Source organism: Balaenoptera ricei, chromosome 4, assembly GCF_028023285.1.
Source record: "Balaenoptera ricei isolate mBalRic1 chromosome 4, mBalRic1.hap2, whole genome shotgun sequence".
In the NCBI taxonomy this organism is placed as follows: domain Eukaryota; kingdom Metazoa; phylum Chordata; class Mammalia; order Artiodactyla; family Balaenopteridae; genus Balaenoptera; species Balaenoptera ricei.
Window position 1 is genome coordinate 73,290,414 of NC_082642.1, and position 72,089 is coordinate 73,362,502.

Consider the following 72,089-nt stretch of genomic DNA (forward strand, 5'->3'; position numbering starts at 1 on the left):
TGATCCTTTTAATGTGTTGTTGGATTCTGTTTGCTAGTATTTTGTTGAGGATTTTTGCATCTATATTCATCAGTGATATTGGTCTGTAATTTTCTTTTTTTGTAGTGTCTTTGTCTGGTTTTGGTATCAGGGTGATGGTGGTCTCATAGAATGAGTTTGGGAGTGTTCCTTCCTCTGCAATTTTTTGGAAGAGTTTGAGAAGGATAGGTGTTAGCTTTTCTCTAAATGTTTGATAGAATTCACCTGTGAAGCCATCTGGTCCTGGACTTTTGTTTGTTGGAAGATTTTTAATCACAGTTTCAATTTCATTACGTGTGATTGGTCTGTTCATATTTTCTGTTTCTTCCTGGTTCAGTCTTGGAAGGTTATACCTTTCTAAGAATTTGTCCATTTCTCCCAGGTTGTCCATTTTATTGGCATAGAGTTGCTTGTAGTAGTCTCTTAGGATGCTTTGTATTTCTGCGGTGTCTGTTGTAACTTCTCCTTTTTCATTTCTGATTTTATTGATTTGAGTCCTCTCCCCCTTTTTCTTGATGAGTCTGGCTAATGGCTTATCAATTTTGTTTATCTTCTCAAAGAACCAGCTTTTAGTTTTATTGATCTTTGCTATTGTTTTCTTTGTTTCTATTTCATTTATTTCTGCTCTGATCTTTATGATTTCTTTCCTTCTGCTAACTTTGTATTTTGTTTGTTCTTCTTTCTCCAGTTTCTTTAGGTGTAAGGTTAGATTGTTTACTTGAGATTTTTCTTGTTTCTTTAGGTAGGCTTCTATAGCTATAAACTTCCCTCTTAGAACTGCTTTTGCTGCATCCCATAGGTTTTGGGTCGTCATGTTTTCATTGTCATTTGTCTCTAGGTATTTTTTGATTTCCTCTTTGATTTCTTCAGTGATCTCTTGGTTATTTAGTAACGTATTGTTTAGCCTCCATGTGTTTGTCTTTTTTACATTTTTTTCCCTGTAATTCATTTCTAATCTCATAGTGTTGTGGTCAGAAAAGATGCTTGATATGATTTCAATTTTCTTAAATTTACTGAGGCTTGAGTTGTGACCCAAGATGTGATCTATCCTGGAGAATGTTCCGTGTGCACTTGAGAAGAACGTGTAATCTGCCGTTTTTGGATGGAATGTCCTATAAATATCAATTAAATCTATCTGGTCTATTGTGTCATTTAAAGCTTCTGTTTCCTTATTTATTTTCATTTTGGATGATCTGTCCATTGGTGTAAGTGAGGTGTTAAAGTCCCCCACTATTATTGTGTTACTGTCAATTTCCTCTTATATAGCTGTTAGCAGTTGCCTTATGTATTGAGGTGCTCCTATGTTGGGTGCATATATATTTATAATTGTTATATCTTCTTCTTGGATTGATCCCTTGATCATTATGTAGTGTCCTTCCTTGTCTCTTGTAACATTCTTTATTTTAAAGTCTATTTTATCTGATATGAGTATAGCTACTCCAGCTTTCTTTTGATTTCCATTTGCATGGAATATCTTTTTCCATTCCCTCACTTTCAGTCTGTATGTGTCCCTAGGTCTAAAGTGGGTCTCTTGTAGACAGCATATATATGGGTCTTGTTTTTGTATCCATTCAGCAAGCCTGTGTCTTTTGGTTGGAGCATTTAATCCATTCACGTTTAAGGTAATTATCGATATGTATGTTCCTATGACCATTTTCTTAATTGATTTGGGTTTGTTTTTGTAGTTCCTTTTCTTCTCTTGTGTTTCCCACTTAGAGAAGTTCCTTTAGCATTTGTTGTAGAGCTGGTTTGGTGGTGCTGAATTCTCTTAGCTTTTGCTTGTCTCTAAAGCTTTTGATTTCTCCATCAAATCTAAATGAGATCCTTGCCGGGTAGAATAATCTTGGTTGTAGGTTCTTCCCTTTCATCACTTTAAGTATATCATGCCACTCCCTTCTGGCTTGTAGATTTTCTGCTGAGAAATCAGCTGTTAACCTTATAGGAGTTCCCTTATATGTTATTTTCCGTTTTTCCCTTGCTGCTTTCAATAATTTTTCTTTGTGTTTAATTTTTGCCACTTTGATTACTATGTGTCTCGGCGTGTTTCTCCTTGGGTTTATCCTGTATGGGACTCTCTGCGCTTCCTGGACTTGGGTGGCTGTTTCCTTTCCCATGTTATGGAAGTTTTCGACTATAATCTCTTCAAATATTTTCTCGGGTCCTTTCTCTCTCTCTCTTCTCCTTCTGGGACCCCTATAATGCAAATGTTGTTGTGGTTAATGTTGTCCCAGAGGTCTCTTGGGCTGTCTTTATTTCTTTTCATTCTTTTTTCTTTAGTCTGTTCCGCAGCAGTGAATTCCACCATTCTGTCTTCCAGGTCACTTATCCGTTCTTCTGCCTCAGTTATTCTGCTATTGATTCCTTCTAGCGTAGTTTTCATTTCAGTTATTGTATTGGTCATCTGTTTGTTTGTTCTTTAATTCTTCTAGGTCTTTGTTAATCATTTCTTGCATCTTCTCAATCTTTGCCTCCATTCTTATTCCGAGGTCCTGGATCATCTTCACTATCATTATTCTGAATTCTTTTTCTGGAAGGTTGCCTATCTGCACTTCATTTAGTTGTTTTTCTGGGGGTTTTTCTTGTTCCTTCATCTGGTACATAGCCCTCTGCCTTTTCATCTTGTCTATCTTTCTGTAACTGTGGTTTTTGGTCCACAGGCTGCAGGATTTTAGTTTTTCTTGCTTCTGCTGTCTGCCCTCTGGTGGTTGAGGCTATCTAAGAGGCTTGATGGGAGGCTCTGATGGTGGGTAGAGCTGACTGTTGCTGTGGCGGTCAGAGCTCCGTAAAACTTTAATCCACTTGACTGTTGATGGGTGGGGCTGGGTTCCCTCCCTGTTGGTTGTTTGGCCTGAGGCAACCCAACACTGGAGCCTACCTGGGCTCTTTGGTGGGGTTAATGGCAGACTCTGGGAGGGCTCATGCCAAGGAGAACTTCCCAGAACCTCCGCTGCCAGTGTCCTTGTCCCCACGGTGAAACAGAGCCACCCCCTGCCTCTGCAGGAGACCCCCCAGCACCAGCAGGTAGGTCTGGTTCAGTCTCCCCCAGGGTCACTGGTCCTTCCCCTGGGTCCCGATGCGCACACTACTTTGTGTGTGCCCTCCAAGAGTGGGGTCTCTGTTTACCCCAGTCCTGTCAAAGTCCTGCAATCAATTCCCACTAGGCTTCAAAGTCTGATTCTCTAGGAATTCCTCCTCCCATGCCAGACCCCCAGGTTGGGAAGCCTGACGTGGGGCTCAGAACCTTCACTCCAGTGGGTGGACTTCTGTGGTATAAGTGTTCGCCAGTCTGTGAGTCACCCACCCAGCAGTTATGGGATTTGATTTTACTCTGATTGCGCCCCTCCTACCGTCTCACTGTGGCTTCTCCTCTGTCCTTGGACGTGGGGTATCCTCCTTGGTGAAGTCCAGTGTCTTCCTGTCGATGACTGTCCAGCAGCCAGTTGTGATTCTGGTGCTCTCGCAAGAGGGAGTGAGAGCACGTCCTTCTACTCTGCCATCTTGGTTAATCCCCCGGCCATTATTTTTATCAATAAAAAAAAAAACCCTCCATAAAATGGTTCTCAGTTAAAAGCTACAGAGGTTAAAATAAGATAAAATATGTGAAGGGGTTGCAGAGGGCTGACAAGCTTTCCAAGAGTGGCCATACATGTGTTATTATCACTGAAATTTACAGGCAACATTTATTGCTAGACACTTTACATACATTACGTTATTTAGCCATAACCAGCACTCCAAGTTGATTTTGTTAGCTTCATCTAACAGAGTAAGCTAAGCCTTCCCGAAAAGATACCTCACACCATTGCTAAGTGGCAGAGTCAGAACCCAGTCTGTTTGGCTCTTATTGGTACCAAGGTTACTCTTTGGGTAGATAAACAGAGATGCCTAAAAACACAGGGAAAGTTCAACTGACACTTACTCTTGGAAAAAACAATTACACAAAATCTAGTCAGAGATTTTAAGAGCATAGATAGTCATTAAATTAGAATTATCTGTTTGCTTGATAATTTATGTGTTTACCTGTAAGAGCAAAATTGCATATTAATCTTAGAATCATCCTTGCCTCCTCTAGTTTCACACACTCTACAATCCACTCTCAGCAAATTCTGTCAGCTCTACCTTCAAAATATTTCCAGCCCCTCCACTGCTACCGTACTGGTCCATGAGTCTATCCTCTCTTGTCTCAACTGTTTCTACAACCTCAAAACAGGACTCCCTGCTTCAGTCCTTGCCCTCTGCAGTCTGTTCTCAACACAGCAGGCAGAGTGGTTCCAGTAAAGTCTACGTTAATCATGTCTCGCCAGTGCTCGAAGTCCTGTAATGACTCCCCATTTCACTCAGAGCAAAAGCCAAGTTCTGACCACTGCCTACAAGCCCCGTTGTGATCTGCTGCCTCTTAACTTTCTAACTCACCTCCAACCATATCCCCCTAACTCACTTTGTCTCCTCTCTGTTCCTCAAAAACAATAGTACACGATCACCTCGGCCTGTTTACACTTGCCATTCCCCTGCCTTGGCTGTGAAATCTCTTACCTCTCACCACTGGCTAAATCCTTTACCACCTCAAGTTTTCACCAACATGTCAGTTTATCAGTGAGGTTTCCCTGGCTGCTGTAAATAAGCTATCAACCTCCTCATCCCACAGCATCACCCGCCTTACCCTGCAGAACATTCTCCCAGGCTTTTATCACTGACATGATATAGGTACAGTCTTATTTATCTTACCTCTTTATCCCCATTTGAATGTATTAGGTTGAGTCATATGAAATTACCATTTGCATAGGTCAAAAATGATCAACTATCTACAATTTCATCTGGTTTAATTTAGTATCTTTATGAGGATCTGTTTTATCTCTTTTAAATTTCCTTATGCAGATAATAATGCCTTGCATATAAATAACAAGTGTTTTGATTTATTGTTTAAATCAAGCGTTTTGATTTATTGTTTAACAACAATAAATACTTGTCAAAAAATGATTTATTTGAGGCAAAATTTAAAGAACTAGAGGATACAGGAGTACTCAAGTGTCTTATCTAGCTGGTAGTAATCACTTTCCATCTCAGCTCAGTTTGGTCCTCGGATACCATCTCATGTGCCCACCCAATCAGGGAGTTGGTCTGCCCTGAACTCCCCTCGTGGTTTCTTTGGAGCTCAAAGCCAGAGGCAGCCATACCACTTGCCTCTGTCACTTCAAAGACTTCAAAGCTCTGAGCTCTGTTGACAGTTTCAGAAAGAGAAGGTATCTATTACTTTTTGCTGCTGATTCCCCTTGGGTATTCTATACTTGCAAAAGGGAAACCTGGCATAGGCAAGGGCATCTCCAGGCTCCAGGCAGGCATCCAGATCAACCAGTCATGCCTGCTCTTCTGAGTTAGGAATAGGAACAAGAGAAAAGGCCTAGAGTCTTCCATTTCTGCTCTCTTTGCTCAAGGCTTAGAGATTCCTGATTTCCAGTCTTAATACTTATGAAACACATTTTACTTCCTCTCTTATTTCCTTTTATTTATTCTCAGCAATTTACTCCTCTCTTTGCTTTCCTACTAGTCAATATGACCTTTACATATTTGCATGGGTGATTACTTCTTTACAGTAGTAAAAGCTCAATAATCTCAGCCCACTTTTCCCCCCTTTTTGAATTTGAGTTCAGAATAATTAAATAGGCTTCACCCCTTTGTTCAGGCAAATGTATTTTTAACAGAACAGAACACTCTTACATTCAGAACGTGATCATAACTGGATGCAGTGAGGAGAACGTGCATGTCTTGGAAATGACTACAATGCATGTTCACTGGCTTTTCCTCCTCACTCTTCTCACTAATCCAATCTCCAGACCAATTTCCCCTTTTGGGACTCTAGAAATTCACTGGGCACATTCGTCTGAAAGTTTATGATACCTCATTTTCTTTTACTGAAATAATTGTTGAGCTGCATGAGGTGAGGAGTTCCTCATTCGCCAGTTCTCGTTTACAGAGAGAAAGCCATCTTCATTTCAGCTGCAGAGCAAATGTTCAGTGTGCCCCTATTCAAAAATATTAACTCAGCTTTTTTAGGATAGGATTTTCTGCTTCAGTTATAGTCCTAGCCTTCACTGCTACACCTTTCCTTCAGACTGAGCCCTGGGAAGATAGAGTGCAAAAGACGTAAGGATGAGCAGGGTAAGAAACAGATCTCCAGAGCACTTACTATGTCTATCTTAGTCCATTCAGGCTGCTATAACAGAATACCACAAACTGAGTGGCTCATAAAGAACAGAAATTTATTTCTCATGTTCTGGAGGCTCGGAAGTCCAAGATCAAGGCGCCACCATATTCGGTGTCTAGTGAGGATCTGCTTCCTGATAAATAGATGGTCCATCTACTCATTGTGTCCCCACATAGCAGAAGAGTTGAGGGCATTCTCTAAGGTCTCTTTTGCAAGGGCACTAATTCCATTCATAAGGCCTCCACCCTATGACTTAATCACCTCCCAAAGGTCCCATCTCCTAATATCATCACCTTTAGAGTTAGGATTTCAAGTTATGAATGATAGGGGGACACTAACAGTCAAACCACAACAATGTCTCAGGTCCCTGTTCCATAGATCCCCTTGTTTCCATCTCACACTCTTGAGAAATTGGTTATATCTGGAGAGTCTGAGGAAGAAAAGACCTGGGGAATAAGATGGTTCAAGACAGTGGCTTTGTGAGAAGCTATACAGAGAGGAACTCTAATCCATTGTGGAACTGTAAGTCCTCTGCTCTCATTTATATTCCAGGAGCAGTGTGGGCAAGAATTACTTCTAGAAGCGCTAGAGCTTCCTTTTTCTCCACTCAAACTTGGAACAACTTTACCATCCTTCTCTCCCCCATTGTCATTAAGGGCATATCCAAAATCAGCAGACAGTAGGGATAATAGCTCACAACTATACCAACAGTTTGTCATTTTAAAACTTAGGGCAGTTTTAAAGGTCAAATGTGTGTTCCTTCTAACTACCATCTCAGTATTTTCCTTGTCTCTTTGACCTTAATTTTAACTAGAAGCTCTTCTCTAAGGTAACAAGATTTCAACTTCCAGAGGCTACAGGTCTTTCAGAACCATCCTCATACAAATGCAGGTAATAGCACTGCTTTCTGAACCAGGCTCACTTTTCTCTCTGCCATGTAATATTTACAGCCTGATTCCAGAAATGTATCCAAAGTTCAGAGACATATTGTAGCATATTTGACTTTCTGGAGCAAGAACTAATATGCAACTCACACAAGAACAAGCAGGCTATTAAAGATGGTCAGAAGTTCACCAATTAATATTTGTTGCCGGGGCTTCCCTGGTGGCGCAGAGGTTGAGAATCTGCCTGCCAATGTAGGGGACACGGGTTCGAGCCCTGGTGTGGGAGGATCCCACATGCCGCGGAGCAACTGGGCCCGTGAGCCACAACTATTGAGCCTGCGCGTCTGGAGCCTGTGCTCCGCAACAAGAGAGGCCGCGATAGTGAGAGGCCCGCGCACCGCGATGAAGAGTGGCCCCCGCTTGCCGCAACTAGAGAAAGCCCTCGCACAGAAACGAAGACCCAACACAGCTAAAAATAAATAAATAAATTTATTTTAAAAAAAAATTTGTTGCCAATTTACCAAGTTCATTGTTATGCTTAAGCACTTGATTTTTATTAAGACTTCCCATACTCCTAATACTGGTCAAAAACAGGGAATTAAGCTCTAACATTTAGTGTGGTATCTGATACCTAGTACATTCCTAACAAATATTTATAAATGAAGGTATCAATAAATGAAAAACTGTTTAAAAGATAAAGAAAAAGAGAATACCTTTTTAGAGAGGATGTTGAGGAGGAATGACCTAAGACTTATATACTAGATAAAACAGAACTTTTAACTCCTACTTTACTGAAACCTAAATTTCCTGTATTTCATACTAAAATATTAGATTCTTAAAATAGAAATTTTTTTTCTTGAGAGATAATCACTTACCATCATCAGACATATCATTTACACCAAATGGTCACCCTGCTAGAGTATTTGGGGAACATTTTGAAATGATGAATAAGGCTCTTGTCAAACATGTTATTCCTTAAGTAAATACAAATTCATTTATAATTGACAAGGTGATAAAGAAAATTAGAATCATTTTGCTTGAGTTTTGACACAGGCAGACATCAAGGGCAGCTCAGGGACTTTATCTTCCGGGGCTCCCAAGAACAAAAGCCAAACCTCAGCGTGTTGTCTACACCTGCCCTTCCTTCTGAGTCCTTGCACACATCCACTGTCTGCAGCCCTTTCCCCTGGGTGTTTTGCTTAGAGTTTTCTTTATCCTTCTCAATCCTTCTTCCCTCTCCCCCTAAATCCATTCGCCCCACCCCTGTCCCAGAGCACCACTCCTTTCACTATATTCCCCACTGCAGTTAATGATGCCACCATCCATACAGTCCCTAATGAGAAACCTGGACATTGTTTGCAAATCCTCTTACCATCACCTTTTCTCCCTTTAATCCAATCAGCCGTCAAATCCTGACCTCACATCTTCCAAACACTGCCTGGATCTCTTAATTCTCTGTTGTCCCCACTTCCTTCAGCTCTGGCTTGGATTATTGCCATCACCATCTAATTTCCTGCTTATTGTTTTGTCATGCTTAATTTAACCTCAACACTACCTTCAGAATAATATTTCAAATATATAAATATGATCATGTTGCTTGCTCTCTTGCTTAAAAAATGTACAATGAATTACAAAATTAAAAGATTTTTAAAATGCATAATAGGACTCCATCATCTTCAAGATAAAGCCCAGGACCTCTTCACGGCCTTTGCAAAGCAAGTGTGGAATTCCAGGATCTGACTTGACTTTCAATTTCCTATATGTACCACAGTCAACCAAACCAGCCACGAATGTTAATGTGATCTCGGGATACATAAGTGGAAGGAAGTTATAGTTTTGCCATCCTCAGCACTAATCAGATGACACTAGAAGTACTATATACAGAAAAACAGAATTTTACATTGTTTAAGAGTGCAGCCTCTGAATGTAGGCTGCCAGAAGTCATATCCTGTCTCCTCTACTTTCCAGTTCTGTGACTTTGGGCAAATTATTTAATGTCCTTATGCCTTAGTTTCCTCATCCGTAAGATAGGAATGATAACAGTACCTGTCTTACAGAGATTTTGTGGCAACTAAATTAATTAAAATATATAGAGCACTATTAAATAATAAATTTTACTAGTATTATGTCCGTGGTACTTTAGGAGAGACATTAACCAACGGATCATGGCCTGAGGAAATGACTAGAATAAGAAAAGAAACTGAGATCATGTTATGTGAAGAACAGTTGGATAACATGTAGTTCGTAGTGAAGAAGTGTTGGCAGAATAATACAGCTGTGCTAAAACATCTGGAAAACAATCCAGAATGTAGAATCAGGAGCAATAGTGAAACTCTATGAAGATAGATTCCAGTTCAAATTATGGAAACACTTTCCGTTAGATAGAAACGTCCAAAAAGAGGAGGAGTTGTCTCCAGAGAAAGTAGATTCCCCACCACCAGAGTTGTTTAATCAATAGTTGGATAACTCCTTGTTTAGAATATTCTAAAGGGATTGAAGCACCAGATAGAAGGGAGAGGAATAATTTCTAAAGGTTTTATGAGTCCCAGATCACAAAGGGCTTAACCTGTCAATTGACAGTAAGTAGGTATTTCTAGTAATTGATTATTTCTGGTAAATTCTATAAAGCATAGATATTTGTAACACTAACATCCGCTTAGGTTGATTTGTCCGCCAGTTTCCCTCAATAAACAGTGCCATGTAAACTCAAGGTCTGGCATATACCCCAGCATCTGAAACAATCTTCCTGGCCCCATGATTCATGATGGACAATTCTAGCCAAATATCTTCAAGTGGCAGCTATCCTTAGCTACTGCAGCTGCATTTCCTTTTATTTATTACAAAGTTCCTTGAAAGAAACAATGACAATTTTCCTTTACTACAACTTGCTCGCAGTGCTTATTTTCATTCATTGACATGTTTTAAAAGCGATATGGCAAAGGTGAGTTTGAGAAGAGCTTTACTTTGACCTTATGTATCAGTTTAAATAAGGTGAGAAACTTCAGAAACAAAGAAATGGGTCATCTTTTGATGTTGACACAACTTGAAGCTTTGAGATAAATTCATTAAGAAGAGCTACTGGGTTAAGTTCCTTCTATGTGCCAATAGTTCCATTTTAAAAATAAAGAAACAGGCTAGGCTATGCTTAATTGCCAACTCAAAGCCATGTGATCAATAAGGAGGAAAGCAGAGAGTCACACAGTGACCAATAAAGATGGAATGCACTTGCTTCCAAGTCTGTCTCAGTTGTGCCACGACCCTCTCCTTACTTGTTTCAGGCTCATTCTCTGTATCATCAAGCCAAGCAAGTCTCAAATCCTCTCAAATCTTCAGAGTAGGGAAGGCCAGCTTGTTGTTCTCCATGGTCCTAAAGCACATTTCTCCCTTGGGAATACAGTGAGGCCAGTCCTTAAATCTGAATATAGACCTTGACGTTAGAGTTTGTACTTGCACCTCACTCTTTGACCTGGATTTGTCCACTGGCTCTGGACTAGCGAGTTAGGATGTCTCCCCCATATAGCTAGCACTCAAACTCAACTCCTGGCACCTGCCACTGGACTCTTCCTTACCAACACCATCACAAGAGGGGTGTTATAATTTAATCATTAGTTTTCAGCCAGCGTGACAAGACACATTATGCTGTGATTGATTATGAATGGCACAGTGTTAAAGTTGGTGCATAACTGGGAGTCTATGCTGCAGCCTGACCTTCAGAACTTGGTAATGCCCATGGAGTGGCATGCAAGAAAATGTATGTCATGAAGGGGAAAGGACCAAGAATCACTGCTTTGAAAGAGAGGCTCATCTTATGTTGATACTTGAGAAGCGAAAGAAAAGTGCAATGATGAATCCCACTGTACCAGTTATCAACTCCTCCCAGATTTGGTTTTCATAGCTCTTCACACTACAGCTATATAACATGGACCCTCTACTTCAAGAACTTCCAATTTCTCACCCAACCACCACATACTAGGCTCACATCAGTGAGCCTATTCAATTGCCCTTTTCAGAAAGTCTTCCTAACATTCTTCCTCTTCTTTGGTTGTCAATTTCCCCTCCTCCAATTGTTGGAGGTAGATATTACAACCTTCATTTTTACAGATAAGGAAGTTGAGATTCAGAAGGGTTAATTAACTCATTCCACGTCACAGTGCAAGGAAGGAATGAAAGTGAGAGGTAAAAGCTGTTCCATCTGCCTCCTTGATCCATGCTGCCTCTTTCCAATTTAGGGATAGACAGGAGGGTTGAAGAATAAATAGGATTCCAAATTCTGTCAGTCACTCATCTTCTTAGGTGGTTTATCTTAGTCCCGTGCATTCTTAGTACCTAATGTAGAGCCCAAGATCTTATATGTTACAAAATGTAAGAGATGTGAGCTCTTTAATCAAACTCTTCCAAGGTATTTATATTATTTATGGGGTTTTCTCAGTAACTAAATCATCACCACATAAGGCATTTTCCAGATAATTGTGAAAACTTAGGTTTAAAAGAGGACTAAATATCTAGTTTAATATTTCTAAGAGTCTTTCACCATAGAATCCAAGCAGTTTGAATAGGTTTTTCTTCAACCTGTATCCATCAAAAAAGAATCACTATTCCTATTGCTGAAGTTTTTCTTTTTTCCTTTTATCTTTAAGTACAGGGCCTTCCACTAGGCCAAAGCAGGATTTAGAATTTAAAATATCTTTTCCTTTGCTTGCTTTGTGCCTTTTGCATTGTAAAAACTTACTTTTACAATTAGAGCCATTTGCCTTTTACCTGCAGCCTTAAAAACCTATCCAAGAAAACCAAAATACACAGTCTCAATATTGGCATATGACCTAGAATATCTCTGATAGCTCTTCCAGCTTTAAAATGCCAGTATTCAATGACTTCTCTGAATTCTGTCTCAAATCCCTTCAGTGAAAATAATGGCCTTAATTTGGCATATTAGATATTTTAGAATACATAAATAAATATTTATTTATAAATGTATAAATAAATAGCTGCCAATAATGTCAAATTCATTATTTTAATTAACCCTCACAAAAAATTTTGAAGGTTGCGTTAATATTCCCACTTTATAGATAAGGAGATTGAGACTCAGAGAAGTTAATTAGCTTGCATCCAATGTAATACTGATAGAAAAAGAGCAGAAATGGAGCTTGAACTCAGTTTCTCCTGCTTCCAGAGTTCATGATTTCTTTTTTTTTTAAAGTTTGCTTTATATTCTTTTATTTTTTAAATTTTTACTGGAGTATAATTGATTTACAATCTTGTGTTAGTTTTGGGCATACAGCAAAGTGAATCAGTTATATATATATCCACTCTTTTTTTTCCTTCTGAATTTTTAATTTATTTTTAATGGATAAAACAGTTATGATCCAGGACTTCCCTGGTGGTCCAGTGGTTAAGACTTTGCCTTCCAATGCAGGGGGTGCAGGTTCGATCCCTGGTTGGGGAGCTAAGATCCCACATGCCTCGTGACCAAAAAATCAAAACAGAAAACAGAAGCGATATTGTAACAAGTTCAATAAAGACTTTAAAAATGGTCCACATCAAAAAAAACCTTCAAAAATAAAAGAAAAATTTTTAAAGTTATGATCCAAAATTTTAAAAGTACAAAGCAGTACGTAGTGAAGAGTCCCCCACCGCAACACCCATCCCAGCTGCTCAATTCTCCTTCTCAGAATCAATGATCAATTCCTAGTATATTCTTCCATACATATTTTTATGCAACTACAAACAAATGCTTTACATTTTCCTTCTTTTAATTCAAATACTAACATACTGTTCAAACTCTCATGCACCTAAAATAGAGCTTGGAAGCAAATCTTAAAATTAAACACACATAAAAAAACAATGAAATAACTCTATCTCAGATTGCTATCATATCAGTACAGAGAAAGAAGGAATTTCACTAACTTATGAACCCAGTATATTCTGACCCTATACCCTTAGGGAGACATGTTTTAAGGATAAAAAGAACTGTAAAGAAATCAATTTTACTTATTTACTTGTTGTTTGGTAGTGGTACAGTGTAGTTATTCGGAAACTATTTTGAGAATATTGTGGAATAGAGAAAAACAGACAAATTGATGTAATTGGGAATCATGGGTTCTCATGTGAGAGAGGGAGATACAGATATGAGAAAAGTGAGAAAGAAAACACTGTGCTGCCGGATTAAAATGATATTATGGACTGAACGTTTGTGTCTCCCCCCTCATTTATATGTTAAACCTCTAACATTCAATGTGATGGTATTTGGAGGTATCCACTCTTTTTTTTAGATTCTTTTCCCATATAGGCCATTCTAGAGTATTGAGTCGAGTTCCCTGTGCTATACAGTAGGTCCTTATTAGTTATCTGTTTTATATATAGTAGTGTGTACATGTCAATCCCAATATCCAAGTTTATCCCTCCCCCCTTACTCCCTGGTAACCATAATTTTGTTTTCTACATCTGTGACTCTATTTCTGTTTTGAAAATAAGTTCATCTGTACCCTTTTTTTAGATTCCACATATAAGCGATATCATATGATATTTGTCTTTCAGAGTTCATGATTTCTTACCACTATTCCACTTGGCAATAAAAGATATAAATATATCAAAGGAATCTTTGTCCCCCTGGCAAAAACAAAGGGCTGGGCTACTACATTTGAGGCTGAGAACACTGAGTTCTGGATGCTGGTTTCCTCCAGGAGTAGAATCTTACACATATCATCAGTAGCCAGTTCAGAGCACCTACTGGGAAAGACAGTGGACAAATTTGATTATAGTTCACCCAAGACCTCCACAGTTAGACGGAGTAGGACCTATGAACCATACTTTCTTGCCCCTCAAATATCTCCCTCACCAATCTGCCACAGCACCTAAAATTTCCACTATCACAGCTCCCCTTTGAGATAGAGTGGTGGTTTTAACAACCAGGTTAGAGAAAGAAGGGGTTGGGGTGGCGGGGGGTGGGGGGCGAGCACAGCATAGAGAGTGGGAGAAATCATGTAGAAGAGCCTGTTGGAATCCTGACAACAAAACAAGCTTTCTACCCAAGACATCTGGCTCTATAGCTGTGCCTAGATCTATAGAAATCCTTTCCAAGGATCGTTAGGAGGCTCTCATTTTGCCTTTCCACTGGGTGCTTACTCTCTCTCTACTTTACTAGATTTCCCATGAGCATTACTGAATACTGCATTTAAGACATGAGCAGAATGTAAAATAGAAAAAAATTACATCTAACCAGATACAAATTAGAAGTCAAGTAAGTCATGGGAACAGACCTTGATTACAATTTTCCAAAGCAGAACAAAATAAAATTTTTCAGATGAAAAGAATCTGAGAGTCATCTCCGTCAATTCTCTCATGTTACATATGAGGAACTGGAGGCCAGGAGGCAAAGGGCCCCAGTTACAGATGAGTCAGTGATTCCATGGCTTACTCTTTTCTCCACTGTTCTTGCCACAGAAAATTAAAGATCACATTTATGAGTGTCTATTGAATATATTTAACTGTGTGGACTTTTATACAGATTCTATTATTTTCTATATTTAATATATATTTAACTTATTCCCAAGAGGTAATAATAATAGCATATGCTTAATTCCTCCCATATTGTACTTTTCATATATTAACTCACATATATTAATGTCATATATATTCATATACTAACATAGATACATATATTAACTTGCATATGTTCATGTTATATATACAGTGTACTGATATAATATGTATGACATTATTACATTATAGTATCACAAAGCATATATCACCATGTATATTAACTCAATCTTCACAAAAACTCTATGAAGGATATACTATAATTACAATTCTCACTTCACAGAATAGAAAACAGAGGTGAAACAGTATTAGAAATTTGCCTAAGGCCACATAAATAATAAGGAGCAAAACCTGAGTTGGGGCCCACCTGTCCATGTTCTTACTATTATGTTTTGCTTTCTTGCCCTTTTCTCACACCTGCCATATTTTTCTACAAACTCTCATTTTCCCTCTCTTTGATGTGGGGGAGAATGTGGTACTCAAAGAAGAAATTAAGTCAATGTTGCCACCATCATTTAGCACTCATTATGTATTTGATATGGATTTTTGCACTTGGTTTGCCTAGCAAAAACTGTACAGGTTGAGACAGCATGGGAGGCTTTTTCTTTGTGTGTTTTTTAAATTTTTTAATTTTTTAAATTAATTTTTATTGGAGTATAGTTGATTTACAGTGTTGTGTTAGTTTCTGCTGTATAGCAAAGTGAATCAATTATACATATACCTATATCCACTCTTTTTTAGATTCTATTCCCATATAGGCCATTACAGAGTATTGAGTAGAGTTCCCTGTGCTATACAGTAGGTTCCTATTAGTTATCTATTTTATATATAGTAGTGTGTATATGTCAATCCCAATCTCCCAATTTATCCCTCTCCCCCACTTTCCCCTTTGGTAACCATAAGTCTGTTTTCTACTTCTGTGACTCTATTTCTGTTTTGTAAATAGGTTCATTTGTACCATTTTTTTTAGATGAGAGCATGGGTTTTGGAGTTGCACAGGCTTGGGTTGAAATTCTGACTTCACCATTTAAGAGCTATGTGACCTCAGACAATTTACTTCCTTTTCTGAATATCAGTTTCCTCTCCTGGTAAATAGAGCTCTCATAAGGGTTACTGTCAGAATTAAATAAAGCAATGCATATAAATGCATTATTTATATAGGTCTAAAGAAATACTTCATACCTTTATGTTTATTATTAGCATTTTTAGTTCTTCTCTAGTAAAAACTCTTATTATAGTTTATCTCCCTTGATTTTCGACTGAAATGGAAGCAAGAATTGAACCACGTTCACCAAGGAGAGATAGATGGTTTCATCATAAATCTGTCATTTGTACCAATCTAGAAGGCACATGTGAGTTATGAGCAAGTCTTCTCACACCAGCTGTGTATGTGTGATGCCCAATAGAGTGAATGTTTAACAATTAAACTGGTTTTAAATATGCAGCATGAAGGGAATCAAACTGAACACCAGATGTGATTATCCACTTGAAAAGCTCATTAAGAAGCGAATTATGGAATAGTGGACTAATTAAGACCACGTAGAAATGTGTTTTCCATTTCTGCATAGAACTTTTAAAACAATGAATCAAACAGAAGGGCCATTGGTATGGCCAATTTGGAAAAAAAAATTTTTTTTCTCCTACTTCCTCCAAATGGAAAACACTAACATTTGCTGAGTGTCTACTCAATGCCATACATTATTTTAAATCATCAGTATAGCAGTTCTTTATGATATCTGTTATGACTTCGATTTTCTTTTATTTTTTTTAATAAATTTATTTATTTATTTTTGGCTGCATTGTGTCTTTGTTGCTGCACGCAGGCTTTCTCTAGTTGCTGCGAGCGGAGGGGCTACTCTTTGTTGCGGTGCATGGGCTTCTTATGGCGGTGGCTTCTCTTGTTGCAGAGCACAGGCTCTAGGTGCACTACCTTCAGTAGTTGTGGCTCGCGGGCTCCAGAGCGCAGGCTCAGTAGTTGTGGCACATGGGCTTTGTTGCTCCGCGGCAAGTGGGATCTTCCTGGACCAGAGCTTGAGCCCATGTCCCCTGCATTGGCAGGCGGATTCTCAACCACTGAGCCACCAGGGAAATCCCACTACTTAGATTTTCTTGATGAGAAACATGAGGCTCAGGGAAGTTTAACAGTGTATTTTGGTTATGTAATTAGTATATTGTGGAGCTGGAGTAATTATGAAGGGATTTCAACCTCAAACTAATTTGAATTTCTTTCAGTTAAGCCCTGAGATCATCATTTCTGATAGCTGTTATGACTGTAGCTGTGATGCAAAATTTACTTCATCTCATGCACATGCATAACAACCTTATATTAAAGCCCCCCATCCACACTTGTCTGACCAGTCTGTCTCTGGTCCAGATAGACCGTAAGCTCCGTAAGAGAAGGGTCATGCAGTTGTGTTCATCAATATATCCCCAACACCCAGGCTCAGTGCCTGCCACATAGTTACATCTTCAATAAGTACTTGTTGAATGAAGAAATGAATGCTGATTTAACTAAAAGAATAGAGTTCAGCTCCACAGTCATCCTTTCACAGGTGGCAACACTGCAGGAGGGTGTGGGTGTGCGTGGGAGGAAGGAGTGTTTTGTCTGCAGTTATGCAATTACTCAGTGACAGAATGGAATATTAGAAGCCCAGAGCCTCCAAACAGCTGAGTTCAATGAGCCAAGTTACTAGCAGGCTAAAGGACAGGTACATTATTTAACTTGAGTTGTGTCCTCCTGAAGCAGAAATCAAGCACATCACAATTACATGAACAACAGTTGGCCCACACATGTCACAGAAGTCATAGGTGCCTCCCACACCTGTCGCCAGCCACAGGAGTCCATACGTGGTCAACCCAGCTATTAAAAAGCAGTCTGAGGACAGGAATAAAGACGCAGACGCGGAGAATGGACTTGAGGACACGGGGAGGGGAAGGGTAAGCTGGGACAAAGTGAGAGAGTGGCATGGACATATATACACTACCAAATGTAAAATAGATACCTAGTGGGAAGCAGCTGCATCGCATGGCACAGGGAGATCAGCTCAGTGCTTTGTGACCACCTAGAGGGGTGGGATAGGGAGGGTGGGAGGGAGACGCAAGAGGGAGGGGATATGGGGATATATGTACACCTATAGCTGATTCACTTTGCTATACAGCAGAAACTAACACACCATTGTAAAGCAATTATACTCCAATAATGATGTAAAAAAAAAAGTAAAATAAAAAAAATAGAAAGCAGCCTGCACTAAAAATTCAGAGAATCATTCTTATTTGATTCTTCTCAAAGAGGCTATAATGTTCAGGGATACACTTCTTTACTTCTACAGGTGAAGAGCAAAGGGAACTATTCATTCTGTCTTCCAGGCATCAAATGGGGGAGAAAGGTATTACATTCCTGTTACGGCATTATCAAGCGACTATTCAGTAGCACGTGCTATTCCTCCAAATGATATCATTTAAGCGGTGGACAGAGAAACAGGAACCCAACAAAGAAATGGAATGAGCAGCTCAGGAGTGAGAAAGAGAACCAAGAGAGCATTGTTCTGTAAGTCAAGGTGGTAAAAGCAATTTTAGAAGAAGGAAACAACCAAAAATATCAAATTCTGCAAGCTGAGAGGCTAAATAAGGTGTGGAAAGACAAGAAGCTATTGGACATACCCACTGGGAAGTTGTAGCACCCTGAGAAAGAGCAGTTGTGGTATAGCGCAAATGTCGTTCATTATTTTGACTCTTCCATGAACTATCTTAGAAGCAGAAATGGGTGGCTTGGTGCCTGCACACAGAACACACATATAAATGCTGTCAAACGGACACCCGAATGACTTAATTAAAACAAAGTATAGTGGTTCATTGTGGAAGAAAACATCCCAAAGATATTTAAAACTGCTCTTAAGAAGTACCAATGTTTTCTAAATTCAATACCTAGGTCTAAAATTATCACCTTACTTTTGGCTTCTCCCTCCAAAGGCCCTGGAGCCGAAACAACTCAATTCCTAGGGAGAACATATAATTTGCCGTCTGCAAATGATAAAGTCTCAAGCATTAGAAGCATTCCTAAATTTCTGTGCTTTGAGTGGCCTTTTAAGTTGTTGCTGTGATGTCATTAGTGTTACAATTTTACACAAGATTAGACATGTAATTAGGTGTTAAATAGTTCCACTGGCTCCTGCTTGCTGTTTAATAAAGCAGAGTGAATTAAGAGTATCCCATATGCGCAGCTCAAGGCCACTGACACCAGAAAACCGCATCTACTTTGCTCTTTCCCTGCCTCGTATGCCACTTGTCCTTGCAGCTGTCACCTCGAAGCCTCAGCACCGATAGGAAATAAGAAGCCACTACACACAGTAGCACTCATAGAACTGTTACTCTCCAGCTGAAGCTTCTGGAAGCAGGGGGAGTCTCCATAAAGAACTCAAATGAAACCAGAACCTGAGAGTTTGTAGCAGTGTTTCCCACCTTGGCTGCACATCAGAGTCACCTGGGAAGCTTTTTTTTTTTTTAAAGAAGGGAGTCATTATTTTTTAAAGTATTTGTTTATTTATTTTTTTATGGCTGTGTTGGGTCTTCGTTTCTGTGTGAGGGCTTTCTCTAGGTGCGGCAAGTGGGGGCCACTCTTCATCGCGATGCGCAGGCCTCTCACTATTGCAGCCTCTCTTGTTGCGGAGCACAGGCTCCAGACGCGCAGGCTCAGTAGTTGTGGCTCACGGGCCCAGTTGCTCCGCGGCATGTGGGATCTTCCCAGACCAGGGCTCGAACCCGTGTCCTCTGCATTGGCAGGCGGATTCTCAACCACTGCGCCACCAGGGAAGCCCTGGGAAGCTTTTTTAAAAATTCCAATGCCAAGGACACACCCCCAGAGATTCTCACGGGTCTGGCTTGAGATCTAGGCCCCAGGATTTTTTTTAATTCTGCCTGATGATTATACTGTTCGGCCAGTGTGCAGAGTCACCGCATTTATGCTCCTCTTGCTCGGGATGGGTATCAAGGTGAATGAGGAAGTATTTCAGATGTCATTATCTCAATATCTCAGAAAACTGTTTTCTCTCTGCCACTGACCCATAAGAAAAAAAATCAATAGTCTCAATGTACAACTACAAAGCACCTTAACTGGATTTTTTTTTTTACAAAAATATAAAATCCAATTCATTTGCTCTTAAAATTATTAACAAGGGGAAAAGAAGTAAACTAATGTTTAGCATGTGCCTTGATTTACCTTAGGTACTTTTGCATCTATTAACCCATTAATCTTCCAAGCAACCCAGAAAGGCAAGTATTATTATTCCCATTTTCACAGCTGGGGAAACTAAGACACAAAGATGTTAAACTGACTTGTCCAAAGTCACACAGTTGGTAGGTGGTGAGGCCAAGAGGCAAACAAAGAGTCCCCGTCTGACTCTCCTGCTCATATTCTCATTAGATCATGCTGCCCTTTCTAAAGAAAACCTTACTGAGTGATAATTCAGCAAGCAACAGAAACTTTCTGTCCAAGTCAATAAAAGAGACAGAGGGAGCAGGAAAATCAGGAGAAGGAAAGAGAGGAGGTGGGGAGCGGGAAGAAAGAACGGCATCCCGAACTAAGGAAAGGATCTGGAAGGAGAGGGTGGCTGCAGCCAGCAGCAGTGAGCCACAACACAGGAGGCCGACGTCAGTACCCATGGTCTTGTTACCAAGCAAGGGCTCGCTGCCCAAAGCCCATAAAAGCCAACACAATGGCAGCAGCTTTTGAGAAAAGAAAGAGCTTCACTGTGAGGTTGACCAACAAGAAGACAGGAAGCAAGGCTCTCAAATCTGTCTCCCAGATCCAGGGATCAAGGTGAAATTTAAAGGGTTAGAGGAATTTCAAACTTGGAAGCTGACTGACAAGTCTCGAATCAGTCCATATAAACTACTGGTGCTGCTGGAAGACAGATTTTTCTTATTGAAGGACTTCTCGCTTCATAAAGGTCTCTGGTGGCAAATGTCTATTCTTTGAGTTCCACAGACTGAAGATTCTTGGTCCAGGGTCATCCTGGAGACATGAGTTCCTGTCTTGCACACGCAGTGCTGTCTCTGTAAAATAACTCCAGGTCTGATTAATCAACAACATGTTTTAGGGAAACAAAACTAGTTTAAGCTGGTCAATGTTTTATGTATGCACTGTTTCAGTCATGCTTTCCAATAATAGACACTTATATGGTCAAGGCAGGCAGCAAACACAACCAGTGTGTCACTGTGTATCCCGCATTGCGCTAAAAGATGCATAAGACACAGCCCTGCCCTGGAATGCATTGCTCTAACAGAGGTAAGAACCAAGAATTGGAAGCAGAGCTGAGGAAGCTGTTTGTGTGGGTCAGAAAAGGCTTCACAGAAGAGATGACATCTGAGATGGCCTTGGAAACAGAGGTACGCACTCACCTGGCAGGAAAGGCAGGCAGAGAGAACGTGTGAACTGAGTCAGGGAGGTAGAAGCCCACCGAGGTGTGTGCCTGAGAAATGGAAAGGGGCCCTTTATCAACTCCTGAGGCAAAGACATTGTTACATTCTCCCTGACTCCTGCTTTCACTCAAGGCCAAGATTATGTCTTTTAGGACATCTAGTTTTCAAACTATACTCATCTGCAATCATATAGTCATGGCTCAGCCAGGTTCACCCCAGTTCCTAGGTCATTTAATGATGGAATTAGATCCAGGTCTCCTCCCCTTGCCCTCGGCCCTGGGCATCCACTAACATGGATCTCTTTTTCATGCTAAGATTCCAAATTACAAAATTTTATAAAGTGCTTTCTTTGTCTCTATATCACTTTTCTAATCACAATTCAAATGAGATGCTCCTTGTCTTATAAAGTGAGCAGAGTTGAGGTGATTACTTGAGGAGCTCAGGAGGGCTGCATTTGAGCTGAGGGAACCGCCAAACCAGCTCCCGTTAACATATTCTCGGTGTTTCTCTGAAGCCTGGAACTTTTTTCAACCTCCACAGAACCATTATAGTTTTATCCTTAAAGCAGCTACTCCTTTCAATTTTAATTAACAACAAACTTAGCAGGTTTTAAATAATGGTTTGTCTCTGTGAAAGAAAACTGGGGTGGAAAAACTCCAAATACACTTCTTAGGATAAGCTGAGGAGTCATTAAGTCCTTTCCAACAAATTTTAGACAGTTAATTAGAATAAGTATACCCTTCATCTCTTCCTTTCTGTATCATCTTCAAACAACAGAGCAAGGGTGCAATGCTGAAATAATGACACACAGTCTGAAGAGTATCCTAAGTATATTAAAATCACTGCAATCCCTTTCACTTTGAATGATTTCAAAGCATTTATAATATGGACTGTGTGTCTATTAAATGCTGGCTAATAACCAGTAACAGAACGGGAGCTCAGTAATTTATTGCTTTCCCTGAACTGAACGTGTGACACTTTTCTTTGTCTGCTCCAACCCAATCCTTGAGGAGTGACTAAAGTGATCAGAAGATGCCACCAGAGTCAATGTTGAAATAGCTTCCTGAAAGTTTAAGCCAATCCTCATTCTTATGAGGTAGTTCATCCAGCTTACATTAAAATCATTCTTATTTCCTGAAAACTGATTAGTTTTAACAACAAATTTAATTCCTATTCTATTTTATGTGTTTTAAAGATATTCAAAAGGAAACCTAAATAACTTTAAATATCCCACATCCAAGTCATTTAAAGAGCTAGCAGATTCAACTTCTAAATCTTTCTGAAAATGTCTAGGGCATCCATTCAGGTGTATCTTTTCATTCCGGTCATTCATCCTGGGAGACCAAGGTGGAAGTCTGACTTCTTACATCTATACTGGTTGTCAAACCCCAGCCATCTCCCATGGCCTCTGTTCCTTCTATCTCTGATGCTGACCCAAGGGTTACAGAAGGAGATCTACTTCCAGACCTATTTCCAGAAAGTCAGTAGACAGTGATTTAAAATACGCTTCCATTGATTTTTCAATTTACTGAGTCACAAAATTTTGGAGCTGAGAGGGATTTCAGATGTCATCAATTTCAAACTTTCCATGTTACAGATTAAAAACAACTAAGCCCTAGAAAAGATAAGTGACTTTCTCAAAGCCACACAGCTAGTTAGTTTAAAAAAAAAAAAATGGGGCCAATAACCAACTACTGACTCTGAGTACATGCTCTGAGCCCTAGCTGCTTAGTGTTTCCTGCAGACCAGCAATATCAGCATCACTGAGAGCTTGTTAGAAATGCAGAATCTTGGGCCCCCTCCCCGGACTCACTGAATCAGAATCTGCATGATCACAAGATCCCCAGGTAATTCGTATGCACATTGAGAATCACTGGGCTAGACCGTAATGTGTCTTTCCCCAGAAAGCATGAGGATTGGAGACAAGTAGACGTGGGTCCACCTTTTCTAAATCTCCTAGAAGCATCATTTTTAATCTAAAAATAATAGCATTATCTACCTTGCAGGGTTTTCATAATATGAGCATAACATAGATATAGGCATATACATTTCATGATATATACATAGATAATATATGCAAACTGTCTGGCATGTAGTATCTAATACAGTATATAGTAGTTAATATTATTTCCAATCTCATGCTTACCATTAATACTGTGCTCAACCAAAAGGAAAGCCACGAGTGACTATGCATCCATGAAGGAATCACCTTTCTTCCTTCCTTTGTTCTATTTGTTAAATATCATTTTAACTTTTATATGTAATTAAGATTTCTATGATATTTCATATTTATAACTTCAAGATGACAGAACTAATCCCCAAGCCAAGTCATGACCGAAAGAATACAACAGTCCTCTAGTATCTTGACTCTGGATCCTATAAACCTGGCCATTAGGAGCCAGAGAATACTGCTGCCGCTGCTGCCATGATTTTCTCCGAGACTCAACTGCCAAGGGATGAACCTACAGATTTGGCAACAATTGAACACATTTAAAAGATGATCTCTCGTCAGTAAGATGTCACATCTGTCAGCATCAAGGAAAACAGTTTGAAGAGGAACAGAGAAATAGAACAAAAATAGAACCAAACCTGAACCAAAATTTTGGAAAAATACAGAATAATAAACTGTACCAAATTATATTTTTGGAGGAGACATCTTAGAGGGAATATGGTAATAACATCAATTAGAAAACTGTGTTTCCCTAAGGCAGTGGCTCTTAATCCTAGCAGTGCATTAGAAACAACTAGGAGGCTTTAAAAAAAATTGAATGCACATTTCTGAGGGAGGGACCCAGGCTTCAGTGCTTTTTAAAAGATTCCCAGTTGATTTTAATGTGCAGCCAGGGTTGAGAACAACTGCCCTACAGCAACAGAAACCTGGTCTTATTTAACATGAGTTACTGGTTGCTACTGATACACAGTTCCCCAAACTTTAAGTACTGGATTTAACTTCAGTGTGTACCTCTTCTAGGTCTTTTCACCATTCTTCCAGGACTTCCACCATAAGGAAAGGAGCCCCTGGACCAACATCCTCTAAGATGTTTATATGGACCAGTGGCCGGACCTCTTCATCTTACAGACATGATGAGAAAAGGTAAATCACTGGGACTCTGGAGGCTTTTCAGAATCATTTAACCTGAATACCCAGAGAGTATGCCAAAGAGAAAGCATTAGGCAACTGAGCTTTATATTTTGCAAGTGTTAATGTGGGATGGGCTCTACATTGAGGGAATAGGGTTTTAGACACTTTGGCTGTCCTCCTCCTTGCATTCTCCTTGCTCACTCCTACCACGTAGCTTTACAAAGGCTGTTCCCTGTCAGAAATGCCCTTTACACATGCACATATACACACACTGGTCACTTAGCTAACTCCACCTCTGCCTTCAGATATCCATCCAATCAGAACCTCCCACTATCCTCTTGACCAGCACAGAATTTGTGTTTTACTCTCCCCTGAATTTTCACCTCCTACCACCATACCTGGCACACAGTAAGTGCTCAATAAATGCTGAACTGAAACGATGAAAATTGCATTTCAAGGCAGTGGACATATGGAAGGGAAGGAAAGCAAAAACTAAGAAAGAATGAAAAAAGGATAGAGAAGTCCATGGAGCCCTCAAACTCCTTGGAAGAATAGCCTGGGGTCAGGGAGAAATGGGGGAATAAGAAAAAAAATTAAAGGGCAAAAGCAGTGATAATGAAAGACAAAATGACAATTATGCAGCTCAACCCAGCCCTCCAACTTGGGAGTAAATACATTCATAAAATTCTCTGGCCATTTTTAACATTTGGTTTCTCTTTCTTTTTTTCTTCTGCATCTCTCTCTTTCTTATTGACCTGATACTATTATTTGGATTTGATGAAGCTAAATTTTAAACACAACTGCCTATACCAACATATTGCAGCTTAGGCAAGGCTCACCTGCCTGCAGAATCTGACAGAAATCAGGATTGATAAATGGTGTTGGGCACAAGAAGAAGGACCTGAGGGAGGTTTACTTGAGTGTAAATTTTACAGCTGGTACTTCTATTTTTCCTTTTAAAAATCTGTATTTCCCTACAGATAAAATCCTTTAAAAATTCTGAAGGCAAAATTGTTCTTCACAATAATTACATGTTACAGCAAAAATTTGGAAGCAACTTTAACATTCACAATAGAAAATCTGTTAAATAAATCATGGACTGTAATATATCACTTAGCAGTTAAAAATGTTTTGGCATAATATTAACTGACAAATCAAGTTGGAAAAGTGCATACATACTATAATTGCAGCCACAAAAAAAATATATACATAGGAAAAGGCGTGGAAGGAAAAGTATGCTTTTTACTCCTGCATTTTCCAAATGCTTTGTAATATGTTATATTATCTTAACTATGGAAAAAATAATGATATGTTGTTTAAGTAAAATTACAGCTCAGAAGGCAACTAGTGTTTGAACAAAGTCTTGGTACTCATCATGACACAAGCAGATCAACTGAAAATTTACTGTCTTTGTTCATCTCTAGGTTTTCACATGCTTTTTCTCAATGCTTAATCAAGTTACTTTTCATTTGCTTTCAAGCAACTAAGTTGAATCATCTTTCAGCAAGAGCTTTACTATAAGACTGAAATTTTGTGTCATTTTTAAATTCCATATTTTGTATGAAATTTCCTCATTTCTTTAAAAAAAAAAAAAAAGGTCACTACCATTGATGGTGCAGAAAGGCAGAGATTTTGTTGCCCTACAGGAATAGTGTGACTGTCAATGGCCAGTCCTCCTTAGATTTTGAAGGTTTCATCAGAGCAGGTGAAGCATGATGTATTTGTTTCAACTTCTATTTATTCTCAATGAGTAATTTAATTAAATACATTTTTCTATATATATAAATTTTTTACATACAAAAGGATTAACATTTAAGAAGCAATTACTCTGCACTGCATGTTTTCATAAACTGTTCTCTTCTAATTTGTAAGATAAGGATTATTATGCCCATTTTACAGTTGGGAAAGCTGAGGCTTAGAGAGTTTAAGTAACTTCCAAGGGTGCAACAACTAGCCACTGATTGAATCAAGATTTAAACCCAAGGTTGTACTCTCTCCCCCGCACCCCATGGCTTACATAGGCCCTTGTCAAACGTGAGATATTTGGAGCAGCAGTGAACAACCAAGCCCACAGGGGGAAACTATGATAAAATAGAGTTGAAAATTGTATATCACAGGAGATAATAAATATGTGAATACGATATATTGGCAATATTTGTGGCATTAAAAGGAACAAATAATTAGCTTCATATCCTACACCAGTAAGACTCTATAAAACTCTTAAATTACTACTTTCATGTTTTTATTTTCAAAGCATGATTTCAGTAACTATGGGGTTTAAAATAATTAAAATATTGACTCTAAATAAATCATTTTCAGCAAGTTTTATTTATGGGATGGGGATGCCAAGGCTTATGAAATCAATCTGCATGACTTTGGCCTACAAAGTCAAAGACAAATGGAAAAACAGGCAAAGAATACAGCAATAGAATCTGACACTAAGCCAGTATCCTTAGTTTGATGTTGGTTCATTTGCCTGTACCTCTTTCTTAACCACATCTCTGTCTTCACCGCCTAATTCACAGACTCTTGTAGAACAAGGCTCAGATTTTAAAACTGACTTTAAATATCAGCTATTGCTCTGCTTAACACTCTTGGTGGCAGTAATCATGGCGATAAGGAAAGTAATGATGGTTGATAATAAATCTAGATAATTAAGGTCCTCAAGTTAATTATTTGCAAATAAATTAACTAGGTTGTCTGGAAGCACTGCCCAGAACTGCTGGTAATTGTTCCACCCTCAGTTTCTTATTCTACAAACCTGGCCTCTGTGTGTTCAGCTTCTCCAACTGTGTTCCCCGGGCAATCCCAGAGGCCAGGCAGCCAAAAACCCTTGGCTCCACTCCACATTGCCTTACTCTGAGACCAGAGACAAACTTGTCAGGATGTCAGCTTCCCTAGGATTCCTCAAGAGATGCAACATCAAGAAATAAGCTTATAGACAGGCAGAGCGACTAAGTAGAAGTAAAAGTCCACTGAAAATTCTGAAACCTAATTTTTATGGCTCGAGGGAAGTTGAAGTCAACTTTACATTTTTTTCATTATTTTAATTCAAAGCCAGTCCTTTTTCTGATCATCTGCTATATGCAAAACACTGGTTTCTATCCTTATCCTCCATTCCACGTGCCCAGCAATGTGAAGGAATACTTTTTCTTCTCTGAACAAATTTCTTTGTTAGGTGAGCCAACGTTAATCTCTAAATCACAGGAGGCAAAATAAAACAAGAGCAGCAATAACTAATTTAAAAATTAAAGAGAGAGGTTATTAGCCAAGGACATTACCTCTGAGTGTTTATCAAATATTCTTTGGATTGTTTATATTAAATATTGAATTGGTATAAAGGAACATTTATCACATGTTAACATACAGAGAATGATGATATAATAAACATCTGAGTACCCTTCATTAAGCTTAAAAACTAAAACGATCAGAATTTTTGAAGCCCTTGAGGGCGCTTCCCTAAGAGCGTCCCCCTCCTTATCCCTGCCCCCACCCAGAGATAACCACCCTCCTGTTTATCATTCCCTTGCTTTTCTTCATGAGTTTGTCACATCTGAATGCTTAAACAATACATTGTTTACTTCTAAATGTTTGGAGACTTTAAATAAATTGAATCATACCATATGAATTGTTCTGCAACTCGCTGTTTTCACCAAACATGGTCCCATGATTTATCAATGCTGATGTGACTAGCTGTAGCTTATTTCGTTTGCTGTGTAGTACGCCATTATATGAATATACCACCATTTATTCATCCAGTCTGCTTCTCATAGACATTGGCGTTATTTCCAGTTCTTTTTGTACTGACAATGCTGCTATAATACTTTTTGTTCATGTCTCCTTGTACATACGTACAAACATTTCTTAGGTTTTACACCTAACTTGGGAATTGTTGATTCAAAAGTATGCACAGCTCCCACTTCACCAGGCAATGCCATTGCTTTCCAAAGCAGCTGTAGGTATGATTCCATTGCTCTAGAGTTTTAGGGGTTTTAATTTTCATCAGTCCAGAGGGTATTGTGCTTTCAATTCCCATTTTTCAGATTAGTAATAAGATTGAGTCTACGTCCCTAGTCCTTTTCTGTAAAGTGCCTGTTCTAACATGTGGCCCATTTTTAATTGGATTTTTGTCTTTTTCTTATTGACTTGTAGGAATTCTTTATAAAAGTCTGTTTTCTTTCATTTAAAAAATTTAATAGAAGATAGAAAGGTAACCATTGAGAATGGCTGAAAACAAAATGAGAGAACTGGAAGATAAAGTGAAAGAAATATCTCAAAATCCAGAGGAAAATTACAAAGAGATGGAAATCTTAAGAGGAAGGATCAGAAAGTTACATGTGAATGATAAGAGTTCCAGGAGAGGGGAAAGAGATGGAGGAGAGAAATAACAATGAGACTTCCTTTTCTGACAGTACAGTAGACCAAATACACCAACCCTCCTGCAGCAACAATTTAAAATGCTATATAAACTATTAAAAACTTTTATAAAAGTCTCTATTAACCCTTTTTCTGTCTATTGTGTGCAAACAGCTTCTCCCAGTTTACTTGTATTTTCACTTTCTTTATGATGTCTTTTCATAAACATGGTCTTAATTTTAATGTGTTCTCGGCAATTTTTCAACATTTTGAAATCCTTTCCTATCCCAAGTTCAAAAGGGTATGCTCTGGTACAGTTAATATTTTGTAGGTTTGCCTTTCACAATTAAGTCCTTAATCATCTGAAGTTTACTTTTGTGTGTGGTGTGAACTAGGCATCTATTTTTTTCTGTATAGATAACCAACTGTAGAGCACCTTTTGTTGGATAGTTTGTCCTTTCCTCAATGATCTAAAAGTACACATGTATCATATATTAGGTTTCCACATACACATGGATGTTTCTGGATCTCTACTCTGTCCCACTGGTCAATTTTGTCTACCTCAGACAAACACCAACCCTGAGCTTACAAACTTTAGCATTATAATGCATCATGATGTCTGGTATAAAAGTTGCCCACCTTGTTCTTTTGTAATCAGGATTGTATTTGCTATCCTTAGATGTTTGCACTCCCATAACTACTTTAGAATCAGCTTGTCCAGTCATGCCTACCCCACTTCCCAAAAAAGCTCTTGTGATTTTTACTGGAATTTTATGAAAGCTATTAATTAATTTGTGGTAAATTTGCATCTTTATGTCACCAAGTCTTTTCCTGAATATGATCCTCCAAATTATTTGTATACTCTAGGTAGAACTTACCTATAAATAATCAGAGCCTGGTATTTCCATTATGAGGATATTTTAAATTGATGATTCAATTTTTAATAATTTAGAACTATTTAGATTTTCTAGTTATTTCAAAGCAGTTTCAATAAGCCATACATTTGTAAGAATTTGCTATATATTTAAGTAAATCATATATCAAAGTTTTTAAATGTCTTGCTATAAAGTTGTTTCTAATATCTTCTATTATCTTTCTAATCTAACTGTATCTGTACTTATGGTTTTTAAATTCCTGATATTTATTTGAGTCTTCTCTAGTTTTTCTTAATCAGTCTCATCAGAGGTTTGTCTATTTCATTAGTCTTTTCAAAAAACTAATCTTTGATCTCATTGATTCTTTAATACAGTACATCTTTTATTCCATTTATTTCTACTCATGTTTACTATTTCCTTCCTTACACTTTCTTTTAATATATTCTATTAATCTTTTCGTAACTCCTTACGTTGGATGCCTAGCACATTAATTTTCAGGCTTTCTTCCTAACTAATATAAACATTTAAGATTATTTAGTTCTATCTAATAGAACTAATAGAAGGTGAGGATGTACATACATCTCAAAAAACATAGACGACTTTGGTGGGCGGAAGGCAGAACAGTGGCTGTTTTAATCCATGCCACTCTCAGCTCTGCCATATGAGATAATGAGTTGAGTGCTCCTGGGGCAAAGATACATAGCAACTCTGCCTGTTTCAACTCAGCTGGCATTCAGCAATCCATTGCCCCACAGATTCACTTTGTAGGATCTAAGAGAAGGCACTTTTCCTTGAAGTCTGGAAACTAGAGCTCTCAGTGCCAGAAAAGCTTGAAATTTTTCTAGAAGGAATACTAAATGTATTAGTGGTAGAGTACAATGGGCACTGATAGGAAGAGAGAAGCCAGGAGTTTGTTCTAGCCATGGTTCTCTGATTTACTTGGTTTCACTTGGCCATTGAGCCTCCCTACCGGCTGCCTCAGTGTAGGGAGGCTCAATATTGAAGCCATTTCTAGCTCACATAAAGGAACATACTTTGTGAGCCTAATAAATGCAAGAGACTGGACCTACAAAGATGAATGCGGTCTGGCTCTAACTCCTGAGCCACTCAATATTCACTGGGCCAGAGAGGCATAAATATAAATATTTAGTATGTTAAGTATTATGGTTCCTATGGTTAGGTTTCTGAAGGGCCTCCCCAAGTTATGGCAAGTATACATAATTCTTTATTCACACCTTCCCTCCTCTTTCCTGCACCTGCCAGTGCCCCTCACCTCTCTGACTGCTTTGGGACCCTTTGCAGATCTGTCTTCTTGCCCTTTCCGAGTTCTAGTACCCTCGCTGAGTTTTGTTTCTCTGACTACCTAGGGAGTCTCATTAAAACCCACAGTGTTCATAGTTACTTCTGGACACAAATGATGCCCATATCTAAATTTTCATCTCCTCTACCACTGCTTTTTTTTCAACCCCTCTTTAACACCTGAAATGCTGGGAGAGTTTCAGCATCAGTCTCTTAGCCTCCAGGTACAAACCATTCCAAACAGCCAACCACACTAACGTGAGTGATCTTTCTAAAGTACAAAGCTAATTATATCACTTTCTTGCTTAAATTCTTTTAGTGGCTCCTCAGAAGACATACAGCACCCTTTATCTCTGACCCCTGCCTATCTAACCAGCTCATTACCTGCCATCCCCCACTCACTGGATCCTGGAATCCAACCACTCTCAGCTACCCTATTCCCCTTATCAACTGTTTGCTCATTAGAGATTTAACTCAGTCTATTACTGAATCCTTTAACCATCACCACTTAAACTGTTATGGCCACCTTGGTTTAATTAAACATGAATTAAAACATTCATGTTCATAAATCAAGTCCTGAGTCAAGTTATCCATCACCAATCTACTGAATGCCCAGTTCAAGGAATGTCCAATACAGTGATAGCCAATTTGCCTGAAGCCAAATTGCCAAACACTAATCCATTTGCCAGTTGATCTTTTTGGTGAATTTATCAAATTTAGTTACTTACCAAACACTTTGTATAATCATTGTCACCCTCATAGTTCTATGGGTTAGTAGGAACCAAAAAGACTGCAGGGGACCCAGATGTGGGGCCTTGAGACTCTCCTCCTCTGCCTCTCAGTCTCTGCAGCCATTGTCCCTCTATCTCTCTGCCCCTCTGTCTTTCCCTCCCTGTGCTCCAGACACCCTCTGTCTTCAGGGTCCCCTGTTCTCAGGTCTTCCTCCCCTTCCCAACCCAGCCATGCCCTGCTGCTCTCTCCATTCTTTGTTTCCTCTCCTCTCTGCCCCTGGGTTTCCCCCTCTCTAGGATCAGCAGGCCAGGCTGCATTGTGCTGGTTCTGCTCTTCAACTTTCCCCCAGCAGAGGGCCCCACCAACGTTGTCCAGATCCCTCCTGTTCCAATAACAGGACAAGAGCAAAGACAAATTCAACATTTTGTTATAAGGACAAAATAAAACTGTTCAAATAAAACTTAGCAGAAACTTCAAAAAGCTGTTAAAAATTCCCACCCAAAATCAATTACCATAATCTTATGAACAGTTAAAAGAAACAAATTTTGGTTAATTGATAAAGTTGCCAAATCTATCAAAGTCATGAAATTTGCACAAGAATCTCAGTGATGCTAAAATGTTAGCAAAACAGCAAATAACTCTAAAAAGAACTTGAGGGCTTCCCTGGTGGCGCAGTGGTTGAGAATCTGCCTGCTAATGGAGGGGACACGGGTTCGAGCCCTGGTCTGTGAAGATCCCACATGCTGCGGAGCAACTGGGCCCGTGAGCCACAATTACTGAGCCTGCGCGTCTGGAGCCTGTGCTCCGCAACGAAAGGCCATGATAGTGAGGCCCGCGCACCGCAATGAAGAGTGGCCCCCGCTTGCCGCAACTGGAGAAAGCCCTCGCACAGAAACGAAGACCCAACACAGCCAATAAATAAATAAATAAATAAATAAATAAATAAATAAATAAATAATTTAAAACAAAAAAGGACTTGAAAAAAATCATTATAAATGGAAAGGCTCCCATATGAAATGCTACATTTTTACTATATCTATTAGAAGAATATATTCATACACATATTCAAAAAATATATATCTATGAATATATTCATAAGAATATATTTATAAAGAGACTAAACCTCCCTCAGAAACTTACTTAGCTTTAAAAAAAAAAAAACAAACAGATCTTAAAATACTGCTAAAAAGAACATATTCATATGAAGAATATAATTGAATGTATTTTTAAAATATCATCTTAAAATAGTCATAAGACAATACATTCATATCAATTTACTATACTTAAAACAATGCTCCTTAAAATAAGTCTTTGTTAAATCTGTGATTAAGTGGGCAAATTATTCATCTGGCAAAGTGATTCTTCAATAAATTGGCAAATTGGCTAATCATGGTGCATTAGCCATTCAGTAACTGAACCTTTGGCAAATCAGCCCCCAGCATATTGACTTGCTTCCTTTCTGTACTCATTACAATAAGTCTCCTTACAATACACTGTAATGATTGGTATCTCACCCAGCTCCCTCAGGACATGCATGTCTTATTCACTTTGTACTCCCCAGAACTTGGCACAGTATGTTTCATCTTATGAAGACTTTAAAATGTTGACAAATGAATAAACAAATGAATTAATAAATGACATTTACCCTGCCTTAACATGAATAGTTTTCTTCCTGCAGGCTAAATACCAAGGGAATCTGAATTTAAATGAGTGAAGCCCAAGGAAAAATTTTTTTCTTGCACATTTTACTCTTTATATCCATGTTTGTATATGTACAGCCTCATAAATAATTTGCTTATGAACGATAGGACTACTATCAAACTTTAAGAAACTATCCAAATATGGAGTTTGAAATAAAATTGTATTGTGTTGACTATGGCTTGAGGTAAATATAAAGCTTTATAGGACAATTAAAATTTTTTATACAAAATATTTTGTTATACTTCAATTTGCCTTGTAGTTTTATTAATAACTCACATTCTTCAAAAGGATTTGGGCAGAATGCTCCCTGTATATGTAGAAAAGACTGCACATACGTACTATTTGTTATTGCCAACATGTATAAATGCTGATTTGTATCCACCATATTGATTCATGGTTCACCATGAACCATGAAGCCACAGCTGCTCCAACAGAGCTTAAACATACTGCTTCGCCAGTATACACCAAGGCTAGATCTGCTTCAGACTTATAAATCCAAATTCCTGCTCTATACCTACGGTTGAATATCCCCCATATTCGAAACTTATTTTGTAGTCATGCCCCAGAGTCATTATTCCTCCTGAGAGCTCTACTTCAATGAACTATTCCAGCCTTCATTCCCTTATTTCTCCCCCTACCCCTTTTAAGAAGATTCCACAGAGAATAGACACAAAGAGCCAAAAAGAGATGAACTGTCCACTCTGTTAGTAGTGGCAGAGTAACCCCCAAAGTACAAGGCTTCCTAGTTTGAAGGATGATGTTTAGGCCTGAGGCCCAAAATATAGCATCATGCTCATTCCCCCGGCTTTGAAGACAACTTGGCATGGGAGGGGCACCTCACTAATCCACTTAGTCTCAGGCTATAGACACTCCCTTCGCCACCTGGGGCTTACTACATAGAGATAGCGAGGCCAAGGCACACCAGGCCTGAACAAAGGTAAGTCCAAAAGGATGAGAAAAAAATTGTGCCACTCATAAACAGTGATCTTCAGTCTCACCCAAAACGTAGACAGGGCCTCTGACTGTCAGGCCTATCTCTGGCCTATCTCACCAATCAGATTAGTCAATCCTCACCTGAGCTCAGGACACTACGTTTGTGGGGGAGAGAATCTATAAATGAACAATCAGCCTCTCCCTTCTTAGCCAGGGCAGCAAAAACACCCTCTTTGGAACCTTGAAGAATAGCAAAATAAGGACCCCTGCTTTAACACCTTCTACTATTTCCCCAGTCGTCCAAGTTAAGTTCTTGGGCGTAAATCTAAACTATATCCTTTTTCTCACTTTCTCATCATCCCCTATATTCTATGAGTCACCAAATCCTGAAGTTTTATCTCCTAAATATTTCTCCATACATCCTTTACTCTCCATCTATCCTACCTCGATCCTAGATCCAGCCCTCATCATCCTTTGCCAACACTATAGTAACAATCCCCTAATTCTTCTTTCTGATTTAAGTCTGGTTCCATCGTTAATCTAATCTCCACCCTGAAGCCAGAGTGATCATTCTGAAACTCAGTTCTGATCATGTCACCCTCTGCCACCTTCCCATTAACTACGGGATAAAGGCCAAGTTCCTTAAATGACTTACAAAAACTCTTTATAACCTACTACCTCTCCAAACTCATCTGCCCCATTTCCCCTGTCCCACACTCATCCGAGTAATAATAAAATTTGTGTAGTTTCTGACAGTCAGCATGTAGTTGCAAATCTCCATCCTTTGTTCATGTGATTCCTTCTGTCTGAAATGCCCTTGATTCCCTGTCTCATTTGGTTAACTTGGATTCAATCTTGAAGATTCTGTTTAAGGCATTTCTCCTCCAGGATGCCTTCCCTAACCTTAATCCTTGCTCCCTGTCCTGTTCCCTCAGGCTGGGAAAATTACTCCTATTCTATACTCATGCTGTGAATGGCTCCATCATTGAATTTACTACCCTACATTGATATTTTGTTTTCATGTTGGTCTTCCTGTTGGGTAGGGGCCACATACAATAACTAGAGGTTACCAGCATTCAAAATAAGTTTGTAGACTTTAACTGAATCTTTATTCCTCCAAATTATTCATTCATTCCTTAACTTATCCATTAATTCAATTATCACTTATTGATGAATTTCATGAGTATGTCCCACCTCACTCATCCACTTTCATTTTGCTGAGTAATATCCTGATTTCCCAGATGTGTTTAGCCTGCGTGGAAACCAATCATTTTCCCTCTTCTCTACACATCCCAGAGCACGTGAAGAACATTTGTTAACCATTTCCAAATTGTGATTTGTTTTTAAATTACCCATTTGAATCATTTTTGTACTCTTCTTGTTCTAGTAACATAACTGACTGATTACACTGCATCTCTTTTATGGGTATAGACTGATGTAAGTGATGCAGTGTGACAGCCTACTACTCTGGACCTGAGACTATTGCTCCCTCCTTGCTGGCTTCCACCTGCAGGAAATCCACATCTCAATGCAGCCATTAGAATTAAATACATTTTGATAAATAACAACAGGAAAGTAACAAAAGATGATTATTTTACAGCAGGCCTTTGAAGCCACTCAGACTCAGCCTGTCTCTTCTTGCTTCAGAAGTCTGGCTTTAACTGAATGGGCACTGATTTTTTTTTTTTTTTCATTCAGGTTCATAGAGGATCAAGTTTAAGAGCTTTGATATAAATCCTACATTTTCCAAAGAAAATCTCACAAAAGAATGGGGAAACTTAGAGGATGGGTGGTGGTTAGCCTGAGGAAGTCAAAAGCCTGCAAGCTGGCCAGCCAGCTAGCTAGTCCAGAGGCACTGGGCTTGGGAGCTGGAGAGTAATAAAAAAGATGGGCTCTCAGAGCTTCTGGCCATGAGGAGAATGAGTGGCCATGAGTGAGTGCTGGTGGGAAAGAGGCAGGAAGGACACGGTCATGAAAAGATGAGGAACAAAGGCCTCTATTTAGCTATGATTCTCCTACTATAAAGGGCCCACTCCTCAAGGAAAGAGTAAGATTTATATAAACTACCTCATGAAGAGAACTTTTAAATAATAGTAATAGTGATAACAAACTAATCCATTAATTTTATACTCTAATAACCAGATTAACATATAGTCTTCCTTAAAACCTTTTGGAAATATACTAAGTACATACATGTTCTCACACTTCTATAGGGAATCAAAATATCTAACAACCAGTCCAGAATGAACCAGCGCCCCAGAATGTATGCCAGCCATAAACACCAGTAAGGCCATCCTGGAGCACGAAGCTGAATAGAAGCCCTGAATATACACACAATTATACAAATAACAGGCACCTCTTTCCTCTTCTGCAAAGTTCCACACTGGATTCTAGTTCTTTTTCAACCAACGAGAGTGACTAGTGATGAAAATTTAAAAGGAAAATCTGAAGTCTGTCTCATGTATGTTGGCTTTTTGTCTGAAGCTTAAAATAAAAATAGCATAAGAGCTTCTTTCTCCATTTTCAGCATTCTATGTGTCCTCCTCTCTGTCCCCAAGCCCTAAAAGCCAGCAACTTCCCCACTCCCACAGCCGTGCAATCCAAAGCTCCCTTCTCCGTGGCTTCTTGCTTGCCTGTGTTTCCAGAATCCTTGAGCATTGCCTTCCTTCCCATATTTCTCACATATCTCTCCAACCAGCCAGCACCCCCAGAAATTTCTCACTTCTTTTCTGCCTTCTCTGCCAGACCTTATTTCAAATCCAACCCTCCACTCATAAGCTTTCTACACTATTCACTGCCTTGACATTCTGTCCTTTAGAAATTCTTCGGGGAAGAACAGCAATTTGGGGATGTTCTGATGCCCATGTCATAAAGCTGTAGCTCCCCACACCATTTTTATTTTTATTTTTTTGAATTTTATTTTATTTATTTTTTTATACAACAGGTTCTTATTAGTCGTCAACTTTATACACATCAGTGTGTACATGTCAATCCCAATCGCCCAATTCATCACACCACCACCACCACCCTGCCACTTTCCCCGCTTGGTGTACATACGTTTGTTCTCTACATCTGTGTCTCAATTTCTGCCTTGCAAACCAGTTCATCTGTACCATTTTTCTAGGTTCCACATACATGAGTTAATATACGATATTTGTTTTTCTCTTTCTGACTTACTTCACTCTGTATGACAGTCTCTAGATCCATCCACATCTCAACAAATGACCCAATTTCGTTCCTTTTTATGGCTGAGTAGTATTCCATTGTATATATGCACCACATCTTCTTTATCCATTCATCTGTCGATGGACATTTAGGTTGTTTCCATGACCTGGCTATTGTAAACAGTGCTGCAATGAACACTGGGGTGCATGTGTCTTTTTGAATTATGGTTTTCTCTGGGTATATGCCCAGTAGTGGGATTGCTGGATCATATGGTAATTCTATTTTTAGTTTTTTAAGGAACCTCCATACTGTTCTCCATAGTGGCTGTATCAATTTACATTCCCACCAACAGTGTAAGAGGATTCCCTTTTCTCCACACCCTCTCCAGCATTTGTTGTTTGTAGATTTTCTGATGATGCCCATTCTAACTGGTGTGAGGTGATACCTCATTGTAGTTTTGATTTGCATTTCTCTAATAATTAGTGATGTTGAGCAGGTTTTCATGTGCTTCTTGGCCATCTGTATGTCTTCTTTGGAGAAATGTCTATTTAGGTCTTCTGCCCATTTTGGATTGGGTTGTTTTTTTTAATATTGAGCTGCATGAGCTGTTTATATATTTTGGAGATTAATCCTTTGTCCGTTGATTCGTTTGCAAATATTTTCTCCCATTCTGAGGGTTGTCTTTTCATCTTGTTTATGGTTTCCTTTGCTGTGCAAAAGCTTTGAAGTTTCACTAGGTCTCATTTGTTTATTTTTGTTTTTATTTCCATTACTCTAGGAGGTGGATCAAAAAAGCTCTTGCTGTGATTTATGTCAAAGAGTGTTCTTCCTATGTTTTCCTCTAAGAGTTTTATAGTGTCTGGTCTTACATTTAGGTCTCTAATCCATTTTGAGTTTATTTTTGTGTATGGTGTTAGGGAGTGATCTAATTTCATTCTTTTACATGTAGCTGTCCAGTTTTCCCAGCACCACTTATTGAAGAGACTGTCTTTTCTCCATTGTATATCCTTGCTTCCTTTGTCATAGATTAGCTGACCATAGGTGCATTCCCCACACCATTTTAAAATGGGAACATTTATTAAATACTTCATGTCAGTCATTCTCCTGGATAATCTACTTATGTCATCTCATTTAACCGTAACAATGTAGTTACACATTATTTCCACTTTGCAAGGAACTGAGAATTAGAAAGGCTGAGGAAGTTGTAGAGATCACACAGCTGGTAAGCCATGAAATCAGGTTTTGAACTAGGAGACAGTTTGACTCCAGTCTGTTTTTTTCTTACCGTAGGTTGCTGCTCAAAAATTTTTAAAAATACTAATAAAACTATCCAAACTTATGGAGTCTGGCCTTGATTTGACTGACATTTTTGTAAACTCACTCAAATGTTTACAGTACAGGAAAAGAAGTCTGGGTCACCACTGGACACCTCTACATTTCTTATAAATCTCAAGTCAACAGAGCCCTAAGCAACCCTAAGCCTGAGAAAAATGTTAACCAGGATAAATTCTATCACTACCGAGGGGAAATAAGATATTAAGTTGATAGATTCCTGATATATGTTGCCATTTATTTGAATTAATGCTCCATTAGGTATTCAGAGAGTACAGAAAGATCAATGATGATCAGCTGGGGGTTGGCAAAGGAAAACAAACCCAAAGCATTATTTTAAGGGCTGAGGGGATTGCTTTCTTTCTTCAGACTTAGAGAAAAGGCAAAAGTATTGACAGCTAGATATGGGCCCCAAGGAAAGAAGGGAGACTTGTCTCTGCTCAGGGTTGGGGTGTGTGCGTGCATGTGCACGTGTGTGTTGGAAGGCAATAGTCACATGCTGGGATCCAATTGCACTCAGGCGGGTTTGGAGGACCCCTCTCGGCCTCTCTGCCTTAGGAAGGCCTGAGCAGCGACTTACTCTTTAGGGGTGTGTTGATTAACCGTGGACTTCAAGTAAAACTGTGTTATGTTCAACCTCAGAAACATTTACCAAAAAATCAGGGACCATGACCTCCTGGACAAAAGGAAAACTGTCACAGCACTGAAAGCAGGAGAGGACCGGGCCATTCTCCTGGGACTGGCCATGATGGTGTGCTCCATCATGATGTACTTTCTGCTGGGAATCACACTCCTGCGCTCATACATGCAGAGGTAAAGCCACTGGGTGCTTGGGACTGTCTTTTGTCTCCCTTCTCCCTCCTCCCACACAGCTTATCAATCTTGAGGTCCTCTTCCTTACCTTCTTTCCTAAAAAGAACTTTGAGCAGTGCCTGGCACATACTATTTGTCAATAATGTTATCTAACAATAATGATAAAAATAGTTCTATGTATAAACTGCTTACTATGTGCCAGGGGCTTGCCATACACTACTTTTTTAATTCCCACAACTATTCTATAAGTATGAATATACTCATAAAAATGGCAAAACTGAGGCTCAAGATAGATATAATTTGCCCAGTGTCATACAGCTTTAGTGCTCGGCAGAGCCAAGATTCAAAACCACATCCTGTTAATTCCAGCATCCCTATTCTTGCCTCTTCACACCTCTGTCCATTCTCCACCTGCATTCCTTTCCACCACACCCCGCTCTTCCATCACCCCACACATTAGTGGTTCTCAACCACACATTTCAACTTCCTGAGAAACTTTTAAGAATACTGACACCCAGGCCCCACCACAGTCATGCCACAGGGTCAGATTTAGTAGGTCTGGAGTGGGACCCATTCACCAGTATCTTTTAAAGTTCCGCAGGTGATTCTAATAGGTTGAAAAACACTACTATGCACTAGCTTTTTAAATTAAAGATTTTGAACCCTTCTTATTTAAATATTTGCCCTAGGTTTACTGAATAGATAGAGAGGCAATTGAATACTGAGTTGTCAAGCGCGTTCCCCCTGAGTAAGCCACATGATAAACCTCCACAGTATCTCTAGCTAACTGTTGTCCATAAATTGGACACTTTGAGCACAGGAAAGCCCAGCATTGCTATAACTAATGGGGAAGGTCTCAGAGTGCTTCAGCTTAAAGAAACGAGGCCCTTTCAAATGAAAAATTGAGGTTTCAGTCCAAAAGAGAATCAAACCATTTTGTGGCATTCATTTCCCCACCTAAATTAATACTTTCATTTTAGAAGGAAAATTTAGCTGAAACACAGTAATCTGCTAAAATTAAGGCATCAACTTTCCCATTTGTGGCTGCTCTGCTCTGTTTCTGTGATGCCTTCAGCTGTGCTCCTTCTCAGTGAAAGCTCTGATGCCTCAGGCCTCAAGAGTTCACTGACTCCAAAACCGCTTTCAGATCCTCACATCTGCTTAGAACCATCTAAGACTTTTTTCCTCCTTGTATAAGCAAAATCTGACCACTCATGTCCCAGGAAAGTACAAATTGCCACACCAGAGGGGGTCAGTGCTAGTATCCTGGCTCTAGTATGAAACTGGACATGGAAAGGGGGCCCTGTCAACACATGTCCAGCAAAAAGAAGGGCTATTAATCTGCAAAGAAACTGTTTTCTGATCACTCTGGTAATCAGCTTATATCCAGAAGCAAAACATTGATTCTGGGTGTGTTACTTCCTAATCACAAATATTACCCTTGATCATAAAATTATAAACGTTTTAGAATGAAAAGCTGACCAATGGGCAGCTGGAAGGTTGGTTTGTTTGTTTGTTTAATCTTTCTAATTGAGAGGTCCCAGGGCACTGATAAGAACCCATTAATCTGCATATAACAACAGCCTCTTTTCCACTGTTTGTGGGGAAGAAGGGCAGCACCATGGAATGAGCCCAGGCAGTAGAGAAATAGAGGATTGGATGGAATTACAATTTCCATCACTTACTAGCTGTGTGTCCTTGCATGTATTTGATTTCTCTGTCAATTCACTCAGCTTTAAAAGGAATTAGTACCTAACCTATAGGGTTATTGGGAGAACAAAGAAGACAATGTATGTAAAGAACCAGTTAGGGTGAAGGGGGATGCAATAAGTGATTGCTCTTGGTATAATCAAAAGGTGGGGTTATCTTTTCTCCCTTATTAGAAAGACCTTAAAGAAATATATCACTGTCTTTTCATCTGTCACATTGGACCTCAAGCCCCTCCACCCTTTCACCATCTCTCCTCCCCTTCTCCCTTACCCCTCCTCTGCCTACAAACTGGGCAGACATTGCGAGGTGAGGACCAAGGCATGGCAGGAAGCAGCTTAAAATGCAGAAATGCAGGGTGAGTACAGGTTGTGATGTAAAAAGATGCTGCCTTATGCTTACCAGTGAATTTGATAAGGAAAAATATCTAACTTAAATCAAGCATTGGAAAAGATGATACTATATCTGATGGAAATCATTGACAAAGTTCTCAGATGCCAGGCAAAGTTTGTCTGTGTTTATATTATAGTTAGCCTAAAGCTGCTCTATTTAAAAACATACACATTAACAAATAGGTTGTATTATAGATCTGGAAGATTCTTCAGGTCAAGGAGCTGACAAATGTTCACCTCTGATTACACCTTCTTTGCCCTTGGCATTTGTGCTTATTCTCCTCCTCTCTGTGTAGTGTGTGGACCGAGGAGGCTCAGTGCACCTTGCTGAATGCATCCATCACGGAAACATTCAACTGCTCCTTCAGCTGTGGTCCGGACTGCTGGAAACTCTCTCAGTACCCCTGTCTCCAGGTGTACGTTAACCTGACTTCTTCTGGAGAGAAGCTCCTTCTCTACCACACGGAAGAGACAATGAAAATCAATCAGAAGGTAGGAGCTGGACGCGCACTGCATCTCGTTCACCCCCACACAGCTCCGCACCGTTCCATCTCTCTCTCTCAAGTTCCCCTGCGCCAGCACTTCAAAGGAAAATGCCACTAGGAAGCAGGCCCTTCCTCATCCAGTCACAGAACTCACTACACTACTTGACTCTCTTTATTTTCTGTGCAAGTGGTGGTCAAATCATTCCCCATTTTGGAATAGTGAAGATTTAGCCTTTACTTTCATTTAGAAGGGTAAACATTATATCCTTATTGATACACAAATAGACTTAGTCTTTCAAAGCAAATGTGCAGTTTAGTCAGAGTTGTACAAGCCAAGAAAACAAGATATTTGTCATATACCTGGGAACCACGGGGTAAAACTATATTTTGCTTTTCCACGGTCACTGTCACTTCGTTCCGTGGTCTTGGAGATGTAACTTAAGCTCTCTGAGCCTCAGTATCCTTTTCTCTAGAAATTTAATAACAATGACCATCTTGCAAGGTCATTCACTGTGAGGATTAGAACAGAGTATGGAGAGTGCTGAGCAGAGCACAGGTGAGACCTTCTACCCATGGTCACAGTATGTGTGCCTGTGCATATTTCTTCACATGTGTTATGTTCATAGAGGCTGAATTTTCCAGCACTAACATATTCAAGTCCACATGGTGGATGCTCAATATGTATTGTATTAAAGCTGCACATAAAATTTGCATTTAAAAGGTCTGGGATGACTAGTAAAGTGTCAGTAGAACCAACCTGCCATTATCAATTTTAAGTTAAATACATTGTGTTTTGGATTTATGGTAGCAATTTAGATGGCCAGAGTACTTTTCATATGCCAAGACAACCTGATACCATTCTCCAACAGGACAATTGGCTCTCGTGTCACCAGGATGCAATTCTCACAACTCTAGCCTTTCTTGTAAAAACTTTTCATTACAATTATCAGCACTTAAATGATACAGATTATATGTATTGAAAAAAATGCAGTAGCTGCAAAGCTTGACACTAGAACATAGGATTCGTTTTGTGATATAGTAACAAAAAGTAAGTAAACACACCTTACATTTTGGTTACAGTAACTTAAAAGAATTCTTGCAAATATCTCTGAGGACACGATGTCTGCTCTGATTTCCTTTTGTTTGTGGTACCCACAAACAATACCAGTCCTAACCCTATTCTACAAATATACATAGCTTAGTTCTCCCACAAAGTATACGTTTTTCAAGATCCCTGAAGTCAAGTTTTTAAATCAAAACTGACCTGTAATGATGAATGTCTGTAAAACTCTCAAATCTCCAAGGAATTGGAAATTGGCCAAAATTGAATAGGCATCAAAAAGTGGGACATATTTCCATTTTCTCGTTTTGACATTTTATCACTACATTATGAATGCAGTATGAATGAATGCAGTATGTAAGCTATAAACCCTATGAATGCAGTATGTAAGCTATAAATTGGGACTGAACCTACCATGGAAAATCTCAGTTAAAATTTTAGGACCAGTATTCTGTCTGCTGTCAGTATGATACTAGGTCATTGTTTGGTTTATTTACCTTGTTTTTAACTGTAAAACATGCAAGAAATGAAAAAGTACAGCTCAAGCACTTGTTATAGAGATTCCCCCACATAACCACCATGAAAGCAAAGAAATAAAACATACCCTGCACTGCAGGAAATCAGAACCTTGCAGTTCTGGTGACTAATGTTATTAAGTACATTTTCATTTATTTATTGGCATTTTGAATATCCTTTTTTTTTATAATGTCTGTTGAAGTCCCTTGTTTTCTATTGAATTGATTCTATTGGATGGTTTCTTCTTAGTATTCATTGTAGGAATTCTTTAAATCTAGATATGAACCTTCCTCAATTGTTGTGTTGCAAATACCTTCTCCTGAAATGAAAGGTGGCCTTTTCACTCTCTTAATGATGTATTTGAATGAAAGAAGTCTCTAATTCCAGTGCAACCAAACCTTGTCAATATTTTTCTCTTTTCTCTTTTTTTCTTTTTCCTTTCTTTCTCTTCTTCTTCCTTTCTTTCGTTTTCTTTTCTTTCTTTTTTTCAAACGTTTGGTTGCCCTGCTGTCTGTTTAAAAAGTCTTCACCTACCCTGAGATCATGAAGTCATTCTCCCAAATTATCTTCTAGAAATGTTATTGTTTCTCCTTTCACATTTAGAGTACAATCTGCCTGGAATTGATTTTTATGCAAGAGTCAAGTTTCTAGATTTCTTTTTTATTCACATGGACAATCATCTGTCCAAGTCCATGTATGAAAATACCACCCTTTCTTCACTGGATTATTTTTATGATCCCATTTTCCCCTCTATTTTCTTGGAAGTTATGTGTTCTGTCACTATTCTTTTAGTGTTTAACTAGTGATTACAACTTGCAATCTTGACTAATCAAGGATATTAAAACATTTTAACTCCATTTATTCTCTTCTCAAGTTATATACTATCATCATTTTTATTCGATATATACTTTAAGCCCATGAAGATATTATTATTGTTTTTGTATATAGTAGCTATCTATTTAGATGTGTCCACATCATTTTCCATTTTCTTATTCTTCATTCCTTCCTTTATCCTTGGTCCAGGTTCACTTTTTCCTACTTCCTGAAGAACACTCTTTAATTATTCAGTGCAATATCTGCTCTAAAGAAATCTCTAAGCATTCATTTGTCTGAAAATATTTTCATTTTCATTCTCAAAGTATATATTCACTGAGTATATAATTCTAAGTTGGCTGTTATTTTATTTCTGTACATTGAAAGCATTCCATTTTCTTCTGGTGAGCATTGCTACTATTTGGAAATCAGCTCTCAGTCTAATTGCTACTTCTTTGAAGGTAATTTTGGTCTACTTTAAAGATTATTTTCTTTGGTTTTCTACAGTTGAACTACTATATGCCAAAGTAAACATTTATTTCTATTTAGCCTGCTTAGTGTTCCCAGGGCCTCTCTCCCTCTTCCTTGATGTTCTTTGTCAGTTTTAGAAGGTTCTCAGTCATTATCTCATCAAATATTATCTCTGCTCTCATTCTTTCCCTCATCTCCTTTTTGAACTCCTACGAACTATATGTTAGGTATCTCATTGTATCCCCTGTGTGTCTTCCCGTCTCTTTTGTATTCAATATTTTCCCTCCTTTTGTCTCTCTGTGCTTCATTCTAGGTATTGACCTACCTTCTGATTCACAGTTCTTTCCTCAGCTCTGACAAATCTGTTAAACCCATCCATTGAGTTCTTAATTTCTCTTATTGTATTTTTCATTTCTAGAATATCCATTTGGATCTTATTTATAATTTCTAGTTTTCTGCAGTATTCTAATTCTTCTCTTTTAAATTCTTCAACATAAAAGTAAAATTGTAGTTATTTTAAAGTTTATTTTGATGACTACAATATCTGAAGCCCCTATGTGCCTGTTCTATTTTTTTTTTTCTTAATTGTTTTCATGTTGCATTGTAATGTCTGGTTATTTTTTATTAGTTGTCAAACATCATATCTGCAAAATTATTTATAAAAACAATTTTAAGCCTAGGTTGATGTCATGATGTCATCTTTTCCAAAAATTATTTCCATTTGCTTCTGCAAGGCCCCTAGGTGCCATTCATGATCACCTTATTCTGACTACATAAATTGAGATATTCAAGTTTGAACTTAAGTCCCTTTGAGGACCTATCTTCTTCAGGTTGACCATTACTCCTAGGATGCAGCCCTTAACAGTCCCAGCCCAAAGGAAATAGGGGGTCATCAGGGCCCCCACTTGATAGGTTGTTAATGATAATTCCTGCCCCTAGCTCTGCAAGGCTGTCAAAAATTCCATCCAACCTTCTAGGATCTCAGCCCCCTTCTAGAATCAACAGACACTTCCAGGGGAAAGAAAACACTAAACAGCAGGATCACCTTCCTGGCCCAGTAGTTCTTCACTCGCTGGTTAGCGGTCCTCTGCCTTTAATCAGAAGTAATACGTGGAAAATACAGTTATCGCCATGTCAAAAGGTCACTAAACCATGATCTTAATGTAGCATGAGAAATATACAGGATATTCCTGGGGAGAAAAATTAAAATATTCTCTATCTTGACCTCTCCTTCTTGTTACTATTCCCCAAGCTCACCAAAAATAGTAGTCTTCCCCATAGTTACCAATGAATGGGCATGGTTTTACTGAGATACATAAGGCACTACTGACAATGTTTGATTTGGGACAACAGGAGGCAAAGGTATATCAGTCAAGCTGTCTGCTTCTTTGTAGAAAGATATCCAAAAGGATTTTATTTTTAAATTTTCACACTCTCTCATATATTCTTTTTCTTTGGCTTTTAAACTCAGTGACCAACCTCTTGTCCATATTACAACTGAAGCTGCTTCAGCTGATAAGCTGGCATGCTCTTGCGGAGCAACTGGCTGACTAACAGTCTCTAGGAGCTGCAAGCAGGCTCAAGGGCCCCTGCCTCTTCTGGCTACAAGGCTGTCACAGGAATCATAAACTGTGGCTGAGTATTAATTCACTATGGTTGTTAAATTTCTCAATGCTGATCTCCTTTGAGAGTTTAAAACCTTGTTTACCCACCAGGGATCCCCAAAACATGCCCATCTGATTTAAGAGAGCATTAAAAATGAATCTTTGTGCAAAACCAGAAAGTATATCCATTTTTGGTATGTAGTATACTACCATATATGTGGTATTTTATATATCGCTGTCATGAGGAAGACAGCTATTTTGGATGGAGGGTAAATTCTATAAATTAACCAATTATTTATAACTCCAGACTCAGCATCACCCCTCATTTTGTCACCATTCTGAAGCCTTCTGAGCTCTGCACATCCAGAGAGTATACATATCTGGACTAGAATTTCTCAGCCTCGAGGCTATTAACATTTGGGGTGGAATATTCCTTTGTTGTCTGTGAGGGTAGGGTGGAGACTTGTTCTGTACACTGTAGGATCTTTAGCAGCATCCCTGGCCTTTACCCACTAGATGACTAGCATCATCTTCCCTCCAAGTGTGACAACTAAAAATGTCTCCAGACGGTGGCAAAACCACTGCTCCAGATTTTATTTAGCTTTTAGCTTCAATGCTGGGAGATTCTATAATTTTAATCAAAGCTTGTAAACACTGAGTTCCTTTGCACAGCATTTGGTAGGGTAAGGATAAAAGGGAAGAAAATAAAGTGAAGTTGAGAATCTAAATGGGAAAGAAAGAGGGGCCCACATTTATTAAGTATCTACTATATACTATATGCCCAGCACTATGCCAAGAACTTTATAAAAATCATCTCATTTAATCCTGACTAAAACCCTACTCCTAAAGTAGTAATAGCCAAATTTTATCAAGAGCTTAAAATGTGCCAGGCACTGTATAATACTAAATATTTTACATGAACTCATTTGTTTAATTACAGCATCAATCTCACATATTAGGTACCACTGTTATCTCCACTTCACAATAATGAAGCTAAGCTCAGAAAATGAAATAATTTTCCCAAAGTCACACATTCACTAATTAGGTCTGAATTAAAATCTAAGTCTCTTTACCTAAACATGCTCTCTCTTAAAAAGCAAAACATTAGCGTATCCTCTTGAGAGAGTAAAGATAAGAGCTTTAAAAAACTCTAAATTCTAAGAAATATTTTCCTTCTGATGGTATATTTTAGTGAATAGGTGAGAATCCATGCCATTTCATCATACTCCAAGAGGTGATTAGGATCAAGTAAAAGGCCATGAACTATCAGTGATCCATAGGAACAGTCAAGGTTGTATATTCAACACCAGTTTACACAGAATGGATATTAGATAGAAGTGCACCCTGAAAAGATGGGAAAAAACATGCCCAGAAATTTGACATATGACATCCCCATAATCAGCACCTTAAATTTAGGGATATTTAAATTAGAAATTTCCTGAAACTGCCTATGGACCATAGATTCAGAAATGCTTCTGTGATTGACAAAGTTTAGTCACTGCTCACCAAAACTCAATTATGGCACAGTTAAGGGCATCTTTGTGCAGAAATGAAGGGAAGAATGTGTCCCAAAACAGCTTGCACTGAGCATCAAGAAGAAAAGCATGGGGGCTTCCCTGGTGGCGCAGTGGTTGAGAATCTGCCTGCCAATGCAGGGGACACGGGTTCGAGCCCTGGTCTGGGAAGATCCCACATGCCATGGAGCAACTAGGCCCGTGAGCCACAATTACTGAGCCTGCGCGTCTGGAGCCTGTGCTCCGCAACGAGAGGCCGCGATAATGAGAGGCCTGCGCACCGCGATGAAGAGTGGCCCCCACTTGCCACAACTAGAGAAAGCCCTCACACAGAAACGAAGACCCAACACAGCCATAAATGAATAAATAAATAAAAATTTTAAAAAAAGAAGAAAAGCATGGAAAATGAACCTACTCCTTTCCATTGCTGAGAAAGAGGATCATGGTGAAGGGCAAGGTCAAATTAGATATCTAACTTACTCAAGGGCTAACTGGATACATCGTGGACCTGAGGGCTCCATGGCTTAAGCTATTGTGGGTATTGACTAATCCTGTAGCTCCACATGGCTTCTATTTCATTAGTGGATTTCCTAGGTCTTTCAAGCTTCTCCTCTACTCCACATCAAGCAGTAATGCCACAATAAATGTAAAAGCTCTGGGAAACACAGAAAAGGAAAACCTCTCTGGAGGAATCTGTGTCTCGATACTGCAGGAAACTATGGTACATAGCAGAGTGTGAATACTGTTTTCGTCTCCTCTACCAAACATTTCAAACAGTCCCACTTGCCAAAATCAAGCAGATATTAGAAGTGCAAACTAAAATAGTCTAAATTTTGTGGGATTCGCTTTTTTAAAAGTGATGGTAAGGAGCAGGAAGTCTCAAACAAGAATGAAAATACCATCCCAGTTTACTCTCTCACCTCCTCTGTCCATCACTAATGTTCAAAGAACTCAAAAGTTTAGAGTACTCCAAGACTGCCAGCTGGGGATCTCTACATCCTTTGAATGTAGGGATTATATCTCCTTCTCCAGCACAGAACACAAAGCCTGGCACGTCATACATGCTTAATAAACATGTACACAATACTCATTGTTTGCGGACACTGAAGAAGTCCCATCTGACTTTGGAACCAAGATATTTATGCTTCAATGAGCAGTGTTTTTGTTTTTATCTCGTAGGCATTTTGGACTAGGATGCCCTGGATACCACAGAGTTCTGACAAATTTGTGGCCCACCTCTGTGAAGTGTAGAGCCTTTACTAAGAGCCTTTCCAGCCTCATTGCTGGTCCCATTTCATCACTCCCACCACCCTTGTCCTGTTTCTCTCTAATGATCTGTTTTAAATTGTTTATGTTTTTCATGCCTATACCCAGCATGCAACTTGGTACTTTAGAGACACTCAAAACATATTGATTAGATTTCACCAAACTTAACCCCTCTCTGAAATAAGACACTGCCCTTTTAATAAAAGAACAAATGAAGAACAAACCCTTCCCTTGAGGTGATCCTGAGAATTAATAGTTCCCTTCCTACCATCATAAGGAAAAGGAGGCTGACCAGTGAGGTTATCCAGCCAAATATACCCCTCCTACTGCCCCCACTCCTCCCCACAGCTTTTATTTTTAGGGTGAAGGCCTGTCACTTTTTGCTTCACACATGCCTAGTGAAGCATGGTTAAGCAAAAGCCCAACAGGTACTTTCTCAAAACGTCTGTCCATCACGAGAATAAAAATAACTCTATTGATGTGAAAGATTCTGGAAGAGAGGCTAAGAAAACTTTCAGTTGCTTTCCAAAGAACTGGAGAGAAGATGCAATTGCTAGATCTTTGTGGTAAGGGAAAGGACAGTCAGGAGAAGGTGACAGGATGCAGGTTTTCTCAGCTGGGGAGACGAAGGGTCACATTGTGGGGCCATCTCTGTATTTTCAATACTAAAGAGAATTTAAGGGAGTTGGGAAAGCACAAAGGTTTATTAACAAAATTCAGGATTAAGAAGAGAGATGTGAGGGCTTCCCTGGTGGCACAGTGGTTGGGAGTCCGCCTGCCAATGCAGGGGACACGGGTTTGAGCCCTGGTCTGGGAAGATCCCACATGCCGCGGAGCAACTAAGCCCGTGCGCCACAACTGCTGAGCCTGTGCTCTGGAGCCCGCGAGCCACAGCTACTGAAGCCCGCGTGCCTAGAGCCCATGCTCCTCAACAAGAGAAGCCACCGCAGTGAGAAGCCTGCGCACCACAATGAAGAGTAGCCCCCGCTCTTTGCAACTAGAGGAAGCCCACTTGCAGCAACGAAGAACCAGTGCAGCCAAAAATTAATTAATTAATTAAAATTAATTAAAAATAAAAAATTAAAATTAAAAAAAGAAAGAGAAGAGAGATGAGGGTCTAAATCTTCCCCTGAATGGCTGCCTCAGAGTTTTGCTAGGTTTCTATATCCATATGTTAGGCACAAAAGAAAGAAGGACCTATAGCCATGGTAATATAAATATATATAAACAAATTTTGAGTGGCATTTAAGTGTCTTGTGTATATAAAATTATTATTCATATGTTCCTTTTGTTAAATATCATGCAGTCTAAAAGTTAAATCTTTCCTAGCCCATACCTCCTACCAAGAAAAGAATGATCTAAAAACACAAGGATTTTTACCTTTTCAATCTACATTTCATTTTTCCAACTAAGTGTTGATCACTTACTAAAGTTTTCATTTGTTGAAATGCACTCTCCAAACATGTGATAAAATCATAAGATCACTAAATCTTTACCCCAAATTCATACCAGCCTCAGAAACATACACATGGCTATAGTTTGAAACAAAAACTTAGAATCCTAATGTAGGATTCAGCATAATGTCAAATCTCTTTGGACACAAAAACAAGGAACATGTGACAAGACCCATCAAATAGGACTCTTCCTGTGAAAACCACACAACTAGTAATTTTACCCTCCTTAAAGTTTTCGCAGTTTAGTATGTGGCACTTGTTTAAAGACTTTAGATCGTATGGACAAATGTGATATTCCAATAAAAAATATGCTAAAGAAAATTTATTGATGCTTTATGCATATTCATAATTTAATCTTCACACACCCTGCCAGGAAGGCTCTATTAACCCTATTATATAAAAAAGTTGATTCTGAGAAGCCAAGTAACTTGCTTATAGAAACACAGTAACCAGACCTCTTGAAGACATGTCAGGGGCTTGTGATATTACCTTATATATTCATTAGCACAAAAGAAGGACCCATCAATAATAAAAGTAAATGAATGATTGACATATTATGATAGAATTTTCAAGGATAATAATAGTCTAGTGGGAGCCAGTTTATGTGTGTTGAAAGGTTGTGGGTGGCAAGGTTAGAAAAAGCTAAAAACACAAGGGCAGAGAAATCTTTTCTCTACCAGTAACGTGGAGTTGCATTTCTAAGTGCCTGGCCCTGAGGACCCACACCCGATCATGTATGGCACACACCTCATCTGGCCAGTCCAAACGTGTGCATTTGAGACCCTGATGACTAGAAGCTTTAATAAAGCAGCTCCCTTATTACAACCTTGCTAGATGGTCTCAAAAGTAATGTATATCGCATTGTATTTGGAAGAATCTTATATAGTGACAAAATTATTGTCACTGGCTGATAAATGTTTCTCCAAAAAAAATTTAAAAGCCAAATCAATTCACAAGAGCATAAGAAAAGAAAAAACTCCATTTTTAATGGAATTCCATTTTTATTGAGACCATTTCAATAACAGTACTGTTAGCCACTAAAACTACTACTATAAACTTTCTTGGCACCAAAATATAAAGAACCCTGATGCATTCATACGCTAAATTGGCTCTTTTTTAATACAACCACAAATGACTTCTTTAAATTTTTTTAATGTTTTTTGAATCAAAGCATTAAAAAAAATTATAGACATGATCTGAGCAGTGCTGAAGAAGGAAAAATATAAAGGTATCCCCTTACTGCTTTAAACTCTTTCAATCCAGCATCCAACCAGTAGAAAATGTATCATGGCAGTCATAGACCAATTTTCATACTAAGTTATAACTCACTGAGAAATTCTGCTTTCTTGGAGATACTTTCAGACCCTTAATGTTGTGCTAGTACCAGCTCTCGGCACTAACCACATTTATGAATGTACTCATATTTATTCTTAGCTGATTAAATATGAGGGTGTCAACCAGCCCTTGTATGAGAATATTAAGCCTTGTTTATGATAAATGTCAGCATGCTCATCCTCCATTCTTAACTAATTGAAGGATCTTCCTGCTGTTTATAAACAAATAATCCAGTGATTACAGCACAGTGAAAAAAAGCAAGTGCCAGTATACCCACTAATAAAGTCAGGGGAAAGAGTCATTCAAACATACTCCATTAGCAAAACTCATTCCATTTCTTTTATATTTTCTTCCTGTGAAATATACAAATCTAAATTGGTTCTGGAATTCCAGGGACCTACCCCTAAGCTCCCATCAGTATAGCTCAAAGTTCACCAACAGCCCACCTCATCTGTATCTCTACATACAGTTGCGTGAGTTGTGTACTGTACAATCCTAGGGGTACCAGTGACATTGTAAAACTCATAGATGTCAATATTTAAATCACAACTTATAAACTGGTAATAGCAGTAAAATATGTGAGGGTTTTTTCATAAAATCAGTGTATTATGACAATTTTTCAACAGAGAATAATACTGTTTTGATGAGGGGGCATAGTTTTCTAATTCACATTAAAACACGAGATTAGCGGTGATCTTGTCACAAACCATTTTAATTCAGGTAAATCAATTAACCATTTGATAATGTGTATAACAAAGGATAGGAATTTTTTTCCTATTGGGAGGCACTTTACCATAAAGAGGGCAAAGACTTAACCAAGGGCCCACACATCTCCCAGAGAAGTGACTTAAATCACTTTCTTCCTAACTTTTTAAAAAGTTAAATGCATTGTTATATCAGTTTTGTCACTGTTCATATACAGACCAAGGAAGAGGTTCACAGAGATTTCATCTCCTCAAAGACTGCTCTATAAATTAGGAAAATATATGCAAAAACATATCCAATAAGTAATAAAAAGAAAAACTACAAAGTTCTTTAATTCCATCTCTATCCAGAGAAGAGGGAGGGAGAAGAGAAGGAGAAAGGAGAACAGGAAGAGGGAATAGAGGGGAAAATATCATAGAGAGGTGAGGGCTGGCGGGCAGGGCAGGGCAGGGAAGGAAAAGAGAGATACAAAGAAAGAAATCAGAGGATGTAAGTGTGTAGGAAAAAAAAGGAGAGGCATATAGAAGAGATATAGCAAGAAAGATAGCAGGTGAAAAAATCAAAGAAAAGTTATTGTAAATTCTCAGATGAGTGCTGGTTTAAGAGTAAACTGAATTGATTCTGCTTTATGTTTCCTTGCTTTATGGAAAAAGTTACCTTGTCAACACTAACTGGGCATGAACCATTTATCACAGCTCTTTATTCAATATCCCTACACTTTTTGAGATTCTTTTTTAGCAGCTCACCAGGGGTATAGCTGTCTTCTTGACTAGTAGCAAGGTGACCAAGGTGATTTGGCTGAAAAAAATGAAGCCAAGCTGAAAAGATAAGAGTTCCCTGAGATAACTGGCAGCTTTTGATATTACATAAACAGCTGTGGACAGATACAAGACAGAAAGGTTGACACTCTGATTCCACGGAAAAGTATGTTCAATGGAGAATAATGAACACTCACCATGCTTAGCTGTGGGAAAAGGAATCCACTGGAGTTATCCAATTGTTTTTTGGAGTCACCTAATTTTAATCAATATTTAACCTATATGAGTGAGCTATCAAAGTACATCTTGGTTGGATACCTAAAAACATTGTTTTTAATCAGTGTGTGAGTTCTTAGGGTTTCTAGAGGCACTAGTTTGAATATGAAAAGAAAAACCATCATGGTTATTTCACAGATCATTAAGTTGGCCTCAATACTCCTCCTAGTACCACACACACACACACATACACACACACACACAGAGTATCTTCTGGTGACAGTTTATCTCATTTTCCACAGTGCTCCTATATACCTAAGTGTGGAAAAAATTTTGAAGAATCCATGTCCCTGGTGAATGTTGTCATGGAAAACTTCAGAAAGTACCAACACTTCTCCTGCTATTCTGACCCGGAAGGAAACCAGAAGAGTGTCATCCTAACCAAACTCTACAGTTCCAACGTGCTGTTCCATTCACTCTTTTGGCCAACGTGTATGATGGCTGGGGGCGTGGCTATCGTTGCCATGGTGAAACTCACACAGTACCTCTCCCTGCTCTGTGAGAGGATTCAACAGATCAATAGATAAAAGCAAAGTGGATGAGATCATTTTCTTTAAAGCTCAAATACTGTTTTCTTTCATTCTTCACCAAAGAACCTTAAGTTTGTAATGTGCAGTCTGTTATGAGTTCCTTAATATATTCTTATACGTAGAGCAATAACGCAAAAGCTGTTCTATATGCAAACATGATGTCTTTATTATTCAGGAGAAGAAATAACTGTTTTTTGTTGGTTGGGTTTTTTTCATAATCTTGGTTCAATGCTGGAACTAGTACTTCCTTCTCTCCTTCCGCCAAAATTGGGCTCAGTTATTCATTTGCCAAGCTTCGTGGAGGAATATAGACAATATCAATGTGATAAGGTCTGTGCTCAGAGTTGTCAGATCTCTTGAAGATATTTCTGCAATATTTTTCATCATTCATTGTTTACTAAAGCTACAGCCAAAAATATTTTTTTTCCTTACTCTAAACTGAGCCCTGTAGCAAGTGAAGGTACCAGATTTCCTTTAGGACTTTATGCATTTTCCTTGTATTTCTACCATATCACTGTAGAGAAGGGGGGAAACCCAGCCAGCTATTTTTCTTTTATTACTTTATACTCATAACTTTAGATTTTTTAACTGATTTCCAAAAAATAAGGTGTTTTACTTAACCAATTCTATAATCTCTTCCTGTGCTTTAAATAGAAAGTGAACAGAGCCCTTTTCCATGTAAGACCCTGCTACTGTGTGAGGAGATAACATTTACAAGGAGGGGCTTCCCTGGTGGCGCAGTGGTTGAGAATCTGCCTGCCAATGCAGGGCACACGGGTTCGGGCCCTGGTCTGGGAAGATCCCACATGCCGCGGAGCAACTAGGCCCGTGAGCCACAACTACTGAGCCTGCGCGTCTGGAGCCTGTGCTCCGCAACAAGAGAGGCCGCGACAGTGAGAGGCCCGCGCACCGCGATGAAGAGTGGCCCCCACTCGCCGCAACTAGAGGAAGCCTTCGCACAGAAACGAAGACCCAACACAGCCAAAAATAAATAAATAAAATAAATTAATTTAAAAAAAAAAAAAAAAAAAAAAAACATTTACAAGGAGTTTCATTACCTGTGAACTGACAATGTTGAATAGATGCTCCGTTACAATCTGGGAAAGTCTATGTTACTCAGATATTTGTGTTAAAATCTTTATTTCATTTCAATTGAACTGTTAGATGGTAAAATTAAGATCCTACTTTCTGGTCAAGACTGGTGGACTGATTTCAATGGGTAAATCTATCATGGCAAATTAACATGTTGGAATATTGCTTTTGGGAATTTATGTTTAAATTAATGAGTATGTAGTCTCTCTTTCTGACAAGTATTCCCCAATGGGATTTTAGAGCTATATGCACAGAATATTTGTCTCCTCTACATGTTTTACTTTTCTATTTACAGTTACCTTTTTTGTTGTTAGATTTTATACACACTTTTTTTTCCTGACACACACTTGAACTGAATAACAGATTTAAAGGAAGCCTTTGTTCACACTGACATTCACTTCTTGTGTTTGGGGTGGGGGCAGGGGTGGGGGAATGAGGAATTGGTTTTAAACAAAAACATTCCGTCTTTTATTTAACATCAATATCAGAAGAAGAAGACAAACATCTATCTTTCTCATCTAGTTAAGTACCTTTTTATAATGTAGTATCAAGGTTTTCTAGGTATTGCAGAATTTTACAAATCGTATTTGTGGAATGAATGGTGAAACTAATCTGATGTAGTAGAAAGTATTCTGCAATATTGTAATACATAGTTTGACTTTTCATAAACAAATAAATCCATAGGGTATATCAGGACTTCAAATGTGTAATTAAAACTTTAAAAAAAATCCATTATATCAGCAAGATTTGAATACCTCTTGCATTCTAAGCCGGCAAGCCCATGGCAGGCCAAAAACCTATGATTCACTATTTTTAAGCTTATTTAAAGAGATTATAAAGAAAGTTCCCTTTTTAACACCCAAACACATACACACAATATTATGAATACTTGGAAAATATGATGGAAAACTCAATTCTTACTCCACCTTAAAAACATAATTCTGAAGATGATAGAGAAATCTTTGTGACTACAGAGCTAAAAATTTACAACCTTTGGGGCTTCCCTGGTGGCGCAGTGGTTGAGAATCTGCCTGCCAATGCAGGGGACACGGGTTCGAGCCCTGGTCTGGGAGGATCCCACATGCTGCGGAGCAACTGGGCCCGTGAGCCACAATTACTGAGCTTGCGCATCTGGAGCCTGTGCTCCGCAATAAGAGAGGCCGCGATAGTAAGAGGCCCGCGCACCGCGATGAAGAGTGGCACCCGCTTGCCACAACTGGAGAAAGCCCTCGCACAGAAACGAAGACCCAACACAGCCATAAATAAATTAAAAAAAAAAAAAAAAAATTTACAACCTTTAATGTTCCTTGGGCTTCCTTCAAGTGATCCAAGGGTGAAACACATGCAAGTGTTATTATATGAGTTACTTTTTATTTTCCTCTGGATTTTTAATTAAAGATTCCCAACTGATGTATCAGATAAGATTGTAGAAATCTCAAAATAATGACACCAAAAAGAAGTTAATTAGTGCCTTCTTGAATTCCAATAAAGCAACAGCCCCTTAAAGTAATTTAAATGTATATGCAATTAAATACTCATTATTAAAGGAGAAAGAACTGGGGCTAGTAATGTTTTAAATGCTTTGCATGTGTTAACTAACTTAATCTTTATAACAATCCTATTAGAGGGAGCACTACTATTATCCTATCCTACAGCTGAGAATGTTGAAGCTCAGAGATTTTAACCTTCCCCAAGGTTACACAGACACTAAGATGACAGAGAGCTGAGAAAGTACCCAGCTTGTGCTTTCCCATTGTGGTAACCATTTACAGGGCTTTGGGGTCTTTCAGATAACTCTGATGAGGTCTGGAAGGGAAGCAGGACTGAGCAGACAATTTTTAAGCTGAATCTGTTCCACCCTTTCACATTTGCAGGAACTATAAGGAATAATACAAAGTATACCACTGACTTCTCTCTTAAGAATGAATTTGTAATCTACTGGAAGGGTTGAGATAATACATACGAAAAAATAGAGAACAGCTTGGTCTTTAATCCACATCAATGCGGATAATATCTACAGAGGGTTGGTATGAGGCTTAACTGGGAGGTATTAAGTAAAATGCCTAGCACTGTATATAGCATATAATAGATGCCTACCAAGTGGCAATTATTACTATTAATAGTAAAATGTATAAGTCATATTAATAGTATTAGTATAACCACTAGTAGTATATGGTCTCTTGGAGCTAGAATAGCTTAAAACATCATTTTGCCCAAAATTCACACCAATGCATAAATCCCTTCTAATCCTTAGCAGGGATCATCTAGCCATAGGGACAGTTACTACTTGAATCCTACCAGAAGTGAGACAGGTTACCAGTTAATAAAACAATGCTAAAAATTTTCCTGATAACAATTTGAAATCTGCCTCCCTATATCTACTCACTAAATCCACACAAAACCAGATCAATACTCTTGTCACTAACTTATTCTATTAGTGTTATTTTATTTAAAAATGGAGGGAGGGTAGGGAAAGAGCAACTTCCATTTGTTTAGAATATAAGACCATAGAAAATAACTCATTCAGCCAGAATTATGACATAAATGAAAATTTATAAAGGTAGCATAAATGACATCAACTTTAAAAGGTTAATAATATAATCGTTAGAACTTAAACATTCATGAATGAATTAAATTGATAAGTTAGCTAAACCTTTTAATGCCCATGTGAATTTTATTCTTGCACCACCTCTCAAGTATGATTTGGCCTTCTGGAAAGTAACACTATCTGAAATTTTACATTATGTCCTTATTCAACTTTATGACAACAAACTAAGTTGTCTGACTAAGTAACCAGATTACTTAGGAGCATAGATGTTTTCCTAACAAAATGTTGCTACAATTGTGCCATGGGTTCGTCTTGGCTAAGGTACCATTCTCCAGTGCAATGCCAAGGAACTGGAAGGAAATGTCATTCTGTGCATTCTTGTAGTGATTTTATGAGCAAATGTTTCATTTAGGTAGGAAGCGAAGTTGTTCTCTCAAACAATATAATCACTTAATTAGGGCTTCCAGACCTGTCCTTCAGCCAACTTCTTCTAAAACAAATTTAATCCCCAAGCCCTTGCAAACTGTAATATGACTTGTTACCAACATAGTATGAGATCAGGCTATAGAGAAAGCTTCAAGGTTCTCTCCCCAATCCCACTACCTATTAGCACAATTAGCAGTACCAGAAGTTTTCGTAGGCAGAAGTCCCAATATCTCTTCATAAAAATCTCTCCTCCCCCTCCTTGGTGTCTCTCTGTCTCTCTCCACCCCCCTTTCTCTTAGCTCTATTTCTTCTCTTGTTTAAACTCCATACACCAGCAAAGATGATCCCCAGCCATTACATGTTCACGAAATCCCTTGTGTCTATAATCAAAACAGGAGAAAAACCCAACATTCATATCAGTCCTCAAAAATGCCAGTTTTCTTTGTATCACTTGTACACTACTGGGCCCATCCCCGTAATGACGGAGAGCAGGGCACGTTATCTGCAGGCCCACCAGGTGGGGGTCAAATAATTCCCCAGATGTAAACACATGTGTGTGAAATAAGAGAGGAAGGGGTGCTGGGCAAGCAAAAACAACAGATGCCCACTACAGGCAACTTGGACAAACTCATACCAGATTCTTCTGCCAACACAGCTTTGGGTTGGAGAAAAAGTGCAACACATATGGGAAGGAAAAACTAGTGTTACTGAGAGAGTAAAGGAGCAAAAAGAACTGGCGCTCAAATTTTACCTTGCAATTTTTCTATGAATCCTCTAGTCATCTCATAAAATTTTTTAAATTCTGGTTTTCACTCAATGAGAGATGCAGGAATATTTTGGTTTCAGTCAGAGAGGTTCCCTTAGGGTCAACTGACACCATGCTAAGAGGAAAGAATTGATAGGAAACAGAAACGAGTTTAAAAGAAGGGAGGGTAGTGATAATATATGGGGAAAGGATTTGGAATTAGAAAATCTAATTTAAGCAACTATTGCTATTCATCAGTTACTAGAGAATTTCTCTGTGTTTTTCTTAAGGGCCTTCTCCTTCAAGGTTAATAAATACCTATTTAGACTAGCACAGATTCTATTGTCCCATTTATTGCTTGTTTTGGAGTAAATTCATTTAAGGAGCATGTGAAGAGATGAATGGGTAGGTTCTCCCTACCCCTTAGGTTTTTCACACATCATAACATTTAAGAAAACGGTTCCTTCTTAGACCATGCAGTGAGAGAGCTGGTCACAGAGACAGCAACAGGAAGCATCACTCACCATCTGCAATACTATGGTGACTTCAACATCTAGACATCCATATAATACCCTCAACTTAGGTCTGTCCAAACTCGTCAGGCTCGTCCAGTTAGAGAATCATCAAAGCTCTGCTCTTTTATTTGCTGCACTAAAAATCCAGCAGTTTGTAAGGCAGCTGCAAACCCTGACACTTAGCTCCTTCCCATGGTGAGCAAACAAACAGACTGTCCTGGTGCCATCCTTGAGCATGACAGAAGTATCATTTCAGAACAATTAACAGTATCTGTCTCTAACCAAAAGCATTCAGCTGCTGTAGCTGACATCTAGCAATGCTGAGAAGAAAGCAGTGACTGGGGACTCATACTACCTGTAAAATATATTCCTTCCTTTGCAACAGTTGTGACAGATACAGAATTTGGTGCAAATACTACACTTAGGTCCATCTCTAGAAAGTCATAATCAGCTGGGAAATTTCAGCTTTTCTAGAAAAAGAGAGTGCCCTAAATACAGCTTGGGCAACTGTCAATGGAAATCCCAGGAGCCAGGTCCAGCTCAGCCAGTCGAGGCCACGCAAAACAAACTGGTTTGTTACTAACACCAACAAAGAGGCCTTCCAACTCTCAATTTCTTTGAAAATGTCATACTATCTGGCTGAATAAATAACGCTCGAATTCTAACAACACTCAAGTTATCCTGGCAAACATCCAGGACTATTTAGAAGATTCTACTTGGTGTGTGTGAGAAGTCACATGTCCAACTCATCCAACAGTGGATATCAACAACTGTCTCCGCTTCTAAGAATGAGGTAGTTTAATAGCTGAGTAGCCTCAGAAACTGCCAGCATTTACCACTAAATTCAAAAAACCCACTGAGACTGGTACAAAGGGGCCCTTTGGAAGACCAGGTAAAGCCAGCAGTTTACTTTACCTCTGATATCAGTGTGGTTTGTGGTCCCTGAACAGCAGCCACTGGGCAAACTACAAGCTACCTTCACATGGTCATTCCCCCCATTTCCACTTCTATTTTGTGTAAAGTAGGAAATCAAACCCAAAGCAACCCTGACATTGGTAGGCATCAAGGCCTGCTAAAAGGAAGACGCTTTCATTCAGCAATAGACGTAGACCAGCCTGATGTTCTGCCTTTATTTAGGAAAATTTACATCCCAAGACCTAGTAACAGTTTGCTGCTGCAAATGACTTGGATCATGGAGTGAAATGGCCCTTCAAGTCTCTTTCCCACTGTCATCCCCACACCTCTTATGCTTCAGCCATCTAATTAATCAGTGGTCATCCCTAATGTTCTAAATTTTTTCTCACTTCTGGGCTTTTGCATTTACTGTCTCCTCTGCCTGAGACTCCTTTCTCTGATCTCTCTTCTATTCATCCGGCTAACTCATACTCATTCTTCAAGATTTAGCTCAAACTTCGTCTGCACCAGATGATTCAGGTCCAGAGTAGATGCCTATCTTCTGTGCTTCAATAACATCCCATTGCACCCTTCTATAAAAACACTTATCACACCACATGATAGTCGTGGTTTATTTCTCTAGTAGTCCTACAAGTTTCTTGAAGACATGGATTTATTTTATTCATCTTCATTTTATTATGTGTGTATATTCTCAGCCCCTAGTACAATACAATTCCTGGCGTATAGGAGGGCTCAATAAATGTTACTCAAATGAATAAACAAATAATTGAATTACTAATAAAAAGTAGGCAAGTTAAGCAGATTTCTCTGTATTTTGACTTGAAGATCTTCCCAAAGAACAAAATACCTGAAAAGCCACCAGAAGAGATCAGTACCTTTTAGTGCAGATTCTTGTGACCTGACAGTAAAAGTGCAGATGGCCCTGAGCAATGCTGGCTTTCTCAGCCAATAATTCCTCATCACACTAAAGTACCCTATAACCATCCATCACCCCAGAAACGTAAGAGCGGAGCTATAGAAGAACATAAAAGGTAAATTCTGATAAGAGACAATTGGAGTCTTAAATTTACAGAATGGAATAATGCCCAAGAGGGGGAAGGTCTAAATAAATGATTAGCACACAGGCTTTGGGAACATTCAGACCTGAGTTTGAATCCTGGTTCCACTACTCACTAGCTGTGAGATTCGGGAAAATGTATTTAACTTACCGTGCATCAGTTTCCTCATCTGGAACACAGGAATAGTAACACACAAACCATAAGATTAAATGAGATAATATATAAAATGCTTATCAAAATGTCTAGCACATAATAAACACTCATGAAATGTCAGCAATTGTTTTATGATGATTAATAATAAAAGGCAGGGGACTTCCCTGGTGGCGCAGTGGTTAAGAATCTGCCTGCCAATGCAGGAGACATGGGTTCGAGCCCTGGTTCTGGGAAGATCCCACATGCCACGGAGCAACTAAGCCCGTGCACCACAACTACTGAGCCTGCGCTCTACAGCCCGCGAGCCACAACTACTGAGCCCGTGTGCCACAACTACTGAAGCCCACATGCCTAGAGCCCGTACTCCGCAACAAGAGAAGCCACTGCAATGAAAAGTCCATGTACCGCAATGAAGAGTAGCCCCCGCTCTCTGCAACTTAGAGAAGGCCCGCGCACAGCAAGGAAGACCCAACGCAGCCAAAACTAAATACATAAATAAATAAACTTTTTAAAAAATAATAATAATAGTAAAAGGCAGAGACTATTATCATTTTTACGACCAGGAACTGGAAGTTTTGAGGCAAAGAATCGAAAAATGGATGCAAGTTGGGTAATAAAGATTAAGACAAGCTTCATCCCTCCTACAATTTTTCCGAGGACTGGCCCCAGCCTCAGCACTTCCAAATGAAACCTCATAACTAAGGTCAGTTCCTGGGACATTTGAAAGCATTCCTGTCAACAGAGGAACGTAGATGGGGAGTCAAGAGATTGATTTGAGATATTATATCACATGCTCCCTAGTTTCTTCGGAGGAGAAACCTCTGAAGAAGATTCTGTTCACTCCCCCGAAGTGGTAAGAAAAGGGATTCAGTCCTCATATAGAACCTCATCTAGGCAGTGTGTGAAATTCCAGAAAACTTCTTTAAAATGGAGGCATAAGAGGCTGAGTGAGCAAGCATCTGAGTTTAAGGGCTCCAGAGAGCCACCCATAAAGGAAACAAGGGGTGCAGGGAGAGACTCAGAGGAGGAGGAAAAAGTGAATGTATACACTTAAAGCAGAGGCACTAAGACCAAGGCTACATTCAAGGAATGCCAGCACTCAATCCAATTCCTGTTTCTTGCTAGAAAAGAATAGAGAAACTGACTCTGATTAACCACACACCTTATCCAAGTATATTGACATTTCTACACAAAGGATTACCAGGCACTTACTTTAACTTGAGACTAAGGACATAAACATGAACTATCAACTCAGAAAAACGAAAATGTTTATCCCTTACTTTCTAGCTCCAATTTCCAGCAAACTGGAAAGAGTAAGAAGAAAATGACCTAATATGTGTCTAAATAGCATCACACTGGAAACATTTTTATTCTCCACCCCACCCCCCAAAAAAGGATGGTTATAAGTGGAACACTTCGGGCCCTCAAAAAAAATAATGTGTATATTCAGGAGATCTGGTGTGTCAGGAAAGGACCACAGTGCTTAAGATGTCTACACACAAACATACACACTCGCCCTTCTGGAAGAAATAGCTTATTCAAGTTTTTTACCAGGCAGGGCTCATCTGCTTCCTAACTGAGTCATTATCATGTAGTGGCTCTGTTCTAGAAATTTTAAAGGGAAGAAAGTGGGGAGAAGGTAGAGGACAGAAGTTCCAGAAACTGTTTCTTCTCACAAATAAATTATAACCTGATTTCTATCGCAATTAAGCCAGAATAGCTAACTGGTGTTCAGAGAAAAGGTGATGTTTTTCTGCCTAAAATAAAACCACTAATATAACCAGACATCAGCGTAATTGACTGGAAATTAGTTAAAACAGCAGAGAGCTGAAAAACACACAACACAGAGGGTGTCCTGCCATCATCTGGGATCATTTTTCCCCCATCACTTACCACATGCTTAAAGAGGTGGGAAAGCAAATTGCCAACTACAGCAGAACATGACAAGCCCCCTGCTGCTCTCTGTGTCCACGAGCTGCTCCTTCAGTCTGTTCAACCAAGTTCTGGCTGCAGCTGCCCCAGGGATATTACAAGGGCTTGACTCATTTATACGTATGTCACGTTGTCAGGGTTTTCTCCCAAACAGGTAAAATATACCACAAATCGTGTAATAAAACATGTCACAATTTGTCACATTTGCAACATTTCCAAATGTCAGTGTCATCTCCCTGGCAAATAAGAGAGGGAAGAGGGTTTTTTAAAAATCTGGCCAAAAATGGTTGTGCTCTCTGTATTAAGAGGTTGTTCTGTGGCAGGGTCCTTTCCTGGCATAACTTACAGTGCTGTTTGGGGAGTGCTCTCCCCAGAGCATAAAAGGAGGAAGAGAAAAACCTCAGGAAGATTCGCTGTAGGCATTGAAGATGTCCAGTGAATAAATGTGAATTATTACTGCCTAAAACTTAATTTTACAGAGTTAGGTTGGATGCTTAGCACATGGTCAAAAATAATGAAAAGGGAGACGACCATAGTGACAGGTGATGCAGAAATGAAAGGATCGAGAGAAATGACCAGGCAGTAGCAGAGCCTCTGAGAATTCACCTGCAAAGCAAGCACTGCCTTGACAAATGGGATTTGGTGTCATCTATGCCTGTGTCCAATTGCTATGTTAAACATCTGTCCAAGTATCAGTAAACCAGTAAAAAATACAGAAAAGAACATTATACATCATGATTTGACATATGTCAGATTTCTATAATATAAGAGAGACATATGACATGAAGAAGATATGATACCTTCTTTTAAAAAGAACACTTGTGGAGAGGCCCTGTATCACTTGGTAGAGGCATGCAAATGTATTTTGGGAGGGACAATGTGGTGTGATGAGAGAAGCACTGGACATGGAGCCAGTGGACCTACTCCTTGCCTCAGCTCTTCCTCTTTCCAGCTAAGAAACAAGCCCCCTAGCCTCTCTCCGTGTCTTGATTTTCTCCCTTACAAGGTGATGGTGAAAATAATACCTTTCCTCCTCACCTCAGATGGTTATTAAGAAGATCAAATGAAATTATGTGCTTGAAAACATTTCATATACTTTGCACAGCTTTTTTTCCCTTTTCCCAAGGAATTCCATCCATGCCAATGGCTTTAAGACCTACAAATATCAATTGATATTCCAAAATTTGCACATTTAGCTGTGGGCTCTTTCCTAAGTCTCAAAGCTCTACCTTTATTTGCCTCTGGATATCTCCACCTGGGGAGTCTTCAGGCATTCACAACTCAATATGTCCAGTGGAAATGGCCCTCTTTCTAAACCCACACAAACACTTTTGCTCACATGTACCCCCACCCTCCCTGCCATTCACACTGAACCTCTTGCTCTCCTTGGTGCATGATCCAACCACACTGTCACCATGTTGCACTGACCCTATGCCTTAAGCATCTGTGAGGTCAGCCCCTTCTTTTCTATCCACACTGTCACTCTCCTAGTAGCTGTAGCCTCAGAATCAGTCTTCCTACCTCCAATCTCTCCACTGCCCCCACCCCACCTTCTCTACACCAGAAGGAACTTTTACAAATGGATTTCTGATCATATCCCACCCTGAGTAGAACTGTGAAATGACTTCGCATTGCCTTTGTGATGAAGCTCAAATACCGTAACTTGACCTACAAGTGTTTCATGAATTCATCCCACGTTCCATTTCCAGCCTCATCTTCCCCTACCCACATCCCACTCCCCAAGCCGTCCTGTTCTAGCCATATTGAACTATTTCTTCAAACACACCAAACTTTCTCAAGCCTCTGTGCCTTTGCCCCTGCTCTCTGCCTAGCCTTCCTCCTAGTGTCAGCAGAGGGATTGGTAAAAGCATAGACTCTGGAGACCAAATGCCTGGGTTCATACCCTGTCTCTGCCCTGGGTTCACCCAAAAGCTGACTCTGAGACAAAGAGCCAGAAGTTTATTTGGTGGTTCAGAAAATACCAGTAGGGGAGTAGGGAAGTATATAACATGATGATTTGATGCATATATATACTGCAAAATAATTACCAACAATAGGGTTAGTTAACACCTTTGTCACCTCACATAATTACCATTTTGTGTCTGTGTATGGTGAGAATATCTACAGTCTACTTTCTTAGCATTAGCAACTGTCAAGTATATAATACAGTATTGTTAACAATAGTCAACATGTTGGACATTAGATTCCCAGAACTTTTTCATCTTATAACTGGAAGTCTGTACCCTTTGACCAACATTTCCCCATTTCCCCCACACCCCAGTCCCTGGAAATTACCATTCTACTCTCTGTTTCTGTGAGTTCAGATATTCTAGATTTCACATATAAGTGATGTCATACAATATTTGTCTTTCTCCGACTTATAACACTTAGCATGATGCCCTCAGGGTCCATCCATGTTGTCAAAATGGCAGGATTTCCTTCTTTCTCATGGCTGAATGATATTCCATTTTATATATATATATATTTTAATATATATATATAATATATGTATTATATATATATATTATATATATATATATATATATATATAATATATATATATATATATATAAAATGGACCTAGAGTCAGGATTCATGGGCCTAGGAATTGAGGAATAGAAATGGGAGTAGCACCACTCACTATTAGCCCTAATCATCCACTAGCAAATTTTTGCTTCTCATCCCCATGACCTCCCATCCCCAGCAGACTTCTGCTCTGCTAGCCTAAAGGTCTAAGTTTTAAAAGGAGGAATGCTTGAAGTATCTGAAATACAACAATGATTAAGACATAATATCATACGTCACATCTGTACATATATCTCACATCTTCTTTATCCATTCAACTGTAGCCAGACACTTAGGCTGTTTCCATATCTTGGCTATTGTGAATAATGCTGCAGTGAACATGGGAATGCAGATATCTCTTGGAGATCCTGATTTCATTTGCTTTGGATATATACCCAGAAGTGGGATTGCTGGGTTATATGGCAGTTCTATTTTTAATTTTTTGAGGAAACTCCATAATGTTTTCCATAGTGGCTATAAGATATTCTCCTAGCTCCAAAGCATATTCCTATCATGGCATTTGCCATATTCCTTTTGACTATTTTTTATTACATTTTTATGGGTCTTTCTCTTCTATCAAGCAGTGTCTTGAAGGGAAGTCTTGTCAAATTCTATGCCTAGGACTTCCCTCCACCTGTCAATGCAGGGGACACGGGTTCAATCCCTGGTCCAGGAAGATCCCACATGCCGCAGAGCAACAAACCCTGTGCACCAAAACTACTGAGCCTGCGCTCTAGAGCCCGTGAGCCACAACTACTGAAGCCTGCACGCCTAGAGCCCGTGCTCCACAACGAAAGAAGCCACTGCGATGAGAAGCCCGCACACTGCAACAAAGAGTAGCCCCCACCCACTGCAACTAGAGAAAGCCCACACGCAGCAACGAAGACCCAACGCAGCCATAAATAAATAAATAAATTTATTATTAAAAAAAAAAATTCTATGCCTAGCACAAAGTGAGCACTCAGTGTTTGTAAAATTGAGCTGAACTAAGTTGTCTTTCATAAAACTTTTCTTTTTATGCCAAAAAAGGAAAGAAAATGGGCGTTAGAGCTAGAAAAAGAAATAAGAAAAAGAAGAGAAAGGAGGTGTGTATTCAAAATGCATTATTAGTAGGGGCTCACTAAGTATTTTCTGAATAAAGTAATAAGACTATGAAATGAGCACTACTACGTTATCAGGCATTATTTGAAGCGCTTAAAATACAACAGTGACTAAGACAAAGTCCCTGCCCCAAAAAATATTACAGAGGGAATACACAGATTAATGAATAAAAGGAATAGATATCACTGAGTTAAACAGCGGTAGGGAAGAGACAAGGACACCCACGGATAGTCACCGGTTCAGGTCAATGCTCTTTAATCAATTTACAAGTGCTAAACAGTCACAACCAAAACTGGCCTATACTCTGAAGTTTGGGGAACTTCCCTGGTGCCTTGATAGCACATGTTTCCTACTTGGATACTAAATATTTCCAGTTCTATGAGGTCAACTCGACACATGAGAAAATACTACACGGAAACAACCGCCACTCGGGGCGTCGCTCCGAGGCCGTCCCGCCCCGGTCTCTACGCCCGGCCCGACTGGCCCCCGCTTGCGCGGCCAGCCCCGGAGGGGCGGGAGGGTCCGGGCAGTGGAGTCGCTGTGTCCTGGCGGCGTGGCGTGGAGCACCCGCCGGGGCCGCGGGAACGAGCGCCCCGCGGAACTGCTACTCCCAGAGCAGCCCGGACCCCCCATCTCCGCCCTGCTGCGCTCTCAGGCGCCGAGCACTACAACTCCCGGCATGCCGTGAACTTGACGGCCGCGCCTCCAGTGTGGAGTCCGGCCCCTCCCGGCCGCCCCGCTCTCCCGCCCCGTCCCCGCCGCTCTCCCGGCCGCGCGCGGAGCGGGGCCGCGAGCCATGGAGGAGACACCGCCCCCGCTGCTGGGCAGCCGCAAGCCGCACCTGGAGAAGCTGACCTTGGGGGCCACCCACATCCTAGAATCATCCCCAGGTGTGACAGAGGTGACCATCATAGAAAAGGCGCCTGCTGAATGTCACATGATTTCTTCATGGGAACAAAAAAATACCTGTGTGCTGCCTGAGGATCTGAAGAAGTTTTACCTGATGACCAACGGCTTCCACATGACATGGAATGTGAAGCTGGATGAACACACCATTCCATTGGGCAGCATGGCAATTAACAGCATCTCAAAACTGACTCGGCTCAACCAGTCTTCCACGTACTCTCTTCCTAACGCACCAACTCTTGCAGACCTGGAGGATGATACATAAGACGCTAGTGAGAACCAGCCAGAGAAGCCTCAATTTGATTCTCGCAGTGCGATATTTGAGCTGGATCCTTGCAACCTGAATGGGAAGGTTTGCCTTGCCTACAAAAGAGGGAAACCAGCATTAGCACAAGACACTGAGATCTGGTTCCTGGACAGAGCGTTATACTGGCATTTTCTCACAACAGATACCTTTACTGCCTATTATCGCCTGCTTATCACCCACCTGGGTCTGCCCCAGTGGGAGTACGCCTTCACCAGCTATGGCATTAGCCCACAGGCCAAGCAATGGTTCAACATGTATAAACCCATCACCTACAACACAAACCTACTCACGGAAGAGACCGACTCCTTTGTGAACAAGCTGGATCCCAGCAAAGTGTTCAAGAGCAAGAACAAGACATTAATCCCCAAAAAGAAAGGGCCTGTTCAGCCTGCAGGTAGCCAGAAAGGGCTCACGGGTCCTCCTTCCACCTCTAAATCCTCCTCTGGCTCTGGAAACCCTGTCCAAAAATGAGCGCCCCACCTCCAGCTCCCCGACAGCCCCACAGCGATGATTTCCAAGCACAGATGCCCCAGGCGTGGCCCAAGCATCAGATTCTGTGTATGGAACCATAGTCCTCTCCCCATCCGAGTGACAAAATCCTAGGCTTTTACTGCCATTGGCTTGAGCCAGGAGTTGGAAGGGCATACTCAGCTCTCCCCAAGAATCCTTCTCTCATACCCCTTACAGCAGGTTGTGCCACCTACTAATTCTGGAAGCTGTGGAGAATGTAAGGTGTTGTGTAAGTGACTAAGTAGATGTATTAAGAGCTTTCTTTTCTTTCTACTCCAACCCCCTACCCCTCAGCAGTAATTAGAGAAGTCCCCCATAGAAACCACTGGTTTTGACCTGTGAGGCATTAGAACTATGCTGCTCAACTGGTAGCCACTTTTTAAAGCAGCTAAATTTAAGCCATATTAAAAATGCAGTTCCTCAATTATATTAGCCACATTGGGAGTATTCATGTGGCTAGTGGAGTCTGTATTAGCACAGAGATGATGAAACATTTCTATCATCACAGAAAGTTCTATTGGGCAGCACTGCATTAGAATACTTTTGCATTACCCTTCCTCAGATCAGTTAATTTTTGTTAAAGAATAATGATACCTTAATTTGATGGGTTATAATATTCCAAGAAAAACCTTGAATATCCATTTTTATGTTCTTTATATCCTTCACCACAAACAGATCTTGCTTTGCTCATTTTCAGTTTCCTATAAAGTTTCTTGTTTCCAGTTTTGTGATGTGATATTTGTACATCTGCCAAAATTATCTTTCTCACTTTTTTTTTTTAAAGAAGAGGTGATTCTGCTGTACCATTAAAACCAAAACAAAACAAAACCTGCCAAGCATTGCTGTGCCAGGACTCTTCATGCACAGTTTTGATGAAATCAGTCACTGTTGACAAGAGCTTCCACCTGCTCTGCCTACTCACAACTGCTGAACAATTCATGGGGTAGCAGAAAAGTATAGAGAGGAACCAAGTTGTCAAGGATAATAGTTGAGGTTTAGTCTTCCAGAAGCATTTTTCTGCCAAAACTCATCAAAGGGAGAACCAGTAGTGCCAGATAAGAGATTCCAGCATTTGGTTCCTTCCCCAAGTCAGGGTTAGAAGGGGATTGAGAAGTTGTGTCATCTTCCACTGTGGCAGGTGTCCTTCCTCTAGAGCTCATGGAATCCCTGAATTATTTCTTAAGTCCTGGTCCAGTTCTCGATTTCACAAATGAAGCAGCAGAGGAGCCACGAAACAACGGTGCACTTCAAATCTGTGACAATCAACTGGAACCCCCAAAGGGCTGTAGACAGAAGAGGGTTCCAATAAGGAAAGGTGTGAGACCTGCCTCAGGAGGAGCAGAGCACTCAAGAGCAGGAATGCCTACCTAATATGTAGGACCCCGTGCAAAATGAAGATGTGGGGCCTTTTGTCCAAAAATCAGGTAAACACTACCATTAAAAGTACGAATATGCAGTAGCAAGTCTCATATCAGACAAAATAGACTTTAAAATAAAGACTATTACAAAAGACAAAGAAGGACACAACATAATGATCAAGGGATCAATCCAAGAAGAAGATATAACAATTGTAAATATTTATGCACGCAACATAGGAGCACCTCAATACATAAGGCAAATGCTAACAGCCATAAAAGGGGAAATTGACAGTAACAATCATAGTAGGGGACTTTAACACCCCACTTTCACCAATGGACAGATCATCCAAATTGAAAATAAATAAGGAAACACAAGCTCTAAATGACACATTAAACAAGATAGACTTAATTGATATTTATGGGACATTCCATCCAAAAACAACAGAATACACTTTCTTCTCAAGTGCTGATAGAGCATTCTCCAGGACAGATCATATCTTGGGTCAAAAATCAAGCCTTGGTAAATTTAAGAAAGTTGAAATCATATGAAGTATCTTTTCCAAACACAACGCTATGAGACTAGATATCAATTACAGGAAAAAATCTGTAAAAAATACAAACACACGGAGGCTAAACAATACATTACTAAATAACCAAGAGATCACTGAAGAAATCAAAGAGGAAATCAAAAAATACCTAGAAACAAATGACAATGAAAACACGATGACCCAAAACCTATGGGATGCAGCAAAGCAGTTCTAAGAGGGAAGTTCATAGCAATACAATCCTACCTCAAGAAACAAGAAAAATCTCAAATAACCTAAGCTTACACCTAAAGCAATTAGAGAAACAAGAACAAAAAAAACCCAAAGTTAGCAGAAGGAAAGAAATCATAAAGATCAGATCAGAAATAAATGAAAAACAAATGAAGGAAACGATAGCAAAGATCAATAAACCTAAAAGCTGGTTCTTTCAGAAGATAAAGAAAATTGATAAACCATTAGCCAGACGCATCAAGAAAAAAAGGGAGAAGACTCAAATCAACAGAATTAGAAATGAAAAAGGAGAAGTAATAACTGACAATGCAGAAATACAAAGGATCATGAGAGATTACTACAAGCAATTATACGCCAATAAAATGGACAACTTGGAAGAAATGGACAAATTCTTAGAAAAACACAACCTTCCGAGACTGAACCAGGAAGAAATAGAAAATATAAACAGACCAGTCACAAGCACTGAAATTGAAACTGTGATTAAAAATCTTCTAAGAAACAAAAGCCCAGGACCAGATGGCTTCACAGGCGAATTCTATCAAACATTTAGAGAAGAGCTAACACCTATCCTTCTCAAACTCTTCCAAAATGTAGCAGAGGGAGGAACACTCCCAAACTCATTCTACAAGGCCACCATCACCCTGATACCAAAACCAGACAGAGATGTCACAAAGAAAGAAGATTACAGGCCAATATCACTGATGAACGTACATGCAAAAATCCTCAGTAAAACACTAGCAAACAGAATCCAACAGCACACTAAAAGGATCATACACCATGATCAAGTGGGATTTATCCCAGGAATGCAAGGATACTTCAATATATGCAAATCAATCAATGTGATAAACCATATTAACAAATTGAAGGAGAAAAACCATATGATCATCTCAATAGATGCAGAAAAAGCTGTTGACAAAATTCAACACCCATTTATGATAAAAACCCTCAAGAAAG

The 72,089-nt window shown here is 39.4% G+C and overlaps 2 protein-coding genes across 2 annotated transcripts; both read left to right on the forward strand.

The window, feature by feature from the left end:
- The first annotated feature begins 24,077 nt into the window (after window positions 1–24,077).
- On the forward strand, window positions 24,078–54,225 carry KCNMB2 (potassium calcium-activated channel subfamily M regulatory beta subunit 2). Its single transcript, XM_059922029.1, has 4 exons — window positions 24,078–24,148; window positions 39,172–39,342; window positions 41,738–41,933; window positions 53,941–54,225. Exons 1-4 carry the CDS (start codon window positions 24,093–24,095, stop codon window positions 54,223–54,225), a joined length of 708 nt encoding a protein of 235 aa, XP_059778012.1. The 5' UTR covers window positions 24,078–24,092.
- A 13,849-nt stretch (window positions 54,226–68,074) lies between these two features.
- Window positions 68,075–68,962, forward strand: LOC132365317 (tubulin polyglutamylase complex subunit 2-like). Its single transcript, XM_059922030.1, is given in 1 exon segment — window positions 68,075–68,962. A coding segment is annotated over 1 exon segment (888 nt).
- Window positions 68,963–72,089: the final 3,127 nt, after the last annotated feature.

Bases quoted from the DNA above. Each gene is read 5' to 3' on its own strand.
- KCNMB2 (XM_059922029.1), top strand. From the start codon at position 24,093: ATGTTTATATGGACCAGTGGCCGGACCTCTTCATCTTACAGACATGAT. The intron at 24,149-39,171 runs GTAAATCACTGG...GTTCAACCTCAG, and splicing joins TACAGACATGATGAGAAAAG to AAACATTTACCAAAAAATCA. The intron at 39,343-41,737 runs GTAAAGCCACTG...CTCTCTGTGTAG, and splicing joins CTGCGCTCATACATGCAGAG to TGTGTGGACCGAGGAGGCTC.